The sequence below is a fragment of the Akebia trifoliata genome, chromosome 4, assembly GCF_017979445.1.
Source record: "Akebia trifoliata isolate Shusen 1 chromosome 4, ASM1797944v1, whole genome shotgun sequence".
Classification (NCBI taxonomy): Eukaryota; Viridiplantae; Streptophyta; class Magnoliopsida; order Ranunculales; family Lardizabalaceae; genus Akebia; species Akebia trifoliata.
Genome location: NC_141378.1, coordinates 39,145,666 through 39,217,754, shown reverse-complemented (window position 1 = coordinate 39,217,754; position 72,089 = coordinate 39,145,666). Strand labels below are relative to the sequence as shown.

The 72,089-nt window shown below is 34.9% G+C and overlaps 4 protein-coding genes across 6 annotated transcripts in view; 3 read left to right on the top strand and 1 right to left on the bottom strand.

Moving 5' to 3' along the window:
• LOC147404918 (putative protein phosphatase 2C 12) overlaps positions 1-5,168 on the top strand; it is a 23,572-nt gene extending 18,404 nt beyond the window's left edge. Inside the window, exons 6-9 of the mRNA XM_086441018.1 lie at positions 3,064-3,189; positions 3,293-3,528; positions 4,311-4,513; positions 4,598-5,168. Coding sequence (XP_086297144.1) covers positions 3,064-3,189; positions 3,293-3,528; positions 4,311-4,513; positions 4,598-4,632 — 600 coding nt within the window. The 3' untranslated portion in view covers positions 4,633-5,168. The remainder of the gene's footprint in view (positions 1-3,063; positions 3,190-3,292; positions 3,529-4,310; positions 4,514-4,597) is intronic.
• Positions 5,169-29,451: 24,283 nt separating this feature from the next.
• On the top strand, positions 29,452-49,354 carry ATG2 (autophagy 2). 2 transcript variants are annotated; one of them, XM_086441015.1, is made up of 15 exons: positions 29,457-29,952; positions 34,077-35,176; positions 36,257-36,405; positions 38,383-38,531; positions 38,667-41,816; positions 42,372-42,484; positions 43,350-43,554; positions 43,760-43,873; positions 44,975-45,082; positions 45,168-45,300; positions 46,352-46,554; positions 47,680-47,876; positions 47,972-48,046; positions 48,145-48,220; positions 49,145-49,354. In XM_086441015.1, the coding sequence occupies exons 1-13, from the start codon at positions 29,749-29,751 to the stop codon at positions 48,042-48,044; spliced, it is 5,898 nt and encodes a 1,965-aa protein (XP_086297141.1). In that variant the 5' UTR covers positions 29,457-29,748; the 3' UTR covers positions 48,045-48,046; positions 48,145-48,220; positions 49,145-49,354. The 2 variants fall into 2 exon arrangements, with proteins under 2 accessions (XP_086297142.1, XP_086297141.1); XM_086441016.1 differs by lacking the exons at positions 47,972-48,046; positions 48,145-48,220; positions 49,145-49,354 and having other exon boundaries at positions 29,452-29,952; positions 47,649-47,848.
• Positions 49,355-56,128: 6,774 nt separating this feature from the next.
• LOC147404916 (BRI1 kinase inhibitor 1-like) lies at positions 56,129-57,678 on the top strand. The gene has a single exon (XM_086441014.1). It carries the CDS (start codon positions 56,514-56,516, stop codon positions 57,399-57,401), a length of 888 nt encoding a protein of 295 aa, XP_086297140.1. The 5' UTR covers positions 56,129-56,513; the 3' UTR covers positions 57,402-57,678.
• A 4,335-nt stretch (positions 57,679-62,013) lies between these two features.
• Positions 62,014-68,692, bottom strand: LOC147404915 (Thiamine pyrophosphate dependent pyruvate decarboxylase family protein). 2 transcript variants are annotated; one of them, XM_086441013.1, is made up of 3 exons: positions 67,209-68,692; positions 63,099-63,414; positions 62,014-62,357 (listed from the first exon to the last, which is right to left on the bottom strand). In XM_086441013.1, exons 1-2 carry the CDS (start codon positions 68,622-68,624, stop codon positions 63,100-63,102), a joined length of 1,731 nt encoding a protein of 576 aa, XP_086297139.1. In that variant the 5' UTR covers positions 68,625-68,692; the 3' UTR covers positions 62,014-62,357; position 63,099. The 2 variants fall into 2 exon arrangements, with proteins under 2 accessions (XP_086297139.1, XP_086297138.1); XM_086441012.1 differs by lacking the exon at positions 62,014-62,357 and having other exon boundaries at positions 62,890-63,414.
• Positions 68,693-72,089: the final 3,397 nt, after the last annotated feature.

The following is a 72,089-nucleotide window of genomic DNA, read 5'->3' as shown; positions in this document are numbered from 1 at the left end:
GTATGCTAGTATTGTTGTCATGTGCACATTAAGTTTATTGTGTCTAACATATTTTTAACTCTACATACTGATGATTGTGGACTGGGTTATTACTGAGACCTTATTTATGTAACTTGTGTTTTCATATTTTCATCTTTTGCAGCATTAATACTTACATAGGACTGTGGATTAAAATTCATACTTAAAATGTAATATCTGCACTAGTTTACTGTTGTTTAGTTGTGAAACATTTGGAGTTGAAGGCCTAAATCTTTATCACCACGCCATCATCCATTGCTCTTTACTATACTATCAGGTTCTCATGTTTGTTCAGTTGAGTTGTAAAAGAGCCAAAATATTAACTTTTAGAAGTCTGTAATTTCAGTCTTTATTCTCAAGATATTCATTACAAAGTCACCATCAAGGTCTCTTAAATGCACTTCGTGTTAATATGCAATTTTAAATTTTATTTGGCTGCTAAATTGGGTGTAATTCTAATGAACTTTTAAAGAACTAAAAAAATCATTGAGAGATATCCATGTGTGTTTAGCAGCTAAATTCTTTTTATATTCTTATTAGGCAAATGAAATAGCTTTGTTAGAGGAAACAGCAAGGTTCGGTATTCCTATTTACAGTCCACCCATGTTTCTGAACCAGATAACACTTGAAAGATGTTTGTGTTATTATGGGGAAGGTTACTTGTTTCACTCATGTGTGAGAATCACATGTCTAATCAGAGTCAATATCTGTAAACCCTCTTGTGCGCTCTTTGATAAATATTTGAGCTTAATTGTATGAATAGTGAAGTGGATGGATTATAGTTTTGGTTTCTAGATTTAAATTTTTTATGTATTCTGAATTGTGTTCTCGGAATTTTTATTCCCGCAAATCTGAGGCTTTATGCCTTATCTATTGCTTAAAGTTCGCCAAAAGTTTAAACTTGGGCACAAATAATCATGGAAATAGAGACTCTGGAATGCAATTTTGTGGGTGTCTGGGAGAAAATAATACCAATTGGAGAATAGTTCAAATCATTGTCACCTTCACATGCCTTGGTCCAACTTTATGGAGACTAGCACACATCAAAATGTGAGTCTTGGCCTTGTCTTTAAGCGTCTTGTTCTCGTGTGACCAGTTCAGTGAATAACAAGGAAGATTATTGATTTAAGGTGTGTACGAAGTCCTATATAATATTCCTTAGTAGTTTCATCTCACTCTTTTTATCCTTTCTGTTGCATGTGGTATTTATTAATTTTGAATATTGTTGTCTTGTATACATCCATGTTCACTTATTTATAACTTTTTCATTAACGATAAAAAAGATAAGATTATCACCTTCATCTCACATCTTTATAATGTCATTGTAATGCCACATCTTTAGAGTATAATTACACAAGTGGAATATATATCTTTAGAGTATAATTACACGAGTGGAATATATATATATATATATATATATCAATTATTTGATGATTGGTCCTTTGTATTTTGCATCTTATACACTTCATTTCCCAAGAAGTGATTGGTGATGGCTAACCGTGAAGCACATAAATGCATCCTCCCTTGTACAGTGAATCGTAAAAACAACACTACCTCATATAAGATTTCGTACCAAGTGTTTTCTTGTATAATACTCACCAAATTTGTGAGTGATACCTATGGGAAAATATCTAGCTAGAGATTAATTTATTAGAGGAGCTATTTGGTGAAGATCCAATCATGCTGCTATGGATACCTCACCAGATTTAATATTTTCCTCATCAACTTTTTCGGCCTCAATGTTGAGGGGGTCAAAAGTTCATTCCAAGGTGGCATTTTTTATTTGGTGTACATCCCCTGACAGATCCTTACATTAGTTCATTTCATTATCCTAGGGTTTACTATATTGGATTTTTTCCAATTATATAAATCCAACTTTGAGTCTGTTAATCATCTTGTCCGACGCCATGTACTTGCTCAAGATGTTTGTAGCTTTTTCTTGTATAGCATACATCAGTGCCTTTGGATAAGAAGGAAAACATCCATGACATCATTTTGAGTATTGGATCCCAAATCTTTGGGATAAGGCTTCAGTGATGATGATGATCTTCTACGAGGACTTTTTAATAAGATGGGAGATCATTATACGTGGTATGGGTGTCTAGATTGCTGTTCTTGTATGGCCATTTTGCTTTTGTGTCAGATTGTCATTATCTGTTTTTATATTGGGCAAGTCTCTTTGACATTGACCTCGGCTTCTCCCCTTTAAAATATGTTTGTTCTATTAATATATAATCTCGATCCTTTACCGATAAGAAAAAAGTACTGACTACCATATAGATCGGAGAAAGCTTTGCTTGTCACTCTTCTTCACAGGTATATTATGTGGGAAGGTGTCAGCTTCACTAAGTCTATTGGGGTTCAAAATCCACGTTCACCTACTAATTACTGACCAAATAATCTTACTTGTTTAGCAAAAAAATGCTTTCGTTACTAACGTAGTAAGATTTTAAGCCTTACAGAGGACCGTTTTGCTAAAATGGATTACTACATTAGCAATCCAACGCAACAGCCCTCTAGATTTTATGGAAAAACTCAGATCCAAAACAAATATATATATTATTTTTTTGGGTGGGTGGGGGGGGCTTCATCCAAGGTTTTGAAAATTGACAGCTACCAAACTTCCACAGAACTCCAAAATCTAAAATTAAAATTCAACGGTGAAAAATATTTATTTATTTTTTGAAATTTTCTTTTGAAAGTTCATATAATTCTGTCCTCTACAACCCTGAAGCATCAGATCATGTTTTTGGATGCCACAAGGTGAACTAAAGAACCCCTTAGTAAGGGTGGAAGCCTTGCCAAGTAAGACTAGTCTGACTGTTCATTACATGGAGTCCAATTCTTTGTATGAGTGAATTTTGGTTGCAATTGTACTTTATCAGGGTTTTTTTAGTTGCCTTCATGTGATTTTGATTCTCGGCGCTGAGCTAGTGAACATAAATACCCATGGTGGTTGATAGAAGTTACAGACTGTTATTTCTTCTCTGTTTTCTGCTTATATTTTTTCTCTTTATTTTAGTTGTTGTATTGTCACTTTTGCAGCTATCTACTGCTGGAGGTCGGCTTATCATCTCAAGTGATGGTGTTTGGGATGCTTTGTCCCCGGAAATGGTTTTGAACTGTTGTCGTGGGATGTCACCAGATCCCGCAGCTACTCAAATTGTTAAAGTACACTACGATACAATACATATTGAACTTCTGTATTTGCTTTTGGTCTTATTGTTGTTATATTGACATATAAATTTACTCTCCTCCGTTATTACCTTTGTAGGAGGCTGTACAATTTAAGGGGCTTCGAGATGATACTACTTGCATTGTAATAGATATGTTACCACCGGAGAAGCTAGACCCTCCTATACCACCACCAAAGAAGCAAGGAAAGGGAGTGTTCAAGTCTATGTTCCGTAAAAGGTCGACTGAATCAGGTTCTACTTTAGATAAAGACTATCTCGAACCAGATGTGGTCGAGGAAATATTTGAGGAAGGATCTGCTATGCTTGCAGAAAGGTTTGTACTTTGCAGATTATCGCTAATTTGAATTTTTTCCTCGAGATCTGGTGTTAATAGTAATAGTCTAAGTTTGTTTAATGTGCTTCATTTGTCATGTTTTTCTCTTTTGTCTTTCTATTAAATTTTTTCCTTCAGATCTGGTGTTAATATGGCCTAGGTTTGTTTAAGAGAGTTGCTATTGGCACCCCAACTTTTACTTATTACACCCCAATTTCTTAAATTATTTATCACCCCCCACCCCCAATTAAAGATTAAAACACATTCTTCAAACATTACAAAGGTTTGGCTCAAAATTATAATCTCAACATTACAAAACATTATAACACTCGTTCAAACAATTTCCGTAGTTGTTTACGATTATGGTTAGGCTCATATAAAATCCTAAACCCAAAAAATATAAATCTAGCAAAAAACGAAAAAAGCAAGAGAGCTTCTATTGGCACCCCAACTTTTACTTATTCTCAACCATTCACTTATTTTCTTTGTTTTTAATTGGGCTGTAATAATAAAAAGTTGGGGTACCAATATCAGCTCTCTTGTTTAATTTGTTTCATTTGTCTTTCTTTCTTTTTTTATTAAAATTTTTGCTTTCAGAGCTGGTGACAATAATAGCTTAGGTTTGTTCGGTGTGCTTCATTTTTCTTGCTCCCTCCCCCCCAATTATATTGTCTCATTCTGAGGGGAAATACAGTTTTTTTTTAACACTAAACACGTTTTGTATGAATTGCATATTAGAAAATATCTTCTTTCACACTGAACACGTTTTGTGGGACTTGCAGACTAGACACGGAATATCCCTTGTGCAACATGTTCAGGCTGTTCATGTGTGCAGTTTGTCAAGTAGAGATGAAACCTAAAGAGGGCATTTCTGTACATGCCGGCTCATCAAATCCAGCAAAAATCCGTCCTTGGAATGGTCCTTTCTTGTGCTCTAGTTGTCAAGAGAAGAAAGAAGCCATGGAAGGGAAAAAACTATTAGGAGGTATGACAACTCTTTTTCTTAGATTATTTCATACTCTTACATCACATTCTCTGATTTTTTTCACTTTTATTTCATTATTTTCAGATGGGGCATCGAGACATAGTAGTAAAGATGACTAGAAGTAGCATTGTCACGATTTTTGCAAATATGTTGGCACTAAAAAATGTTTCCAAGGTCTTCTCACTTAATTAATTTCGTTCTGCATTAACCGATCATGGGTTCAAAAGTTTGGTTCTGTTCTAAATTCAAATTCAGCATCACTTTGAAGATCTCTCTATTTTTCCCACCCCAAATTGGAGGACCGAAGTTTGAGCATCTTCACTCATTTGAATAGCGGCATTCTGACATGTGGTGTGACAACCAAATTTGCCCGCTCCCCGTGAAAGATTTATGGGAGGTGTATTCACCGGTACTTGTAAGTGTCTTTGTTCACCACTTTCATTATGGATTTGTTCCCATTTGTATACAAGTTCGTTTAATGGAACTAAGATCGAAGGAAGGCTGCCTTCGCTGTAATATTGTCATGTATGGAGTTGGGTAAAAATTAATGCTAATTTGTTAGGGTCGAAAGAGATTTTCAGAGTTGAAAAAAATGAATAACTCAAGTCTCATGTAGTGTATCAACCTGAACATCTATTTCATGGTTGTGAATTTAACGTTATTATTTTTTTTTTTGTGTAGGTTTTGTAGAAAATGGTTTGAATCCAGGGACTCTGAATTTTATAAATAGTTCAATATTGATTTGTGTAAAGGAACTGTAACATAAATTACAGGATTAAGTGTATGAAGTGAAGGTCAGTATGAGAAAATTAGAAGGGAAGAAGAAAGACCCACCACAATCTCAAGCAGACCATCCCATTCAATATGGGTGTTGAGAGTACTATTTAGATTCAATAGAAGTCCTTGTTGGTTTACATCTCATAACTGCACCATTTTGAATTTACCTAATTTTACAATTAAGAACCTTTAAGAAGTTGTAAAACATGTTTTGATGATGTTTTAATTCCAAGGGTACTGGAGACATACTTCGCTATGTTTTGGGGAATATTTGAGAGACACCCTTAGGTTTTCAAACTGATGATATACCCGCCTTGACCTCTATCTTTCCTAATAGATTGACGAAAGATAACCTAAATGCCATCATCTTCAACTTCCAATCAAACCCCTTATTTTTTTTCTCCTCTCTTCAAAATCAGTCATTGTCAATCTGTTGGTTAAAGAATTTACTCTCATATTCAACCTTGGGATTTTATTTACGACAACCTTCAAGCCCTAAGAACATGATAGGATTTTTGGAAAAGTAGAAGATGATGTAATTTTGAGTAGAAAACTCAAGGGTTTTCTATAAGGGGTTAAGAAAGGTTCAAAATTTATGGATTGAAGATGAAGTTCAATGGATTAAATGTAATTTATGATAGATGAAGTTGAATAGATTAAATGTTCAATTATTAGCATCGATAACCAAATGGCCAATTGGAAGATTGGTTGGCGAACATTATGATCACCACTAAAGCCAAGGTTTCTTAAAGGCAACGATTAACGTATTATATTTTAATGCCAGTGGTTTTGGAGGAATTATGGGCAAAGCAAATGATAAATATTGGTTTATCATCAAGGTCAAGATTTCTTAAGAGGAAAAATGAAGCAAAATCTCTCACTTAGTGTTAAGACAAGTAATTTCAAGTGTATGTAAGGTAAACCGAACTCATAATCATAATCCCTCCCACCTTACAATACTATCATAACATTTCTTTGTAAGAAAATCCTTAAACCAAACTTAATATTTAATTAATAAATTTAACTATCAATCTGAAGTTACTTTAATAGGATTCTTATATTCATCAAAGTTGAAATAAACTTTCCAATCTATCAAGTTGCTTCTAAATTACATACGAAATATAATGTTACTGATAAATTTGGGGGTCAAACTCAAAACGAATTGGTAATGGATGGAGAGGCCAGATATATTATGGGACAAGGCAATGAATGTCTGATGTGAGACTAAACTCAACATGCCACCACACGTGTGAGCCAGACTGGGCCAAAGTACATGGATATACGAACTAAGTGACATGTAGGAGAGAAAGGTTCGCTTGGATACCATGATAAATTTGGGGGTCCAATTAAAAATCAATTGGCAATGAGTAGAGAGGCCCAAGATCTTATAAGGAGATAAACAAGACAATCAATGTTCGATGTGAGACTAAACTCAACATTTATGGCTTTCGAGCCATTTCAATTTATGGATGCGATAAATTAAGAATATCTTGAACATTTACCTTTTTTTTATGTGGATGTCTTGTGGTTTCAAACAACTTTTGATTTTCGATCATTTCACTCAGACCATTTTCTCCTAAATGAAGAAAAACCTAACCTTGTGGTTTTTTTTTTTTTTAATTTCCTTTTTGGATGAGTCAATAATATTTCTTTCACAAGCATATTTTTCTTGTTAAAATTATTAACGCTCTTTGATGAATAAAATTCTTGAAAAAAAAAAACTAAGAGAATTTATTGGTATAAATTGGTAATATTGTGGCATATCTTGGAAAAATCTGATACTTATCCCAATGTTTGAATAGAAGTGGAAGTAAAAGTGGTTTGTTTTTAAGTTGTATAAATGTTTTAGTCCCAATCAAATAGAAACAACTAAAAAGAATGTAACTCTTATAAGGAAGCTTTCACATAATGTAATGAATGTGAAAGAGATATAGATAAAATCCATGCATGAATGAAAGCCCATGGGTTTAAAGGGATTTCAATCCATTGATCCGAAAAATCTTAGTGCATGTGTGCGTAGGGTGGGTGCAAATCTTGAATTTAAGTCTCACTAGGTGCGCATTAAAGACCCATTTTTGTTAAAGTTTAATTAAATTTTTTATCTAATGAGTTGAACTCATTGAATCATAGTTCATGACTATTCTAAGAGACACAAGTGGTGGGTGTTTTAACATGAACAGCCTCACCAAGGTGTCTATTCAAATAGCCACAACCAAAATTCACTTTACACCAATCTTGATGACTATTTAAAGAGATTTTTAATTCTATAAATTCTCATTTGTTCTCTCTTTTGCATTATTAAATGTTAGAATTTTTATTTACATAGTATCTTCTATTTTCAAGAGATTATTTGTGTATCCTTGAGAGTACAAATCATAGTATAAGTTCAATTATACATGTACATTAGGAGTGTTGTTATGTACACATGTGAAACGTTGTATCTTGGGGTCGGACATCCATCCACTGCTAGCACATTATATGGGCGAAATCTGTCTTAAGACTATTTATTGTATCTAATACAAGCCTCGTTCTCTTCAAATTAGTGATGTAGTCCAATCGATATTTCTAAGTTATTTAGTTCTTTATTATTTTATTTAAATTTATTTTTTGTTTATCTTCTGTAATTTGACTACACAGAAATAGCAACATATTATTTTCTAATTTTATCATCTTTACAATTTATATTAGTTGAACAAATGGACCATTTGTCCAAGCAAATCACCAATCGCTTTCTCATTATTGAAACCCAATGAGCTTTCAACAAAAAATTGAGTCATGGATCGGTCCTCAGTCCGAATTGGATATGAGGGTAAAAATTAACAATTTTAATCGATCTTTTTCATGCATGACTTCAGTCATTTTTCAATGTTCGATGAACGATTATATGATTTTAAAAGACTAACCATTTTAATTTGCATTGCAATTTCTTAACGATTTCTAAAGTAAGTTCTAGGGGCTAGACTCTTCGGCCTTCCAAATAATTTTGAATTAGAGATGTGGCCAAACATATAACAAGCCAAGGGTCACGACAATATAGTCATGGATATGGATTTGAGTACTATTTTGGATTTTATGAAAGAATTACTGTATTATTGAGGATGAACTTTGGAATCTAAGTCAAGAAAATTTTTTTAAATATTTGTCTAAGTTCCTATTACTTTGTATCCTACTAACTATGATGTGGCATCTAGTCATTGAATTGTTTGTTTTTTTCCTTTTGTCTTCAGAATCTTCTTTTCTTTTTTTCATTAATGGAATCCTTTCACACCCTCAAAACATGAAGATACCCAACTATGACTTTTTCTCCACTCCACCCTAAACTAAAAGAAAAGAGTCATGGGGGAGTCCAAAACGTACTTTTCTTCCACTCTTACAAAAGAAGCAAACTTCCTCCATTACCCATTTAAAAAATATCTTAAGACATGTGTGCAATATAATAAAATATTTTTCTACTTTTTAATAGTCTAATGATAAAATGACGCACTAAAACGTACGCAGTCTGTACATGATTGATGTGGCTAGTGGATAGAACCTTAGATCTTTTCCTTGTGTACTTGCCATATCACACAAATTATATATGTTTTAGCGCATCATTTTATCAAGACTCTTTTAAATAATGCATAATTTAATTACATTAATGATGAATGAGAAAACTTTAGGAATTGATCACAAATATCTGTCTCTAATCCTGACATATTACATGCTCTTTTGGCCCACTGAGCCATGAATTAAGACCACCTCTTAATGGACTTTCAAACCCAAAATACCTTGGTTGATGATTTCTAACCATTGAATTTGAATATTTTTTGTGGTAAAACAGATTTACGGGTGAAAAAGTTTGGGGCTTCAAGCCCTCATGGGTCATAAAATTGATTTCGTCCTTTTAGGTTTATATGGAAAATACATATGTATAAAACTTTATTGTCTTAGCATGTGTATTGTGGGCCAATAGATTCCAACCATGTGAGAGCGTTAGGTATAAAGTCAAAATTTTATCATAAATATTTGTATATATAAGCATGCCAAGCTGCTAGAAAATATAATTTTAAATAGAGTTCATGAAGATAAATAATTTATGTTGTACATCAACATCAATAATAAAAGGTGCCAAATACCTTAGTTGGTTAAGTCTATAGATGATGATACCATAGGCCGTTTAACTTCCGCCATCACCAAGTTACTGATCTCATTAAAAATAGGTTGAACGATTAAAAAAAGAAAAAAAGAAGCACCAATAATTTATTATCTACAAAAAGATGTAAAGTTAGATCATATGTGATTATTGAAGGGGGAGACATGAGGTAGTCCTTATACTATCACTAGAGTTCGCTTGTGCCTATTGTAGGAGATTTTTTGGATCTCTCACCCCTCGAGATATGAGTTACAAAGATAATAAGTATTTCATTGAAATAGTATTAGATTGATTGATTGACTTCTACTCGAGATACGAGTTACAGTTGATGATCAACCCGGGTAGTCTTCTCTGATGTAACTTCTGAGTTCTAGTCGTCTCTTCCGATGATGCATTAGAATCTCCAGTTACAACCCGTTATCGCTTTAACCTGAAAAAACACCGATGGGGTGCTGATCAAGGAGCTTCCGATGATCAAATTAGATCTTAAATAAATTGTAGAATAAGAAAAAGATAATAAGTATCAGAGAGTTTTGTGTGGCTTGTGCCTTGGGTTTGAATATGAGAGACTTTTCTATTTATAGAGTAATCTATTAAATGATGGTTAATAACCTAATTGTAATCCTTTACCCATGTTTTCTAGTATTTATGACAATAAAGGACCTTAATGATATTAAAGACCCACTCCTCTTGATTCTTGTAACTTTCATGGGGAGTGGTTTTAATATGCAAGTGGTCCAACTCAGTGATTGTTTAATTTTTGAGTTGACTTAATCGTGTTATATATCCATTATTTCTTTGGTCATCATTAATTCTCTTGTTACTTACATTGTCAATTGGTGAAGTATTTTAGCTTAAAGATGCCAATCTTCTTTATAACTTGTAATATTGAAAGTTAAATTGAATGTCTGCATCTTTTTGGATTGTACCATGAAGAGGAATGGGATTTAAGAGTAGATGAATCTTCTAATGTATAAGAGTGAAGGCTCGATCCCTTTTTGTATTAAAGGAAAGAGGCAAAACCCTCTAGATGTCTAAATGATGGAGGGTCGAACCCTCTAGATGTTTAAATGAAGGAAGGTCGAACCTTATAGGTGTTCAAAAGGAGAGAGAAGAAAAACGAACCGAGCCCTCTAAAATGTTAGAGAGTGGAGGAAGAAGAAAAGGAATTGAGCCTTCTCTTTGAGTATGACAGCTTTAGTGTGGGAAGAAGAGGAAGCCGAATCCTCTAAAATGTTAAAGTGAAAAGGAAGAAGAAAGGGAGTTGAGTCCTCTCTTTGAATGGGATGGTTTTTTTAGTGGGCCCACCTTTATTCGGATCGGATCTTTCAAGTTGGACCTTGGTTTATTTGCATTCAATGTATCATATTCATAATTTTGTTAATTCCAATAAGAGAATATTTTTGGTTCCTACAATGCCCCCTCTTAGGATTCCAGATTTTTCTTAAGAGATCTAGGATTCTAAGAAACTTATAATTTGGGGATTAGCAAATCTTAAAAGAGTTATTTCTCAAATCTTTTCTTCTCTAGACCTCTTCTGATTTTTTGCATTCTTCTTCTAATGTAGTTTTGTCTTTGACAAACTTCTTATCATCTGATGACCCTTACCGACTGCTTAGTTGCTGTTGAAAGTGATTTGATTTCTTTACGTCTTCAGAAAGAACATTTAAAATATGCTTAGGTTTTTTTGTAGGCAAAGTATCAAACCCAGATTGATGAGATAAAGGTTATAAAAACCCAAGATAATTCCTTTGAGAAGCAATTGACTACACTTAAGGTGAAAAAGGAAGAGGATGTGAATAAGAGCTATGATAGCATGTGCAAACAATTGGAGGCACAAATACTTAGGGCTCATGATGAAAAGAGGATTCGTATTTTGGCAGAGTTAGGTCTGGATGAAAATGGAAACATTGTGGTTTCCCAAGGTGTTTAGGAGGAAGGAGATGAAGTTGAGAAAGCTTTAGAGACTTTTTTTTTATCTCTTGTTGAGGATGATGCTACAGATAAAGCTTTAGAAACTTCTCCTAATTTGCTGGAAACAGTACTATTATGCCTAATATTGTTGTAGTTGCTATCCCCATGACCTATAATTTTGAGGACCACCTCTTTATTTTTTACATTTATATATCTATTTTTGTTGTTGACTCTGTATTTTGTTTTAAGCTTTTGACTCTGTTGACTCCTTTATTTGAGTTTATAACTCTAATAAATAATATTTTGGTTGACTTTTCAAATGAGGATAATTCCATATAACTTGGATTTTGTAAGTTGTGGGTTTGTCTGCCTTACTATGATGATGTAGGTTTTATTGTCGGACTATGTTACTGAATTATAAATCTGACTGTCATACTAAGTTGTAGGTCTTACCGCCTCACTTTTCTTAGAGTTGTGGGTCTGACTATCATCCTGAGGTGTAGGTCTTACTGTCGTACTATTTTATTGTGGGTCTGACTGCCATACTAAGATGTAGGTCTTACTACCTCACTTTTTGATAGAGTTATGGGTCTGACCACTGTATTAGAATGTAGGTCTTACTCACTTTTTGATAGAGTTGTGGATCTGACTACCATACTAGAAAGGAGGTCTTACTGCCTCACTTTTTATAGAGTTGTGGGTATGACTGTCGTACTAGAATGTAGGTTTTACTATCTCACTATTTGTTAGAATTGTCGATCTGACTGCCATACTAGAATGTAGGTCTTACTACCTCACTATTTTACCAAGTTGAGCATCTTAGGTTTAGAAGTAGTAAGATTGGTTATTGTGCCGACTTTTCGTGTTAAGATAGTTTCGAAAAACTCAAGATTTGATAGAGTTTTCACTCCTAGTTGTTAGCTTATCTCCTTGCCAACCCTTTGAATTAGGTTGCCCCCAGTTGATCATTTGTCCTTTATGGAAGTTTTCTTTTCTCAATGTGACTTAAGACATTATTGTCATAGTTTTTTTAGACTTAAAGAGTAAAAAATAAGGATGAATAATCTATCATTGCATAATTTAGGGTTACCTTAATTGTAGTTGTTGTTTCTCATTCTAAGTGAGCTTGAATATTCAATTCGTCGGAGTATTGAGAGGATGGAATTTTTTAGCCTCTAACGGTTGTTTTTGTGATGATTCTCATACACTCTAAGATAATTTTATTACTTCTTCTTGAGTTCACCTAGATTTTGTGTACATCATGATCGTCGATCGGAAGCATAAGAACACAAGCATTTCCATAAGGTTTATGTATTCCTTTAAGATGTAGGTAAAAGAATATGATAGACTCCTTATACTTGGAGTGCTTTCTTGATTAGGTTATTCCTTTCCAGTTGTTTTGTGCAGTTCATCGAGAAGAGAAAAGATCCGAATCTTCTCTTGTATTGGCATATTTTGCTCTTTGATGCGTTGTTATTTTTAACTCTATCTCTCAATCTTGTTCTGCTTATGGAATTGGAACGTTGTCATTCCCTTGAGGTTAATTATCATCCCCCCTTTGTTGTGTATCATGGTTTGGAGTATTGACTGCATCTCGATAGTCATTTTCCCCTAAACCATTGAGTTGAGTTTGTAAAATTTCATTATCTTTGCATAGGGTTGTCATTGTTTCTTGTTGTTCTTGTATTTGGGATTATATCCTTTGGAGTTGGATCTGCAGAGCTTGAACAATTTCTGCTTGGGTTTGTGGTTGGTCAAAAGTACTAGCCATTGAATTAAAATAATGAAGTAAATAAAAGGCTGGGGTGTTACATGTGTGAGATCTTCTAAAAATGATGTCCTGCTAGTTTAACTTTAGTTAAAAAGATAACTACCTCGTCAAGGACTAAGAGTCTTCTTAGTTTGAGAGTATTGCTTTTCTAAGCATGCCTCTAAATTGATCGTGCACAATTTGTGTTAATTGAGTATTGTGAATTTCCCTAAAGGGAAAGTTAATAAAGAAAGTCTAAGTGACTAATTGGTTGAAGGCCTTTAACGATGAAGAAGAATATCTTTTCAGGAAGGATAGTGAATAAAAAAAAGACTTTTGGTTGGTAGGATCTCTAGCTTTGTTCTTCATTTCCCACAGACGACACCAAAAAGTGTGGGAGATTTTTTGGATCTCCCACCCCTTTAGATACGAGTTACAAAGATAATAAGTATTTCATTGAAATAGTGTTATAATGATTGATTTGACTTTTCTTTGAGATATGAGTTACAATTGATGGTCAACCCAGGTCATCTTCGATGATGTAACTCCTAAGTTCTAGTCGTCTCTTTCGATAATGCATCAGAATTTTCATTCACAACCTAATATCATTTTAACTTGAAAAGACATTAGTGGGGTGCCGGCCAAGGAGCCTCCGACTATCAAGTTAGATCTTAGATAAATTACAAAGCAATAAGAAGATAATAAGTGTCAAAGAGTTTTTTGTGTGGCTTGTACATTGGGTTTGAATGGGAGAGGCTTTTCTATTTATAAATTAGTCTCTTAAAAGATGGTTAATAACCTAGTTGTAACCCTTCACCCATGTTGTCTAGTATTTATGAAAATAAATTATCTTAATGACATTGAAAACCCACTCCTCTTAATTCTTGTAATTTTCATGGGGAATGGTCTTAATCTGCAATTGGTCAAATTTCAATTTTCAAGTTAACTCAATCGTGTTATGTATCCGTTATTTCTTTGGTCATCATTAATTCTCTTGCTGCTTACCTTGTTGGTTACTAGAGTGTTTTGACTTAAAGAAGTCAATCTTCTTTATAACTTGTAATATTGGAAGTTAAATTGAATGTTTGCATCCTTTTGGGTCATACCATGAAGAGGAATGGGATTTAGAAGTAGCTGAATCCTCTTAATGTGTAAGAGTAAGTGGCTGAACCTTTTTAGTATTAAAGAAAATGAGGCCGAACCTTATAAGTGTCTAAATGATGGAAAGTTGAATCCTTTAGATGTTTAAATGAAGGAAGGTCGAACCCTCTAGATGTTTTAAAGGAGGATGGTCGATCCTTATAAATGTTCAAGATGAGGAAGAAGAAAAAATAGCCGAGCCCTCTCTTTGAGTGGAATGATTTTAATATGGGAAGAAAACGGAACCAAACCCTCTAAAATGTTGAGGAAAGAGGAAGAAAACAAGGGATCGAGCCCTCTATTTGAGTGGGACAATTTTTTAGTGGGCCCACCTTACTTTAATATTTTATTCAGATAGGACCTTTAGAGTTGGACCTTGATCCATTTGCATTCAATCTACCGTATTAGTAACTTTTGTTAATTCCAATGAGAGAATTTTTTGGTTCTTACACCTATGGAACAAGCATCCTCTTTGGGGTTAAGGGGGTAAATACTAAAAAAATAAAGTTGTAGGAATATTATTAAAAATTTAAGGTTAAAAATATAAAAGATGAAAAACAACAAAATGACTTAAAGTGTTTAAAGAGAAAATATAGTTAAGTTAGAGGAAGTGAAAAGAAAAGGCAACAAAGTGGGCCCATAAAAATTGTAACTAGAAAGGATATTTGTCTGCACAAAACTATAATTAAAGGGACGTTTCTCTCCTACAAAACTGTAGCAAATGTGGGCTTTACCATTGTGTTTTATTATATAGATAGCTTTGAAAGTATGGCAACCCACCGAACGCTAAAACAAATCCCAATGTCAAATCTCAAGGTACAAGGTGGCACCTCGAAACTTTGACATGACTCCCTCTGTTTATGTTAGTGTTCCATGGAACTCGAAAATCTAATAAACCAAAATCCAATAAATCCTGTACATAACATATGCCAAAAATATATACGGTGCAGAAGATGGTAAATTTTGAACATAAACTAGGTCAGAGCATGCAAAAGATAAAGATATACAGGATTACAAAAATTTAACCTCACATTAACAAAAACATAATCCCTCAATCCAAAAGCTATGTACACCTCCTGGACACGATGACTCCTAGTGAAAATAGTCTCAGTGTTCACCAGGTAGTAGACTCTAGTCATCGATCTGACCAACCAGATGCTCTTTGACTAATGACTCAACACTCGCCTCACCAATTGCAGACTCTGTAACTAAAAAAAAATTAAAGAAAAGGGTGAGTAATAATGGTTACTCAATAGGTCCACAACTAATTCCTACTAATAACTTCACCTAACGTGATCGAATAATCATCCTGAATTATTTCAAAATATGTGAATTTTACAAATCAAAGTACGATTAATTGGTACATATAGCTAGAGATGAACAACTAAACAGTTTAAAATTTCACATAGCATCAGTCATCCATATTCATTATACATTTTCATTATTATGCAAATATGATTGACAACATTGAACTAGTAGATATGTTTTTCAGTTTATAATTCGAAATATAACAATAGATACATATTACACAATTGTTGAGTATTAAAATTAAAGAGTTAGGATTCATGACTGAATCGCTCCCAATCAGGACATGATGTTACAACATAAATCTGACTTTTAATTCCTGATTTTGTGGACGGTCGATGCGCTTACCATACGGATGACCATTTATCCGACTTAGGTAGGCCATTTGATGTGATCGTAAGCAATAGGTCTCTTTTTGATGTGTCAGAACGTTCATTTACTATAAGATTGTTAGTGATCATTGACCAATCATCTTTGTCTATGCTCATCAAGCGTGCATGTCATTCCCAAAATAAATAATTTCATTCGTGTACAATCACATTTACAATACACGTTCATTGGTAAAGATAAAAATGAATGGACCCGGATTCTAATTGTGACTCCACTCTCATACGTGTCCTATACAATATATGAGCTTGGTGATCCCTACCATACATCCTAGGATAGTACATCACTTTGGATGATATGATGCATTATCCCTTCAGGCATTCATAGACTCTTTAACAACTCACAAAATAGCTACTTATATATATATTTTTTTTTTTAAAATAAAAGAGAAATTAACATAACAAGGTTGAGAATGGATATCCAGTTTCCTATCATGCAATTGTGGCTACCCAACCTAAAATAAATAACAGTACTTGGAGCCTCTACGCCAACAAAATTTAAATAAACATGCAATCATTTATTACACCTAAATATCCCTTCACCAACCTAACATAACATACAATGTAAAATGCAGATATCACCCCTCAGGTGTGATTTTGACATTTTACTGATTCATCCATTTATCATTTTTTCGACATTTTTCACTCTTCATCCTTTCAAATCAAACCCTTTTTTTCAAATTTTCAAATTCACTTTGATCATTCAATCGAAAAAATATTAAATTTTTGTTAAAACGAGATCCCAATAGGTACACGAAGGTAAACTACTAAAATTAGGAAAGTTGATAAAAATTTGGCTAAGTGTCGGAAACTCAATTTTTCAAAGTTCTCAAAATTGAAAACGGGTTTTTGGAAGTGAAAGCCTTGAACATGAGATTTGACACCATATAATTTTCATAGTCTAATTCAAAGTAATGCGAAAGATATCAACTTTTGAAAATTTGTCAAAAACGTCAAAATTTACGTTTTGTTCTTCAAAACCAAAATTCAGATTTTGATTCTTAGAGATTTGGATCTTGAAACCATTTCCATTGTTCCGAAATGGGGGGTAAAACCTGAATTTCATTAAAGAACTTAATTTCATTTCATTTTATCGGTTGATGTGAAAAATATAAGCTTATTTGGAATGAGTAAATAGTAAGGCTTGTAGTTAAATGAGAAACGATGCATCAAACAAACTCTAGAGGATAAGCAATAGTTTATCAATTTTTAAAAAGCTCCAGAACTTACCTAGGAAGGACCCAACAAACTTTGAGAAATGAGTAGAAATAGACTCAAACATTGTGAGATAGATCATAATGAATAAGTTGACTGCACATGGAGAAAAAAAAGTTGCAATAATTAATTTGAATTGAGGGTGAATGGTCAATCAAAGATTGTTTTCTACAAAAATCATTTCTCTATAAATGTTATCGTGGCACTTGAGGTTCAAGGCCGATAATCTACACATAAAGTCTAGTAAGGAGATTTGATTAAAGAATGAGGAAAGTGTTAGGCACCTCATTACTATATGTGAAGACTAAAAAATTCGACGGGCCAAGGCCCATGAAATTTAGAAATTGAATTTCAATGGCCCAGGATTGTTGTTACCTAGATTTGATGGCTTAGAGCCGTCGAATTTCTCTCATCCTCCAATAATTTGACGATTCCAACTCCTGTAGACATCTCATTTTTGCACTCGCCTGATTAATCAACTCGTCAACCCGATTACAATGATTCCCAATGATGGATGTTATTTCTATTGCTTTATTTTGTTACCAGATATGTTTCAGAAATTCGGATGAGGTATCTCGAACTGACAAAACTATAGAAACCAAGCTACGCTAGGAAAATACTACTCTAGAAACATAGAAATCATCATTTTTCAGACAAAGAGAAGCCTCACGATAAAAATCACTAAAAATTGATCAAATTACCAAAATACCCCTAACATCAAAACAACCCTAGAGCCTACGTTACGATTAGGAAAACCCTTTCAAACACATAAAATAATAAATCAAAATCAAATAAATCATTTCCCCAATTTTCACAGAATTTGATAAAATTACGAAAATACCCCTCATAAAGTTCATGATCATTTTACACAAAAAATTTCATAAATGACACAAACTAATATTTTCATTGAATTCCTTACGAAAAATCGATTCTAAAATATCCTAGAACATTAAAAACCGACTTAAAACGGGAAAAGTCCTCTCCGGGGGCAAAATGATAATTTCACAATTTTCATAATTAAAAATTTTGAAATTAATAAATAAAACATTAAATAATTAAAGTGAAACATTAATGAAATTAATTTAAAATTTTGAACTAAAAAAATCGATCAATCGGGCTCTCATGAAAAATTATTGAGGGTTCGTGAGATATTTCTTTAAGGACCCCTCCATTTGGGAGTCCAAAGAATTAAAGATATAATAGAGGAGGGTTCTCCAAAAAATTAAAGTCAATCAAGCAAGACTAAAGTCAAGGTATTAAAGTCAATCAAGTGAGACTAAAGTCAAAATTAAAGTCAATTAATTAAGACTAAAGTCAAAATATTAAAAGTCAATCAAATAAGACCAAAAGTCATAATAGAGTTCTAATTAAATAATAACTCTATCTAATAGAGTTCTAACTAAAAAACAATTCTACCTAAAATAATTCTAATTAAAACACAATTCTACCTAAAATAATTTTAACTAAAACACAACTCTAATTAAAATAACTCTAATTAAACACTAACTCTATCTATATCAACCCCTAAAAAAATCTATAAATAGAGGTGCTCACACCCTATTTTCGTATAAAATCATAAACCCTAAGAGAAGTAGGTCTAAAAGCCCCCCTAGCCTCCCATAAATCCTAGTTTTAGAGCCCCAACTCCTTACCTGACATCCCTTCTTCGATTTGAGCCTAAAAAACACCTAAAAGCCCTCTAAAAACACCCCAAAATACATTAACAAACTTGAAGAATTCAGATCTAAGAAAAAAGAGATACCTTGTCTCGGAGATCGGAAACCAAATCCGGAGACAGAACGAAGCAAGAAGTACGGTACAAGGAGTAATTTTTGTCGAATCTGAGGGAACAAAGTCTTTGCTATCGGAAAGGTATAACTTCTTATTTTTTATTTATTATTATCTAGGTTTTTTAGCAATGTAACCTATTTGGGAAGTTAGTAGAAACCGGCTTTGGTCGGGCGGGGTTGATGCCTAACACCTTCCAACCCCGTAACATGATCCCCGAATTCAGTTTTTTATGTTCTAGATTAGTCCTTTATCTGTTTAGAGTCATTGATCGGTTCCTAGACTGTAATAACTAGGTGGCGACTCCCAAACCTCAAGGGTCAAAAGCGGATCCGTGCACCCCACGGATCGAGGGCACTTTCAACTCCTTAAAAAAAAAAGATTCAACAATGAAAATTTTGAAACTTTGGTCCGTCAAATATGAGTTTTTTCACGTTGTATTAGACTTTCCACCCTTAGGTGGTAACCCATAACTTGACCATTTTTAAATTAGATTTTAAAAATTGAAGATAATTGCATTAGTAAAGTGAAAATGAAATCATGGAATAGTAAGTGCACGAGCATATTGATGAGTCATTGATAAATGTATGCATACATACATGCGGGTGTTCATATACATGAAAATGCATATTTGTGCAAGTGTATGCGCCGGGGCGGGGGGGGGGGTTAATGCACCCTTAATTGTAGAAAGATGATGATATTGGGTAAGGAGCATAAGGTTCATCCTATGGATAATGATGATGACCCTATCATGCTCATTTATTTGGAGTGTATGTATGAATGCATAGGTGATGTTGGTAGAGGTTTTAAAGAGTATTTCGTCAAACAAACATCCTTAAAGGTCTTGCCTATCTATTGGAATACATGAAAATATGTCCTAATTGGGAATTGCGTATGCTCACAATAAGTTATAAGGATAATTAGGTTATTGAGAAGACACCCTTATCATATCTTGCCTTAAGAATGCCATTAATGCATAAAATGTCCCCTTGGTCTCAAGGGTGGTGATATAGGCTAAGGGTTAGAAGCCTTTTTTCCATGATTGAGATACTTCATATGATTCATTGCATACATAAATAATGCATGAAGATGGCTAAGAGTGTATCCTAAGATGAAATTTAGAAATATTGGCAAGTATAGGTAGATGTAAATCCATCCTATCAAAAGAATGATGATTTTTGCCATGTTAATGATGGGATGAATGTACCCCAAATTGGGTAGAATGTTGGCAAAGGATAGTATAGAAACCATCTTATCAAGGGGAAAGTTCCATGATACCTTCTTGACTTATTCATGTATGTATGGGAATGATTTTAGCTAAAGTTTTAGTGGGTATCATCTTATTGATAGAGAAGCCCCAGCCCCAACTAATTCATGGTTCTTTAGTAAATGAGTGCATGATGCTTGACAAAGATGATGAAAATGGGAACAAGATTAATGTCATCTCAAAAAAAAGATAGGGGCTTCATACTTAACCTTTTGTCGTATTGATGATGCTAATAAGGTTTTAGTTTAGTCCTAAAGGTGTCATCCATCACCCTTTCGTTTGAATTGCCTTACACATTACATGCATAAGGTATGGACCCGTCTTGCAGATGGTGAGATAAGTGTTAACCCAACCTAAGATTTTTTGTTTTAAGAAAGTGAAAACAAAGTAGATTGAGGGGTATATAAGTAGGATTGGAGGGAATGTACACAAATCAAAAGGATTTATCCTAGATTCACCATGAACTTGGACTTTTTTTTTTCTTTTCTTTTTCTTATTCTTTTTTGTAAAGTTTTTTGGGGGAAGAGAGAGAGAGAGAGAGAATTCCATGATATTTTGGGTATGAGAATTGTTCACACACTTCATATTGCTAAAATTTGCATGGACATGTGAAAAGCTTGCTTTAATTTCATCATCAATGAAAAAGGCTAAGTGGGGATTTCATCATCCTATGTCGCTTGGTCCCTTAAATGTGATATATTTTTTTATGAGTGAATCGGACTTGAACCTATGACCTTAGATGTAATACCCCGAGTTTTTAATTCGTATATCGAGAAAATTAAATAGTGAAATTTTGAGAAAATTCTAAAAATGAGACTTAGGGTAAAACTTTCAGATTTTGTTCTGTCAACTTTTAATGAAATCTGATTTCACCATTGGATTGAAAACGGGGAAAAAATATATTTTGGCCTATAAGTATATTGAAATTCGAGTTCGAATAGAAAATTTTCAAATCCTCAATTTTCAGGTTAAACGGGACCAAAAAAGTGAATTTTTGTTAAAGCAAGAATTTGAAGAATCTGATCATACCATTAGGTCCGCAATGAAAAGTATGAAAAATGGAGTATTCACTCTTCAATTTTCAAGTCCAGAAAGTCAAATTATCATTAAAAAAAATGAAAATAAGTTTGAAAATATCAATTTCATCCCGATATTTTTTATATAAAAGAATTTGATTTTTTTTAAGTCCATTATCTTCTCCAACTTGTCAAAAATCAGCAAATGTATTTTTTTTTAAATGTTGGGTTTCAATCAACTTTGAGTTGGAAATTCATTGCGATCGGACCACCGTTGGTCGTCGGTAAAGAAAAAAAGGTTGTTCATGACGTCGAACACTATGAGTTCACTAGATTACCTTTATTTTTTTCTTTTCTCCTTCCCCATTTTTCATCAAAAAACAAACAAACCATACACGAGGGTTTCGACCTCTTCAACCTACGATTTCATCAACTTAAAGTCTAAATTGTCTTTCATTGAAAAAGGGAAAAAAGACGCCATCATCGAGATCTTTGAAACCACCGGACTCTTTTAAAAAATCAACTGCATCCAAGTCTAATTTTCCTTGATTTTTGTGTTAATTACATTGATTTTTGCACGTGTTTTTTAATTCTAACGACCAAAGAGTGGTAGCGCCTTAGGATTTTTACCGATAATCGTAGAATTTAAAATTGCATTTAAGATTTTATAAATCTTTCGATTTTATTTTAAAATGTAAGATTTTCTTCGTTTATTTCAAATTCATGAGATATATATGTGTTTGATGTGTTAAATTATGTTTTATAAAAAATTATATGTGAGTGGAACATTTTATCAAAGAATCATATGGGTTTCGCAAGTTCGAACATGTATCACTGTTCCCCTGGTTTAATCCAAATTTTGTAATTTTTTTAATTTAAATAATAAAATAAATTTTAAAATTTGAAAAATAATTTGATATTAAATAAATTACCTTGATTAAGTAAACATCGAAAGGTTTAAAGAGTACTAGTATAGAAAAAACGGAAAAAATTGATGAAATGGTAAAATATCAGAATCACACTCGAAGGGTGATATCTACATTTTACATTATGGTGCTATATGTGGGTTGATGATTGGATATCCGGGGTTAATTTACTTTCTGTTGTTACGAGGTGACTTGCATATTTATTTATTTTCTATTAGCACGATGTGCTATTTAAAATTTTGTACTGTTATTTAATTTAACGTGGGAGGGCATTATAATGTTAATTTCTTATTTATTTTAAAAGAAAAAAATGATATTTATTTGTAGCTATTTTGTTAACTATTAAAGAGCTTGTGAATACCTAAAGGGATAGTCCGTCATATCATCCGAAGTGATATATTATATTGGGATGTACGGTAGGGACAACCAAACTCATACATGGTATAGGACGCATATAAAAGTAACATCACAACTAGAATTCGAGTTTATTCATTTCTATCTTTTTTCAGTGAATGTGTAATGTAAATGTGGTCGTACACGAGTGTGGATGTATAATGAGAATCACATGCACGCTTGATTGACATAGATAAAAATGACTAGTCAGTGATTACTAACAATTCATGTAGATACCCAAATTTGATCGGGCTCTCAACGCAAATGCCCCTAAAATCATAAAAATTGGAATGAGCCCCAAGGCCCAAACCTAAAAAAATGTAGCATTTCTTATCGTTCTTTTTCAATAAATGGCCCAAGGCCCTACTCACGTGGCCCATGGACCTAAACTCCTCTCCACTCCTCAAATCCATTCAACTCAACCTAAACCCATCCCTATCCAACCCATCACCTAAATCCAACCATTTCTCAACCCAATACTATACCCAAGCCTGACCTACAACCTAAGCCCAACCATTCCTTAACCCAATACTATACCTACCCAATTCATCACCTAAGCCCAATACTCAACCCAACTCAACATCACAACTAATCAACATGATCATCAAGGTGGGACACATGTTACCACCTCAACTCATGTGACGCCCCGCCAAATGCTAACACAAATCCCAAGGTCACCTCAAAATTCAAACATGGCTCTCCCCCCTATTTATGTTAGCGTTCCATGAAACTCGAAAGCATCGTAATCTAATATACCACAAATTTTGACTATTTATAAAGGCAACACGGAAATAACAGCGGAAGACTGAAAATATCTAACACATGAGTATATTAGAGCGCGGAAGTTTACAATATACAAGATTACAAAAAGAAATTTTCACTCTAACGTGAATCTAATTACTCAACTCTAAAAGTATATACATCTCTTGGGACGAACGGACTCCTAGTGGATGTCATCTCAATGCTCATCGGATAACGAATCTTAGTCGTCGGTATGACCCACCAGATGATCCTTACTCGACGGCTCTACAACTACTTCTCCGACTACAAGCTCTGAAACTAAAAAAAAATGAAAGTAAAGGATGAGTAACGATGGTTATCCAATAAGTCCATAATCAATTCCTACTAATAACCTCCCCTAAACATGATCGAGTAAGTATGTTAAACAGTTTAACATATGCAAAGTTTTACAAGAGCAAATACGATTAACTGGTACATATAGCCAGGGATGAGCAGCAAAACAGTTTAAAAGTTTACATCAAATCAATCATCAGTACTCATTATACATTTTCATTTTTATACAAATCTAAATAATAACATGGAAACAGTAGACATGCTTTTCAATTTATAATTCAAAATAAAATGACAGGTACATAATACATAATGGTGGAGCAGTAGAATTAGAGAGTTAGGATTCACGACTGGATCGTTTTCAATTGGGATATGATATTCCTCAATAAAATCGTAGTACCTGATTTTGTGATTGGTCACTATTTACCACACTTGCGATACTATTTATCCGGCTCAGGCTGGCCATTTGACGTGACCGTAAGCAATGGGTCTCTTTTCAATGTATTAGAATGTTCGATTACTACTAGATTGTTAGTGATCACTGACTAATCATCTTCGTCTATGCCTATCAGGCGTGCATGTGATTCCCAAAATAAACACTCCATTCGTATACGATCACCTTTATAATACACGTTCACTAGTAAAGATAGAAGGGAATGGACCCGGATTTCAGTTGTCGCTTCAGTCTGATACGCGTCCTATACCACGTATGAGCTTGATGGTCCCTACCGTACATCCCATGATAGTACACCACTCTGGATGATATGATGTACTATCCCTTCAGGCATTCACAGACTCTTTAACAGTTTACAAAATAGCTACGTATATATATCATTTTTATTTCAAAACAAAAGAGAAATTAACAGAACATGATTGAGAATGGATATCCAGTTTCCTACCATGCAACTATGGCCACCTGGCCTAAAATAAATAACAGTACTCGGAGCCTCTATACCAACATAAATTTAAATAAAACATGCAACCCTTTCATTTATCCCTGGATATCTTTTCACCAACCTACACACAACATACAATGTAAAATGCAGACATCACCCCTCGGTGTGATTCTAACATTTTACCAATTTATCCATTTCCCATTCTATCGTGTTTTTACTTCTCAACTTTTCAAACAAAATGTTTATTTTTCAAGCATTCAAATTCATTTTGATCATTCGATTGAAAAACTATCCATTTTTGTTCAAACGGGATCTCAATAAGTATGCGAAGGCAAACTGTCAAAATTGGAAAAGCTGATGGAAATTTGGTTAAGTGTCAGAAACTTGATTTTTCAAAATTGTCAAAATTGAAAATGGGTTTTTGTAAATGAAGGCCCTTGACAATATGAGAAGGGTCATAAAATTCTGTAACATAATTCAAAGTAATACAAAAGATATTACGCGAATACTTGAAACATTCCTGTTGTGACGAAATTTTGTTTATTTTTTTCTCACTTCGTTTGAAGGAGTTACATGGGCCATAAATAGTCATTTTGGCATGTTAAAAGCATGAGGAATCCAAAAAAAAATATCAAAATTTTTTTTTCGACACTTTTTTATTTTCACGGTGGCTCACGGTGGCACCGTGGCTAAAACACAGCGGCTTATGGTGGCATTGTGGACAAGTCACGGTGGAACCGTCAGAACGCTGAAAACTTCAAAATTTTCCATTTTCTTCTTCATTTCTTCAAGTTTTTCACTCGTTTTCGATTCTAATAATCTACTCACAGATTAAATATTCAAACTACAATAAAACACATCAAACATAACGATTTTTAACATGAATTTGAAGTAATTTAAGCGACATTCTATAAATTTAAAACACACATAAGTTTCGAAACATCCCTAAATGTAATTTTCCAAAATTTATGGTTATTAATAAGAATCGAGAGTCACTTACCCTTGTGGTTGTTGTACACGATAAGCTAGCTTGGAAATCAAGGGTTGGCGGTCCGGAACTTTGAATTTGGTTGAACTTGAGTATCGAACGAATCGAGTTGGTTGCGAAACCCTCGTGGAAGTGTTCTTCTTCCACTTACAACAATGGACAACCCCCCTTCTAAATAAGTGAGTTTCTAAGTGGGTAGAATCAAAACCCCTTTGCTGATTTTTTTGGTGAGAACCCAAGAGAACGAAAAGGAAATGGAGGTTGAATGGGGTGAGCACGTGGAGCTCGACAACACCGACGATTTTGCCTTCTTCGACGAAGTTCAACTCGGACTCGTTTACGAAAGTTCTTGATGGGAAGGGTTGAAACCCTAGTTTGGAAGAATGGCTAATTTGGAGTTCTTTAGAAAAGAGTGAAATGAAATAAAAGAAAGTAAGCTTTCTTTTATAAAAGGGTTGAGGGCATTTTTGACATTTTCTACTTATTTATATTTTTGACGAAATCCTAACCATTCGAACTCGAAAAATGACATATGAGTATTCCATTTCGAATAACTTTTCATTGCGGACCTAACGGTGAAGTCGAATTTTCTTGATTCTCATTCTAACAAAATTTCACTGTTTTGGGTCTCACTTAACGCAAAATTTGAGGATTTTATAACTTTTTCATCTAAATTAGAATTCAAACTTGCTTATAGGCTAAAGTATATATTTTGACCTCTTTAAATCCAATGGTGGAGTTGATTTTCGTTAAAAATGATCGGAACAATATTCGAGTATTTTACTCTAGTTTTCTTCTTTGACATTTTCTTCGAAATATCACCTTTTGACTTCTTCGAGATACGAGTTGAAAATCCTGGGTAGTACAACTCACCTCCCTCATCCCCTACCTATCTTATCACCTTTTCTCTAAACATCATCTACCCCCACATCAATCCATCATCTTTTCTTTAAAAAATCACATCAATCTGTCACTCCTCCCCTAACGTACCATCATCATTCCCTACAAACGCATACCTCCCCCTAACCTACCATCATCATTTCCTACAAGCCATCACCCATCCTCTCAAATCAAACACTCATTCTCTCACATCAACTCATGTAAAACTTTAATCTCCACACATCTTAACACATATCACTATCTCCCTCATCCTTCTAAAGCCTAATCAATTACTGTCTTACACAACCTATTCTTTTAATTAAAACATATTTCCCTCAACTCACTAAACACTCAATCAATCAACCACCATCTTACACCCTTATTCTCTCAACCAGACACCATTAATTTCATTTCACCTAACACTCAATCTAAATGGGTTGAAAGATCCAACTCATTTAGGTTACAAATAACCCATTTAACCCCCCTTACACAACTGCCCCTCCATCACCATCAATTTACGCACACCCCTCTTTTAAACCCCTAACCATTTTATCATTTCTCATCATTTCACCCCATCTTACCCCTAAAAATACTCTCCAAATCTTATAAAACCCCTCTCATTCTCAATTCACATAATCTAATAAAAATTTAAGGAAAAAAAATACAAAAATCTTATATCTCCAAAAAATATTCTCTCAACTCTCAACTCACTCTCAAGTCAAACATCATCTCCTTTCAATATTCTATCCAATCTTATACATTCAAGATCAAGAAGAAGAAGACTCATCATTTGAAGAATCAAATAAGTTAAAGTTAAGATCAAGGTGGACTTTGGACAAAACACCTCCTTTTCTCTCTTTCAAGTTCCCCTCTTCTACTTATCCCCCTTCTCTACACCTATGCACACATCACAAATGGTTTGAGTCATCGAAGGGCCCATTTTCAATAAGGGTGCCCTTAATGGTTTAAACCAACATCGAAAGTCCCTCATACTTAAGGGTACATATCAGATTTTTTTCGACCATTTTCATTTTATTTTATTTTCAAAAATTGATCAAATCAGAGATTACCACCAATGGTGGAGGGAGAAGGGTGCCTAACACCTTCCTTACTTCCTAATATTGACTCCCTTACTTAAAATCAAAAGTTGGACCAATAAACCTTATTCATACGAGAGTCACTAAATGCCAAAACAAATGATTTTCCAAAGAAGTACATTACAGGTGAACATTCACACCATTTTCTAATATGAATGGTGGCGACTCCAAAACCTCCCAAAGTGGTTGAGATATTCGAAAATCAAAAATCTCGTGTCCACAATCTATAGTAGTTAAACGATTGATCTTCATTAGGAATCAATGACCAACCTAAGCTGAAAAAATGATCAACCAACCATGGTAATGCATTGACTGACCACAAAATCAAGTACAATGGGATCGATCAAGTCTAGAACAATCGGGTCCCAATTATGAACTATCTAGTCGTATAATCTCAACTCTCTAATTCCACTACTCTATAATTGTGTATTATGTATCTATTGTATTCTTTTGAGTTATAAAATGAAAAACATGTTTACTGTTTCAAGTTTGTTAATTAGAGTTGTATAAAAAGAAAATGTTATAGTATGAGTACTATTGATTGATGTAATGTGAATTTTAACTGTTTAGTTGCTCGTCCCTAGCTATATGTACCAGTTAATCATAATTTATCTTATCAAACTTTGTATGTATTGAAATTATTGAAAATGCTTACTCGTTCATGCTAAGAGAGGTTAGTAGTTGAAATTGTTTGTTTACCTATTAGGTAACCTGTGTTACTCATCCTTTCCTTCTCTATTTTTTTAATTTCAGATCTTGTACTTGATGAGACATGTGTAAAGCATGCTAGTAATGATTATTTAGTAAGTTAAATAGACGACTAGAGTTCATTACCTGGTGAGCATTGGAGCTATACCTCTTAGGGGCACCAATTCATCTAGGTTGTATTATAGGTTTTGGTTGAGCGTTAGAGTTTTGTTAGAGAAATAAGTTTCTGTAAAATCTTGTATATTATTTACTTCTTCCGCAATCTAATTTACCTTATGTTCGTAAATGTATATAGACTTTCGTTGCTTGTTTATTTATGTATATATATAGGATATTATTGATATCGTTTATTATATAAAATATGTATTTGAATGCTTTGGAATGTTAACATAAACAGAGGAAATCATGCTGAAATTTCTATGCGCCACTTAATGCCTCGACATCTGACAAGAGGTTTCGTGTTAGTGTTTTGGGGGTGCCACATTAGAACTGATTTGCAATGTGCCAAACCAATTTAGTTATGGGTATAAATCTGATTGATAATCTTATCATTTAAGTCAAGACGGATACTTGTCGATATTTTAATGAGTTGTGATAATTTGACGTCCCCCTCTAACATACGCCCCCATCACAATATCATAGATTATTTGTCTCAGGATGCACAAGCAAAAAAATTTATGATTCTATGTATCTCAAGGCAAATGATCTACGATTCTGTGATGGGGGCATATGTCAAAAAGGGCATCAGGAAGTCATTATTTTATTTTAAATTATAAAAAAGCCTTTACAATATAAAATTACAACTCACATACCACTTTTACACCTTTAGTTAATTTTTTGAAATTCATGATATTTTCAAAATTACCATATTTAACATTTTAAATTAGAAAAAATCCTTTATGATAAAATATGACGTAGTCTTTATAAAAATTTAATTCATGGATTAATCCTAAATTTCGTTTTCTATAATTTACATCATCTTTACAATTATAATTAGAGAAGGTGGAGTAGAAGTGGTTCCACTCCAAAATTTGAATGGTCATAAATACTTACAAAATTACTTTTAAAATTAGGGTTATTTTGGTTTAAAAAAAAAAAAATAGCAAAAATATCTTTCTTACTTTATAATAATATTCACAAATCTTTTAATTAATATTTTAATTACAGATAAGCCCTTTGGATACATGTCTACATGCACATCTCATCTTTAGTTGAGTAAAGAAGATAAAAATGCATCATCAAAATCTATTTTAATACTCATGACCGTTGAATATAACATGAGTTTATATTACGGTGGCTATGATCACCCCGTCGCATCAGTATTTCGTCTGCTCTGTTTCTTTTTCTTCCTCACGTACGCATCATTCCCACGTGCACTGGGTTTATAGATGTCTACGACTTGAAGAGACCTCTCTTAGTTCTATTTTGTCTCATCTTCTCAATCATCAAAATTCTCTCTCTCTTCCCATTTGATGGAAGAACAGAGCTTCCATCACCAACAAATCTTGCCCTAATTGGGAAGGAATTTCGAAACCTCTCAGGCTCGTAAAACCCTAAAAATCCTGGAAAAAAAAAGAAGCGAACGCCATGTTTAATTGGAACATTGCCAAATCTGCAGAGGCGATGTTCTCTCGATATGCCATTAAACACGTATTGAAATTTCTCTTGAAGAAGAAATTAGGGCAATTCATACTTGGAGATTTAGATTTAGATCAGCTTGACGTAGAACTTGGGGCTGGGACAATCCAACTCAGCGACCTTGCTCTCAACGTCGATTATATCAATCAAAAGGTACACCACCCGTGTTTCTCAAGCTTTGCTTTTGTTGAATTCTGCTAGGGTTTTGTTCTTTTTTTGAACTTGATACTTGTGTTCGCAAAATTTGAATAATTGAGTGTTGGGTTTATTGTTTGGGAGGTTAATTTAGGAGAAATTGATGAGGACTTTTTTTTTTTTTTTTTTTTCCTTTAAATTTTTTTACTAGTTTAGTCTTTGGTTTTTATTTTAGGTGCTCCTACCATCTTAATTAATTTTTTTTTTCTTTTAAATCTTTTATTTCTATCTCAACATCCTCATCTCTGCTATAATCATTCTATGAGCACGTTCCTTAACTTCCCTATTTTCTGTTGCACGAAGCATATACCCATTCTTATTGCCTCCTTGTATTTTTTTTTTAATTTTAGTTTGATTGGTAATTGCCCATCATTCTCTCAATTATTATGGATAGTGAACTTGAATAGTAGAAGTGGTTTCTTTGGTTTATTTTTTACCAGTTAATCTTAACTAATGCTTCATCCCTAGGGTATATACTTACTAAAATTGTGTTATATATATAGGGTCGGGTTCCGTAGACACATAAAGCTACAACGTTTTTGTCTTATATGGTTAAAAAAAGGTTGAAATGGGCTGATTTTTTGTGAGGATGATCTCTATGGTGAGGGGATCATCCTTGCAAAAAAACTCATCCCATTCCAAAACTTCTAACCCCAACAAAAATGGTTTACAAAAATTGGACGGTCTAAAATTTTTCAACTTGTAAACACGGGGCTAGAAGTTTCATAATGGGCTGATTTTTGGCAAGGATGATCTCCTCACCATAGAGATCATCCTCACAAAAAATCAGCCCATTCCAAACATTTTTGTCCATATAAGACAAACACGTTGTAGCTTTATGAGTAGCTTTGTGTGTATACGGATCCTAATCCATATATATATATATATATATATATTTGGATAGGTATAAGGAAATTTTGTTGAAAGAGAGGGTGGTGGCATCACCCAGCAAACATACCCAGAATGAAAAAAAAAAACTACAATAGAAAGACTACCAAAGCCTCATGAATCACAAAATAAATCCTGTTTAAATAAAAAAGTCCTAAAAAAACTACTATGGATTACTTGAATATCTTGGTCCAAATAAAATTCAACCTCAATATAGAGGAAAACCCTTCATGCAAGGGGTGTTCCCTCACCATAAGATCATGTTGTTCCATTCCAACTAGATACCCCAACAAAGAAAAAAAGGTGTTAAAGACCAAAGGACTCTTTTTTTGAGAGGAATTCTGTTCAGGCTCCATCTTAGTTTCTTGAGTGGGATTTTATCCTTTTTATCTTAGAACTTTAGTTTTTTTAGATATCCCTCAAAAGCCATATTTGTTAATTTACCCCCTCTCTAATTTCAAGACTTGCTCTACATCATCTTCAAACAAAATACACCTGAGGGATTTCTCCTTGGATTAAAAAACTAACCTATTCGTAACTTGTGCAACAAGTATGGACTTAAAAAATATTACTACTTACATTTCAACAAGAAAGAAATATTTCATATTTGGGAGTCTGTATGGGGCTTTGCTTGGAAGATGGCTATGGAGGTTTGGGGTGGAACGGGAAAGTTTGTTGCGGAAGGTGATTGCGGCAATATTTGGGGAGGATCCGTTGGGTTGGGAGAGTGGGGATGTTGCTATTCCGGATGGATGCAGGGTGTGGAAGGGTATTTTGAAGGTTTTTCCTCAATTCAAGAAAATGGTCACTTTTAAGGTAGGGAGGGGGGGACAGAGTTAGATTTTGGGAGGATACTTGGTGTGGGAGAAACCCTTTTGAGGGAGAGATTTTTGGTGTTATTTGCATTATCTGAGAAAAAGAATCTCCCTGTAGCAAGTTTTCGGGTGTGGGAAAGTGGGACTATAGGGTGGGACTTGGGTCTTAGGAGGTTGCTAAACGATTGGGAGATAACAGAGGTTTCTGATATGATGGGTTATCTTGATAGTGTGTCAGGAGATGCTCTGGTGGACGATGTGAGATTGTGGGCTCCCAATAAAAAAGGCTTATTCTTTGTTAAGGACTTCTATAATGATTTGAGTAGGAGCGGAGATATGACTTTCCCTCATGTTGTGGTTTGGGGTCCTAGGTTGCCAGCCAAGGTTGTTTTTTTTTTGTTTGGACGACAATTTTGGAAATAATTCAAATGCAAGTTCTTCTTAGGAGAAGGGGGTTTTCCGGCCCGAACGTGTGTAGCATGTGTATGTCAAGTGAGGAGTCCGCTAATCACTTACTTGTTCATTGTGAGGCTGCCAAGGGGGTGTGGGACCATGTTTTCTCTTTGTTTGGGGTGGATTGTTGTGCCTCGGGACCTATAAGAGGAGTCCATGAGGAATGGCTACAATTGGGTTGGGTTTTCATTGTGCCAAGAAGCTAATTTGGAGCTTAACGCCATTCGTTGTCCTTTGGGGCATTTGGTTACAACGAAATGCAGGAATTTTCTAAGGAAGGCAAAGTCGTCACAAGAATTAATTAGATCTACACTCCGGCTTTTATTCTTTTGGTGCACAATTTTTAAAGAGTTTAGAGGGTCTTTTTTGAGGATTTTTTGTCTCGGTGGGAGGTCATTTGTAACATTGAAATGTCATAGTGGTTGTTGTTGTTTTTGTTCTTGTATGCTCTTTTTGGAGGGTCATCTCAACGTTCCCCTTTGTACTTTTTTTCTTCTATCTATCTATCTATATCTATATATAATATATATATATATATATTTCATATTTGAATAATTAAAAGTTTTCCTGCACATAACTATTTTATATTTAATATAAAAATAATAAAATAATGCTTTTCAATAACTTCATTGAGATAATTATAAATACTATTTTTTTCTTAAAAACATTAAATACTACTACAAAAAATATTTATGAATCATGTCAATGCAACACTTTTCTTTGCATATATTACTATTTTATATTCAAAGTTATTTCGAAATGCTCTGATTATGTTGCATGGCAGCAACAACAATGAAATAGAATAAGAGAGAAGGGGGGGGGGGGGGGGGTAGAAAAACAGAAAAAATAACATTTGAGGCATGCGCGCCTCGCTCTGAGGTGTACACCTCTTATTTGATTTTTTCCCCTCATGCCTCTAGACATTTTTAATGTTCCTCACCTTGGGACATAGGGCTCACATGCCTTTGAAAACACTGCTTTGAACCATGAGTCCTGGAAAAGGTAAGGGGGGAGAGATCTCATCCCTAAACCCAAATGAAAGGAATGGGAAAATGGATTCAGGTTGCTGACCCCTATAATTGGGATGGGTGTAGATGATGATATCTTGGTTGGATTTTTTTTTTTGATAAGTTGAAAATTTATTAGTAAGAAAAAAAACAGGGTCAAGGTGGCCCCTTAAGTACAAAACTTATCAAAAGAGGAAAGAAAGAAAGAGAAAAACGCCCTTCTCCACCACCAAGTCACAGATATTAATATATTTTCGCAACTTACAATAAAATCCTCAGAGAAAGTTCCCTTGAATTCCTTAGCCTTCGCCCAAACGAACAACAACAATTTCTTTTTTCATTTCTTAAAGATAACAATTTTGTTCATTCTAGGGGAACCAAATTATAGTGGGACCAAGATGCACCAAGGAAATCTCATTATTATAACAACATGCACAAGATATTAGTAGTTATATAGCCATCCAAAACATGATGGAAAGGCTCTAGGCTCCTCATGGTTGATATTTAGGGCTAGTATTTCATCCAATTCAAACAATGACAATGATGTTGGCGTATCCGCCTATAAAACATAATGTCCAGCGGTTCCAATGGTAAAATTCCCTGAGTATTTTTTTTAATACTTTGTGCAGTAATTTACTTTAGAGGTAGTTTCTGTTTTGTAATGGAACATGTGAGTGTTTTGTCTATACTGCATATCATTTAGCTTTTGGTCTAGATTGTGCTATATATTCTTTGCTTTTTTCCATTATACTCATGGCATGATGAGCTTATTCCCCTGCTTCTCTGCTGCTTTGCTTTTCACTGTAATGTTATTAGTCATTTGTACTGCAACTATAGTATACTGTCTATGGTTAGTTCCGTGATTTATCATCAGTTATTCTGAAAGGAAAAAGCTCATGTCTGTTCCTATATTTTCCAGTTGGGTGCATCACCTGTCATTGTAAAGGAAGGATCAATTGGTTCTCTATTAGTCAAAATTCCATGGAGGGTTAAAAATTGTCAGATTGAGGTGGAGGAACTTGAACTTGTTCTTGTTCCATGTGTGAAGAACGATTTATCACCTGGAGCTGAAAGTTCTAATTCTACCCAAGATTCTAAACAGCCACTCAAGTATGGATCAGAAAAGCTCATGAATGAAATGGTGAAAGATGCTTCCACGTCTATTTCCTTGGATGTTCATGAAGGAGTTAAGACAATTGCCAAGATGGTGAAATGGTTGCTTACGAGCTTTCATGTAAAAGTCAAAAAGCTGATTGTTGCATATGATCCCTATTCACAAAACGATGAAAGGGGTTCAGGATCTCATAGAGCTCTTGTTCTTCGCATTAGGGAAACAGAATATGGAACTTGTGTTTCTGATGATGCTAGTGTGAGTCCTGAATCACAAGTTGACAGTGTTTTAGGGTTGACTAAACTAACAAACTTTATAAAGTTTGAAGGAGCAATAATTGAGCTTCTTCAAATGGATGACGTTGACAATCAGATGGTGTCACCATGTGATTCGGGAACAGCCTTCAGTGAGTCGTTTACAGGACCTTCAGATGCTACAACTCCAATTTTGACCGGGGAAGGTGATGGGTTCTTGGGAAATCTGAAATTAAGTATACCTTGGAAAAATGGTTCTTTAGATATCCAAAAAGTTGATGCAGATATTTCTATTGATCCCGTAGAATTGCGACTTAAGCCCAGTACGATGATGTGGATTTTATGTTTATGGGAATCTCTCCAGAATATGGATAAGGATTGCCAAGGTCATATGCGTTTTAAGGCTACAAACTCTGTTTACCATAATTCGGCATCTCAGTTCCATTCATCTGTACTAGGTTCTACTGTAATAGCTACAGATTGGGTGACAAAAAGCAGTGAAAATTTCTCTGTTGGATTCTCCTCTTTACCAAGTCAAGAAACACCAACTAATAATTTGTTACAAGGATCAGATGTTATACCAGATTGGGTGCCGTTGTCCACCGACAAAAGCCAAAATGACAGAGTGGAGGCTGAATGTGATATCGGGGCAAGGTTTGTCCTCAATTCATGTTTGAAACTTTCAATCATTGGTGTGTCTTTACCTGTTTTAATTTCCTTTTTATTATTATTTGTAATTATAAATTTTATTTTCAAACAAATAAGACAAAAGGTTGTGATGACCCACCTTGATTATAAGGGTCAACCTAACTTACACTTATATTGAATGTAGGTCCCACCTAAAAACAAGATCTGCAAAAAGTACAGCTGTAAAATCCTTGCTTAACTTGCACAGGAAAAATAGTATCCCCGATATGTCTAAGATCGAATCTTGGATTGATTGTTCCTTCCCTTGGAAAATTTTTCTGTCACTCTCCTTCTAGATACCCTAACAACTCGGAAAAGGAAGGATTGACCCCCTGATTCCACACTTGCCTCACATAAAATGCAGAAGTAAGGCATAGACAAGCCTCATCTAATTAACTTGTCCAAAGTTAGGAATTTTCTAAAGAGGTTAGACAGATACATAAGGAGGCCTTCAATGGGATTTTAGAGAACCAAATGGATGAAGCTGGAAAGACAAAGACGTTTGGCACTTGTTTCTAAATTCTTGTTATCTTCACTAAATAATGTATGCTAGGAGCCGGTTTAATTTTTCTTGCAAATCAAATCCCCAAATTGCTTCCCATTTGAAATGAAGTATGCATGCAATAATTTGAGATGATATTTATGACATCGATCTCACTAAGTGTTCCTTTTTTTTTATACTTGAATTGTAATATTCTTGTTCTCCAAATCCCAACCTTGTACCAGCTTGTGTTCTATCTTTCATGTTTACTCACTTTTAATGCTATATTTCCTATACCATTCATGACCTCGTATCACTGCCTTCCAATTTCGGGGAAAGCCCTTTTCAATTGGTTCAATTTCTCATTTTTGGCTTTATGAAATTTAGGTTATTTCCTATAGCGTTTATTAGTGAAGACAATGCCTGCGTAGAAGGAAACTGAAAGTCCAACTTTAAAGTTATCAAAGATTTTCATGTCTATATTTTATATTATAATATAGTTCATTGATGATAATTGAACTGGATGCTAACATTTCCAACATGTTATACTTTCGAGTATTTTGCAGCATAGATCAATTTTTTGAATGTTTTGATGGACTGAGGACCTCCCAATCAGCTTTGGGCAACAGCGGCATATGGAACTGGACATGTTCTGTTTTTAGTGCAATAACTGCTGCATCCAGCCTTGCTTCTGGATCATTGCATATTCCCACTGGTATGTTCTTTATAACCAACTAGAAGCTGACATGTGCAAATGCACATGTTTGTGAAGGGTTTATTTGTAATTTTAAATATTAATTAAAGGGTGACGTTGAAGATTACTTAGTATTCCAATCTACCCTTATTAAAAGTGCGTTGGCTAGTATTCCAATCTACACTCTGTCTCTTTTTTCAATGCCTAGAAGTGTGGAAGTTCAGTTAGAAAGAATCTACTGAGAGTTTTTGTGGCACGGCAAGGATGGTTTGAGAAAACATCATTGGATGTGTTGGAGTAAGTTATGTTTGCCCAAGAAAAATGGGGGTTTGAGCATTCGCAAATTTGGATCTATGAATTCAGCTCTACTGGAGAAGTGGCTTTGGAGATTCGGTGAAGAGGGGGATAGTCTATGGAGGAAAGTAATCGTGGCAAATATGGTGTAAGTGGGAACGGGTGGGACAGTGGTCCAACGAGAGGCTCATTGGGGTGTGAAGTTTGGAAAGGAATTCTTAGAAGACTGTCGGCAGTTAGGAGCAAAGTGAAATACAAGGTTGGAAGTGGGGCTAAGGTGAGGTTCTGGGAGGACTGGCGGATTTATTTGATTTATCTTTGAAAAAAAGCAAGTACTTTCTGTTTTCAAGAGAGTGAAAAATGGCGTGATAAACTAGGTCTTTGGGTTTAGAAGAACTTTTAATGATTGGGAGGTGGATTCGCTAGGGAGGTTTGTCGCTATGGTGGAGAATAGCTATGTGCCAAGTTCCTCGATAGATAAGAGACTGTGGGTAGGTAGGCACACGGGATGGGAAGTTCACGGTCAAATCGTTGTATGTTAGCATTGCGCCAAGTAGTACAATGCTGTTCCCTCATTCTTTTGTCTGGGGTGGTCAAATACCTCCGAAGATATCGGTGTTCTTTTGGTTGGCGGCTTTAGGGAGACTCACTACTCTAGACTAGTTGATCAGAAGAAGCTTTATCACGCCAAATCAGTGTTGCATGTGTAGGTCCTAGGCAGAAACGGTGGATCACTTATTCATTCACTGTCGGGTGGCTCATTATGTTTGGTTACACTTTATTTCTCTATTTGGGATAGTGGGCTGTTTTTCTCGATTAGTCAAGTCGGTTATGGAATCTTGATTGGCGTAGGGAATATCTTTCTCGTCTTCTAAACAGATTCTTTGATTTTTGGCCCCTTTTGCAATCTGTTGGGGTATCTAGAAAGACCATAATCGTTGTATCTTTGAGGGAAAAGTTTCTACGATGGAAGGATTAGTTCTATCAGTTTTGGAGATCATGTTCTCCTGGAGTAAGCTCTATAAGGATTTCAAGGGTGTCTTCTTTGAAGACTTTGTAGTGCGTTGGGATCGGGTGTGTTCGTTACTGCCAGTCTAAATTGGTGGTCGAGTTTTTTTGTTTTCCCTCTTGCTTTTGTTTTGTCTTTTTAGTCTGTTTGGTTCTCTCTGTTTTTGTGTTGGTCATCTCGACCCCGGTTTCTCTTTTCAATAAATTATCTTTATCGATAAAAAAAAAAAGTAAAAATGACACTTTTGTAATTTTGAAAACTAACCAACATGATTTTAGCAGGGATGAGACATTGCAATTTTCTTGATTTTTTGACCCTGATTATATTAAGTTTAAATATTAACGTGGGGGCATATTTGAAATCCAAATTTTGGTGTCAAATCACTTCTACTGCTCCCTCTCTCATTATAATTGTAAAGATGTGATATTTATTATTTCAATTGTATCATGTCCTGTATGTACTACAGTGTAAGATGGCCTATACTTCTTGTATGATCTTTTTGTATAATATACCTATAGTTAGTTATTTTTCACTTGGTGTAGCATTTATCTATAAAGACTACACAAATTTGTATTTTATTTTGCATTTATTTGTTTTGATTGATTGGTGTTATTATTTGATTCACATCTTTTATACCATGCTTTGTTATTGTTTGGGGATAAAAACTTCTATTTTTCACTCCCATCTCTTTGCAGAACAACAGCATGCCGAAACAAATCTTAAGGCAACTGTTGCTGGGATTTCTGTTGTACTTTCCTTGCATGGTGAAGACGATAAATATTCGTGTGGTCAAAATGTGCATTATCTGGGTGCAAAGTGTCAAGACCTGATTCTTGGTTTGCAGGTAATAATTGTACTCGAGGATTTATTTTATTTTATTTTTTCGTCTTCCTTTCAGGTAGGAGTATGTACTCTTTTATATATTAGTTTTGTTTGATTTGCTTCTGGACTAATTTCAAACTCCCGACAAGGTCAACAGATTTGTCCCCACGAAATGAAGTTTGAGGCAACTATAAAGCGTATAGAGCTTGATGACAACTACTTCATTAATGGAAACGAGGCCGTAGATTTTGGCTTGGGTTGTGAGAGCAGTGTTCACAACCAGAGTCTTTTGATTCAACATATGCAGGCAGAAGTTCAACATTCTCTCCCTCCATTTCCTTTATCCCAAGATCCCGATTTAGAAGAAATAACATGTAGGTCTCATTCTACCGATTTCCCTTCTTGTCTAGCTTCCATGAATGGTAGTGAAAGCAGTATCAATCCTATTCCTGCAATCATCCCCAAGTATTATCCAGTCAAGGTGAAATTGCTGAAAACTTCAAGTGTCACTCCCTGCCAGTTTACCATGAGTTCGACTCATTTGGGTCGAAGCTCAAGATCTTCAACATCTTTTTCTCTGAAACTCCCACCATTCATTTTCTGGGTGAACTTTAATTTGGTAAACATGCTTTTGGATCTTTCGAAGCAAGTTGGAAATTCTTTTGAAATGAAGAACAAGATCAAAGATTCTGGGACCAAGGATGTTACCACTACATCAGCAAAAGGAAGCCTTCGGGGAAATATCTCTCTCTCAAACTCAAGGATCATTTTATGTTTACCTTTTGAGAATCATAATGATTATAAATGCTACTCTTCTTGGGATCAATTCATTGGTTTAGATATTTCCCAATCACAGATCAAGGAAAATTTTCAAGATGCTTATAAAGCCTCCAGTTCCATCCATATGAACATTGAAAACCTGAACATTTACTTCATCACGGCTGATCATAAAACTTGTGGAAATAACTCCAATGTAATTAACAAGCAAATATTTTCTTCTTGGGAGATTCTTTCTGTCACCACAAGAGCCGATTGTCTCTCTGGCATTTGTATGCTTTGGCAGGATGGTCCCGTGACTGGTCCTTGGATAGCAAAGAAGGCTAGGAGCTTAGCTACTTCACAGGATTCAACAAGTAGAAATAAAGTGAAGGGTAAAGGTTATGAATTTGCTTCTGTAACGACCTTGAGAGACCCTGAGGATATAAATTCTCGCACACGACAAGAGATGATTCTGAGTTCTGCTTTTTTCCTTCATATCCGTCTCTCTTCTGTTTTCATCAAGCTTGGTAGTTCTCAATACCAACGTCTACATTGTCTTCTAAATCAAGTCATGGATGGCTTATCATGTGTAACGCTTGATACAAACACAACTCCAAGTGATTCTGCATCTCAAACATCAGTCTTTGTGGAATGTAATTCGGTAAAACTTTCAATTGACCCGGACAAGACGGAAGATATAAAATGTTCAATAGAGAGGGAACTTCCAGGTTCATGGCATAGCCTAAAACTTCAAATTGAAAATTTTGAGTTGCTATCTGTGTCAAATATCGGGGGAATCAGTGGAGGCAAATTTTTTTGGTTAGGCCATGGTGAAGGTGAGTTGCGGGGTTCCATCGATGGGTTTCCACCTAAAGAACTATTACTGATCTCTTGTAGCAACTCTACAATGCGACGTGGTGATGGAGAAGGTGCAAATGCTTTGTCTTTTGGTTCTGCTGGTACTGCAATTATGCATCTTTGGGATCCACAAATCATCCAAAGTTTCACATCCGTGACAATCAGATGCGGCACTATAATTGCACCGGGGGGTCGTTTGGATTGGTGTAATTCAATATGCAAGTTTTTTAGTTTGCCTAGTCAGAATGAAAAAGCATGTGATGCTAGTTCTTCCGAGGGGGGACTTTCTGAAGATCAAGCTAGTTGCGGGGCAACATTTATTCTAAACTTGATAGATGTTGCTTTAAGTTACGAGCCCCATGTGAAGAATTTGGCTGTTGGCGGCAGAATTTTGGAATCTGAGTTCAATAGTGAAGAACCGAAGGAACAATATGTTGCATGTCTCTTAGCTGCATCTTCATTATCTCTCTCTAATAAAACCCTAGAAAATTCTATGGCCAACGACTACAAAATTAGACTCCAAGATCTAGGGCTTCTTATTTGTGCAATGTCGGGGGCCAAAAGTACTGGAGGCACTTATAATGTAGAACACCTTCACAAGAATGGCTATGTTAAAGTTGCTGGGGAGGCACTTGTGGAAGCAGTTTTGAGAACCAACTGTAAGAATGGCCTACTATGGGAACTCGAATGTTCTGATTCTCACATTAACCTCAATACATGTCATGATACTACTTCCAGTCTCATGCGTTTGGCTGCTCAGCTTCAGCAGCTTTTCGCACCCGATGTGCAGGAATCAATAGTGCATTTGCAGTCTAGGTGGAAAACTGTTCAACAGGCACACAATGGGCATGATAACGTTAATGAAGCAAATAACTTCGATGATGGCTCTACCTCTTCTTCACCTTCTTGTGTGCGTCCCTTAAGCCAAGATGCAACTAGTAATAGTTGCATCTATGGGGCGGTTGGATTGATGGATGAAATATGTGAGAATGCTTTTCACTTCAATGGACATGTGACCAATCCATCTGATCCCTCTAAATTGCAATCTGATAGTTCATGTGATGGAGGTCTTCTTGAAGAAAGATGTAACTTAAATATTACCAGCCCTGAATTTTTTTCTCAAAGTGAGATCTCTTTACAGAAAGATTTCTTTCCAGAACTTATGGAAAGTTATTACATATCTGGGTTATGTAGTCTATCAGACAAATCTGCGAGAAACCATTCATTCAATGCAGATCTTAAATGTAAATCTATGAATGAGCGTCACGGCGATATTGTTCGGGGAAATAGTGGATGGTATCAAGACACCTCTTTAAGTATTGTAGAAAACCATATCCCCGACGTAAGTGAACATGGAGGGAAAGAATTTCTGGGAAAATGCAAGCTTCCTTCGGTCAACTGTACAGGACCTGATGAGTTCTGCCATGCAGGAGGACGGGTACTTCTTAAAAACATTGACGTGAGATGGAGAATGTATGCGGGCTCTGACTGGTATGAATCAAGGGAGAATGCTATGCTTACTGCTAGCACAGGTGGAAGAGATACAACTGTTTGTCTAGAGCTTACATTATCTGGAATGGACCTTCAATATGACATGTTTCCTGATGGTGAAATATGCGTGTCAAAGCTCTCTCTTTCAGTCCAGGATTTTCGTCTTTATGACAGCAGCAGGAATGCACCCTGGAAGTTGGTATAACTCAACTTCTAGAACTTTAATACATTTAATTGTCTGCCTTACATTTCTTTTCACAGACTTATTGTGTAAGGGTTTCGTTAACATGTGCCCAAAGGGTACACGTTTAGGTGCATTAAACACACCTTGGAAATTGAATTTCCTTCCAAAAATGCCCTCAAAAGATTTTTTTTTTATACCAGAAATATCCTGAAATTCTCATTTCCAAGGTGCATTTAATGCAGCTTAATTTAACAAAACCAGGGGCGGAGCCAGGATTTTGCCCATGTGGGGGCAACCAAGAGTAGAATTTTTTGTGTGGGAACAACTAAGAGTGAAAAGAAAAAAAGTCGTGGAGGCAACTAAGGGGACTTTTTTTTGGTGGGGACAATAGTGGCAGATTTTTTAATCCGCCACTAAAATCTGTTGCAATAGCTTACTAATCCATAGACTTTGAAAATTCTTGTAGGGGCAAGTGCCCCCACAGCCCCCACTGTAAATCCGGCCCTGAACAAAACCCATTATATAACATGCATACATCTAAACATTATTAAAATCTGGTTGATTATGAAGGTGCTAGGGTATTATCATTCAAAAGATCATCCTAGAGAATCCTCTGCAAAAGCATTCAAGTTGGACTTAGAAGCTGTCAGGCCAGATCCTTCAACTCCTCTCGAAGAGTACCGGTAATTTTTCTATCCATAATTTCCATTTATTTAATAGTTAATAAATTGATCCATGAGATCTATATTAGTAGTGACTATACCCTGGTGATGTATGTTTAATGGTGTAAATATTGATATATGAAAAATTGGTAGGTCATCTGTAATCTGTTAACAATATTTGAGATATCAAACTTGTTGTTTGTTAGATTTCTGCAAATAGAAAACCCAATTACTATACTTTGCACCTTGCTTCCGATTCCACCTAAACCCTTGATACCTTCTGATGTAAGACCTTTAATATAACAATGTGTGAATTTAATATTTAATAGTTTTTCATTGAAGTAATCCTGTTACATATTAAGGTGTATGTGGTTATTGCTGTATTATCATTCTCATTTTCATGTAGAATATAGCTTTTTTGATTGTCAGGCTCTTAGATTTCTGCATCGACTTAAAGCAGAACAGTATTGTTCTATTCATTTCTACACTTCACATGGTTATTTATTGTAGTTTCTTCACTTATGAGTGTGTTTTAATATTATTTTTATTATATCTCACAGTTTCAATAAAAATATCCTTGATATTTTCGTTGTTTCTACAACATTTCTATGAAAATTGTATTGGTTTCGACATTAATTGAAATATTCCATCTCTAGGCTAACTGAATTTAATATCTTCTACAGAAGTAAGTTATATGTTAGGAACTTAGGATGTGGAAAGTGCAAAATCATGTGACAAAGTATATGTTAAGGCTTTGTTTGTTGCATAATCTTATGGAAAAACTTCACTTTCACTTTAATGTTTTGTTTGAATAAACAGTGAAATGGGAGTAATGTTGCTCAATTTCTTTTTTCCCCCTTTTCCTTTTTTTTCCCCCTTCTTACAGGTTACGTTTAGCATTCCTTCCTATGCTATTACATCTTGATCAAGACCAACTTGATTTTCTCATCAGCTTCTTTGGGAGAAGGAGCTCATCAGTTGACCAGTTACCAAGTCTTTCTCATGATTTAGATGGATCAAAAGTGCCGCCAATGAGTAATGATTTTGGAGGGCATGCTATTGCTGAGGAAGCATTGCTTCCTTTTTTCCAGGCAAGTGTTTTTTATAAGTTTTCTTCCGGGCCAGCATTTTGATCTGTTTTGTTGTTTTGTTTCTTTTTACTGCATCTCTGCTATTACTGGAAACTTGAGAATTTTGACATATTTGGTTGTTTTTAATCTTTAAATTGCATCTAGACTCGCTATTTTTTCAATTTCTCAACTTTTCATCACTAATATTATGCTATTTTTATTTCAGAAATTTGACATATGGCCCGTTGTTGTTCGCATGGACTATATTCCTCGTCGTGTTGATGTTGCAGCATTACGAGGAGGGAATTATGTACATCTGGTTAACTTAGTTCCTTGGAAGGTAAAATGCTCTACATATGGTGATAAACATTTAAAGTTGTGATTATTAATTACTAGGAAACATGGACATAAAAAGTCGTAAGTAGAAATAAGCTATGATATAACATTAAATTGTAATAGTGTTCCAAGTTTGTTACATTGATACTTAATTGGTGGTGATCAAGTATAGTTTGCAGTCATTGGATTTTCTTTATGCTTTTTGAAGGCCTATATTCATTGAGTTTGTTTTCAATTGTACTCATTGTTGTCATATGCGATTTTCAATCACAAAATCGCGTATATGCCACGTGATTGCATAGGCCACCATAGCATATGCGATTTTATGAGCATTGGTCATTGTGCCATTGCCTACTAAGTATGGACATACATAATCAGATACTGCAATATGTGATCACATATGACCCAATGGTCAAATTTTCGACCATTGGGCAAAAGCTTTTTCTTTTTTTTTTTTAATTTTTGTAGAACTTTTATATCTATAAATACCCAATCCCTACAACACCATACCTACTACTCTCATTTTAACCCCTTTTTTTTTATATTATACAATTTAACTACATTTTCTACTTGTCTACCCACTAAATCATTACCTAAAGTTCAAGAAGTAAGAATCAAGATTCAAGGATCAAGAAGTAAGATTTAAATAATTTTGTTTTAAAACGAAGATTAGAGGTCATTTTCCCTATGTTTTATTTAATCATTTGTTTATACTGTCGCCTGTTGGTTTTACCTGCTAGATTTTGTAGTCTTGAACACCAATAACAGTTATTCTTGCCATTTTTCTGTGTCCCTACATTCCATTTATCTAAAACCTACCAAAATGTGTTGTCCTTGCTAATGGGTGTTCGTACAATTGGATTTTCATATGCTCTTTATTGGAACTTTTTTGTGATTGAAACTTGAATTTTGGCTATATATTTTCCGGTAACCTCTTGCCCTCTATCTCTCCCTACAACAAGCTCGTGTAGAGCCATTTGGTGTGTTTTTAATATTAAGGTGCCCTGCACTTCCTAAGCTTGTAATTGTGAACAATAGGTGGTGCCTATGTGATTGAGTGTTTGAGAATGGAGTGTCCTGATACATTAGATAACTCTTGATGCAGGGGGTTGAGCTACAGCTCAAACACGTTCAAGCTGTTGGTATATATGGCTGGAGCAGTGTTTGTGAAACAATTGTTGGGGAATGGTTGGAAGACATTTCAAATAATCAGGTTCACTTCTTTACAATGTTAAGGATACTATGTGAGTATTTATGCACTTGATATTTATGAATTAATTATATGATCTACTATGCAGATTCATAAATTTTTGAAAGGCCTTTCTCCTATTCGATCATTGTTTTCTGTTTGTTCTGGTGCTGCTAAGCTATTCTCTTCGCCAGTTGAGAACTATAGGAAGGATAAAAGAGTAGTCAAGGGAATCCAAAGAGGTACTCAAGTACTTACACTGCATCTATATATTGTTTTACTAATACACTTTACATTAATTTGTGCATAGAGCTTCCATTATTGTTTTACTAATACACTTCGGTTACATTAATTTGAGCATAGAGTTTCCATTTTTCATTTTTGAGCTATAAATTATAGTCTTCGGGTATTGCTTGTAGTTATTCAACAATAAGTTAAAAGATACTATATATTTTATATAGCGAAGAACCATCTAAGCTTATCGAAATAATAGTTGAAATTTATATGAGTATGACTTTGGAGGAAGTTATATTATTGCTCATAAAGTATTCATTGAAATCCAGATTCCTGAATCATAGGTTTTAAACCAATCAAATCAGCTCTTCTTATCTTCAAATTTGACAAATCATATCAGAGTGGAAGCTGAATGATATTTTTATAATACTTAAATAATTGAAATTCAAACCCACAATACCTCTATAAACAATTATTGTGGGAGTATCACCATTCTAGGTGGGGTGGCCCACAAGGTGGAACCATTGGAGGGCGGAGCAGGAGGTGGAACCCTGTGATGGAGGTTGCCCGTGAGATGGGACCCACTAAGGGGGGGAGAGGGTTTGTCACAATGTTTGTCCCTTGAACTGTCCGCTAGGGATAGCGTTCGGTTGCCAAAATGGGAGCCAAAGTTTTGTCCTATATGGGCTAAATGTTTCGGAATGGGCTGATTTTTTGTGAGGGTGATCTCTATGGTGAGGAGATCATCCACACAAAAAATCGGCCCATTCCGAAACTTCATCCCCATCAAAAGTGGTTTCAAATTAACAGAAAAAATTGATGGTCCACGATTCTTCAACTTATAAACTGGGGTTAGAAGTTTCTGAATGGACTGATTTTTTTGTGAGGATGAACTCCTCACCATAGAGATCACCATCACAAAAATCAGCCCATTCCAAAACTTTTAGCCCATATATATAGTTGTTTCAGACAACATGCACTAAATTGTATCACCTTCACATGGATCTTCAATGAGAACATGTAACATAATACTCAGTCATATGGATATTTTCCTAACAGGTGCAATCGCGTTTCTTAGAAGTATTTCACTTGAAGCTGTTGGACTAGGAGTACATTTGGCGGCTGGAGCTCATGATATCTTAGTCCAAACAGAATATACTCTTACAAGCATTCCACGTTCTGTTCCCTCAGCGGTGAGAAGCAAAACAAAGACAAACGTAAGATCCAATCAGCCTAAAGATGCCCAACAAGGAATCCAACAGGTATTCATTTCCTGTCCTTTTTATTTGTTAGTTTATGCATTTAAATTCTTTTCCATCTATCTGGTTGCTTCCCTTGTTCAATACGGTACCGTTTTAACAGTTGGCACTTTAAGGATTTTACGGGGAGAGAGAAGATTCTATGGAACCTACTTCTTTATACCATTTTCTGGGGTCTGTGGAAGGAGAGAAATGAATTTTCGAAGGGTCAATTGGTACATGATCTAATCATCACCATTTTGGGGAAATATTTTTTTAGAGTAAACTGTTTGAGGAATTTAAGGGAGTCTTCTTTGAAGACTTCTTTATCCCATTTTCTGAACTTTATTTTTATTTTTTATTTTATGGTCATCTCAACCATTGGTACATTGTATACATAAATAAATGTCATACTTGAAAAAAAAAATTACATTAACAGTTCTGTTAAGTATAATATAAACCCTAAGGGTTGAGAAGATATACAAAGGATCAAGGAAAGACATGCACAAATGCCATACTCCCCAATAAGATACATTTGTAAACAAAGTCATGAAAGAATAGCCCTCCGAAGTCTCCAGATTACATAGACTACTTTTGCATTAGAGTTTTCATTTTTAGTATGATTTCCAGAACCCCCTCTTTACTGTGAAAGACCTTTGGATTCCTTTCCTTCCCTACCCTCCATTAGATTGCAAATGGAAGGAAACTTCAAAGCACTCTTAATTTTACTGTGATTTTTCACAGTAGGGTTTCCATATTTGGAAACTTCAAACCTTGGTTTCCCGTTGGGTTTTCCTTTGAAAATGTTAATCCATTGAGGAATCTGACGACAATCTTCACACCTTCGACAGTAGTTTGACCAGTGCAAAATCCATTTGGTTCAACCGGTGTGGATTCCAACTTCCAACCGCCATTATCAATCCCTACAAATATCTCCATTTTCTAGCTTAATTTTCTCTTATATTTGGATCTGTTTCAAATGGGCAAAATTATTGGACTGGATAATCTTTCATTTTTCACTTCTGTGATACTTTTCACATGATGGGGAGTAGATTATTGGACTGTAGACTGGTTAATGACTTGCAAATTTTTCCTTATGTTGGTTCTTTTTAATCCAGAATTATAAATCTCGATCCTCATTGTGGACAGGCTTACGAGAGTCTCAGTGATGGATTGGGCAAGACAGCATCTGCTCTAGTTGGAACACCTTTGAAGACATATCAGCGTGGTGGTGGTGCAGGATCCGCTTTGGCAAGTGTTGTCTGTGCAGCTCCTGCAGCTTCCATAACTCCCGCCTCAGCTGCAGTGCATGCTTTACATTGTGCTCTTCTTGGAGTTAGAAATAGGTCATTACACTTGTGATACAACTTGGTCATCCTAGGTTTGAGTCAATTAATCTTTATTTACTTACATATTAAAACTTTTTTTTTTTTCATTGCAGCCTGGATCCTGAACATAAGAAAGAATCTATGGAGAAATATTTGGGCCCGACTCAACCTCAGGAGCACAAATAATGGTGTCTCTCTCTACTGACTTCGATCAAATTTATTTGCCAATCTTAATCCATGCCTTTTTTTTTAATTTTAACTTCTTTGTTTCTCTATGCTATTGCAGTTTCAGAGCATTTGTATGCAATTGGGGGATGATTGGAGCTATACTTATGATTGCTTGCATCAACAGCTTGTATAATGTAAGTGAAACTGTTCCCAACAAATATTTGCTTGTATATGCCACATTTAATAGTTGTGAGCCCAGTATTCAAGTCTGGATTCGGCAGTCAGGGGATCAGTTTGGGTTAATTTAGATAAATTCTGGAAGTTTCGGACAATTATCTGGAATTATACAAATGATGTTTCGGGTTTCTTCCCCATCAACTTCAGCATCGCTTAAAACTTAACTTTTTCTTGAGATTCAAAGACAGAATTCTAAGGTTGATAGGGGTGGGGTGGTTGAAGGGGTGGGGACAGGGATAATTAATTGGCAAATCACTGATTAATTCATCAGTGGGTAAATTACACTTTCACTCCTATGGTTTGGCATAATTCTATGTTGATCCCCTAACGTTTTGACAATTGTACCTACCTCCCCTATAGTTATCTAATGGGCTCACTTAACCCCCTTTTTCCATCTACTTGCCATCAATCAAACACGTAAAATCAGAATATTTTTTTTTCACTTTTTATAAATACTATTTTGCCCTTTCTAAAATGCCATGCTTTTTCCATAGACAAAAAAAATCCTTGTAAAAAAATGGATTCATATGCAACTTTGCAAGAGAGTGAGAATGTTTAGATGGGGTCATTTCTCTCTTTTTAAAAATTATTTCTTTTTCAATAAAAAAAATAAAATGAGAGTAAAATAGTGAAATGACATTTAAATGTTAACACCGTCTGTGATAGTGCGAAACCATAGGGGTTAAAGTGTAATTTATACCCTTCATCAATTTAATTAGGTGGTCCCTTAATTTGGACAACTTTTCCGAGTTTTGTGAAGGTGGTTGCGAGGGTGACACAATTAGGAACAATTGTTGGTTGCATTCAATTATTTTTTGTGATTCTTTCCTTCTAGTGTGATAATGGTACGCTTACTGAGTTACTGTTTATTCATCGTGCAGGTGTACAGTTTAGATTGAGAACAGATTCTTTGACTATTTGAACAAGTGTACAGAATGTATATAGTAAAATGGCTATTAGTTAGATCCCACATAAAGGTGAGTATCATAGTTCTCGTCTAATAATATATATACATATAATGTATTAATCTAAAATACCACAAATCACATTCTTTTATAGTCTCAATTGCAATGTGTGCAGTTTTTTGTTCACTTATGCTTTCTCATTTATGTTAAAATGTATGTTGTATGGGTTTGTTATATCATCTTTTAATTTCCAATGTGTTTGATGGATCTAATCTAATCTACATTGTCTTACATATTTTTAAGCATTATTTACAGTATATTATAATCATCTTGGCTTATGGTAACCAAGTTTGGATTTGGCAATCATTTGTGGGGCTTAAGGTCAAGTTTGGATTTATTCTTTTTTTCTTACATTGACGTAGAAGATTAGGTAGCATTGGATTGGGATGATCTTTCAATGAGGTCGGTCCACTATGGCCTCATTGCTCCTAGAGCACGTGATAGATACTGTGATGCACGTGACAAAACATGCTGATTGCTCCCGACTCTTTGGCTGTACCTGTACAATACCTCAACTTCCTGGAGCCAAATCTTGGCATTTAATTACCATGTCTTTGCATTTGGTTTGTCATTTTAGGATCTTAAATTACAGTTGAAGGTTTATTTTCATTTTTAATTTTTTTTCTAACATCATACATTTCTTATTCTTATATTTTCACTCCCCACATTTTGGTGATAAAAAACATAACCCTCCACATTTTATTGAATATTTGAGATATGCTCATATTTTCAAACTGATGACATGACCCCCTTAACCTGCTTCCTCTTATAGACTAATGTTAAATATCTCAAATACCCTCATCTTCAATCTCTAGCTATTAAAAAATCATGATTTTTCTTTATAAAAAAAAAAATCTTTTCATCTTCATGTTAATTTCTGGTAGGAAAACCTTGATTTTTCTATCCAAAATTCCAATCATCTACTTCAACAATCGTCTCTTTTTCTCAAGGTTCTTGAGGTTTGAAGGGCGGAAAATGATTGGTTTTGAGGGGGAAAAAAGTCAAGGATTTTAGTTACTAGCTGAAGATGAAGGCATTTAAGTCATTTTCTATTAATCTATCAGAGAAGACTGAGTTCTATTGGGGCATGCCATCAAATTAAAAGCATAAGGGGTATCTCAAATATTGTCCAAAAAATGGAGTATCTTTCGGACACCAATAAGAAAATAATTTTCTTGGAAAAACTCATTTTGGGTGGAAATTCATTATTAAGGAAAAATGTACAATCATCAAAATTTTCACTATTCTTTCATTGATAATCATACCTACCATTGGAGAGAGAGAGGAGAGAGAGAGAGAGAGGTCATTATCATGTTTGAAAACATATTTGTTTGTATGTATGTTTTTCTTTAAAGAGTATATAAATAATATTTTGTGTGGCTAATGTCAAAAGTAAGGGATGAAGAGGAGAGTTCTCTCCCACAACATTATTCTTAGTGTTTGATAGTGAAGTCTTGTTCCATTCAATGTTTTATCTCTTAAGTCTTTTCTTCCAACATATTAGATCCTTAGATTTTGTTTTAGATATTAAATTATTTATTTATTTATTAATATTTTTGAGTGGTTGAATAATGCTTCTATGATTGAGATGTTGACCTTAATAACAAACAAAACTCTACTATGTTTGTACAGTATACTATGGACCAAAACTTGCACGTGCTAACCATATGGTTTGGACCACCACCTACACGTGCATGTGGGGACTTCAATCTCACATATAACAGTAGTTATTATCCAGTGCTTTACTGAGTTCATTAATCACATAGTACCGTGGGCCCCACTTTTACTAACTAATTGACTTCTCATCTTTTAAATTGAAGGATAATAACAAACATGTTAGGAGATGATCAATTTTTTTTAAGTGACTGTAAATTCACCCAAAATTCATTTTTCATTAAAATGCATAAAAAATTTGATCTTTTTTTACCTTAGTATCCACTTTTTAGGTAATTTTTGAGATAAATCTTCTTGTTTATGTCACCAAATCATGTATATAGTTCATGGGAAGGAAATAATTTCTTGTGATACAGGAAGGGAATGGAAACAATAATATCAAAAGACATGAAAAATGTCTGGTACCCCATTTATTGATGTGTCATGATCCCAAATCACAATCATCTATAACGACTACAAACCCGACATACTTTCTGAAATTCGCGTTTATATTTGACCCTCAAATTGAACATTCGATATAATAATGTACCATACGTACATTTTCTTTGACTATCAAATGGGATTGAATGTGTTTCCTTTAGATTGTCTTGGAAAAATGCTTTTGGGTTAGATTCCTACTTCTAGGCTTTCAAAATCGGCTTTGGACTCAAAAATATTTTGTTTTAAATTTATTTGATAAAATGGTGACAAGTTTTTCTAAATGAAAATTGATTTCCTATTGAGCACCAACTATACATATCCTTACAAGATCACAAAACAGGGGAATTTAATGATTTAATGTTTTTGCAATGCATCTTACAAGATGTTTATAATAGAAATTTTTTAATTGGAGTTGTATTAAACATACATTATTATGGTCCCACAATGAGCCGATCCTTTGTAGTCATTTTTTTTGTAATTATCTGTAGCACTTTATCTATAATCGAGAGAGTACTACATTCAGAAAAAATAACACGACCACCTTTTAAAATTAATTGGGTAGATTTGATTAAATAAAAAAAAAAGATTTTTTTTTTACATGATTCAAGACTTTGAAAATGGACGGTCAATGAACCTCCAATTTTCACGGTATAATTTCTGTGTAGTTGACGTGGCACTCTCTTAACCATCCAAAAGGGCTCCCTCGATTTCACTTCTGGGTCTTTCATCATGGACCCGATCATTTTCGATTTGGTTATGGAAAACAATTCTATGGACCTATTTAGAATTTGGCGTCTGTCTGTCGGGTGATTAATTGCTTTTGGATCTAGCATCATGGACCCAATCATTTTTCGATCCGGTTTTATTAACTAAGGACCCATTAAGAATTTGGGTAAACACCCCCCCCCCCCTCTTTGTTGAGAGATTCTATTGCCACACCAAATTTTGCTAACGGCACCCCAATTCATATATATATCACTAAACAATTAGCACACATCTTGGGGGTGGCGTTAGCAAAAGTTGGTGTGGCAATTGAAGCTCTTTATTTTAAGTAGTTGATAGAGTCCCAAATGTCCCATTCTTTCTCATTCAATAATTAATTCCAAGTCTCGCCCACATATTATGTAGTTGTATATAGACCACCGACACTAAAGTTTTAGATTTAAGAAAAATCCAGTGGATATGTTATTGAGGAAATTTAATTCTTCAAGTGTCCACGCAATTAAAAAAAATATTTAAATTTATGATTTATTTCACAAATTGAAAATCTATGGACCACACAAGATTTAAAACAAATCTTGCAAATAGATCGGTAAGAACACACGTGATTGGGGATTTTGTATTTACGCGGCCAAAGATCGTGTGTTTTTTTTATGAGTCATTTTCCATGAGTCACTCGAATCGGACCCATATATATGAGCCCGACTTTGTGCTTCAAAATTTTGGAGGAACCCTCCCCTTTACATGACTTATTGCACCCTATTTTTTCAGAATTTCTGTCGTGCCCCTTTATATCCTTATATTTTGCCTCCTTGACTTTTGCCTTCTGTTATAGACTAATAAAAATTGATTTCAATTCCCTTGTCATCATTATCGTCGTTATTGTTGTCTCTATCATTATCATCATCTTATCCATGAAGTCAAAGATGATTCATTTTGGGAAGAAAAATCAAGGATTTTGGGATCATTTTTCTTTAGTCTATATTTTTGGAGACCGAAATCAAATGGTATATCACCAATTTAATAATGTAATGGTATCTCAATTATTGACATGTGTCATGTAAAGGAAAAAGTTCTTTTGAAAACCGCTTCAAGACCACACATTAGGAAGCGGAGGTCTTGAGTTCGAATCTCCCCTTAGAGGCCACCTTCAGGGATTTATCCAAGAAATTAATTGGTGCGTGTGGGGGGAGAGGATTACAGGTGCCCCAAGGATTATTAGGGTACTCTAAGAGGCTCAGACACCTCGATTTCAAAAAAAAAAAAAAAATCCTCATGTTACACATAAAACATTGAGTCGAGAGTAGTAATGCTAAGGCCGCTAATTGCTTTTGTTAAAATGAGAAAAGTCAATATGACGGCACAATCAATTTCTGCACCAAGAAATTGATTCCCTAAATGTCCCTAGGTGCCTCTGTCTCTTTGGTCGGTGACATTGTACACCAAGAATATGCCCCTTTGAACCATCTAAGGTTTGGTGAGACAGCCAAGACCACGCCTTACAAAGCGGTCTTGAGTTTGAATCCCCCCTTAAAGGCCACTCTTAGGGATTTATCCAAGAAATTACTTGGTGCTAGTGAAGGTTGGGTGCTCCAAGAGGGCCCGGTACCTCGGGTTCAAGAAAAAAAAAGGGGGGGAAGAAGGAATATGCCCCATTGAAGATTTATATTGGTTGATTCAAGAAATTTTTCATTATGAGTTTGAAGTTAGCTATGGACCCATTCATAGAGCCCATAAAATAGTTTTCAATGTGTTGGTCTATGGAGGGTGGGCCAGGAAATTCATAGATAAGGGTCCAAAAGACCAATAATAAATAAATAAAAGGTCGGTCCAAAAGTATGTGCCACGTGTGCATAAAGGAGATCGGGAATAGGCCTGTCACTCAACTCTTGGTCCTCCCAAAATTGCTAAAATTCTCTGCCCCTGATAAAGGGACAAGTATTTTGCACAAAAAATTATTGAAGCCATTTTTTTTATTATAATATTTATGAAATTAACCATATATCTAATTATTTTTTAAGGGACCGACTAGTTGCACACTAGTAATCATGGGTTGCACACCAACCTTAAAAAAAATCTTTTTTTTTTCAAACCAATTGAATGCACTTCAATTCGTAATTTTTGAAGGTTTAAAGCTTATTTGTCTTCATGCAACTTTGTATTCTTTGCTCGTGCTCTAGTTTCGTCGTGATTAATTTTACTTGTATTCTCTTTAGAACCAAAGTATTTCTTGCAATATGATTTCAAAACATACAACTTAGTAAACATGGCTCCAAAATAGTTAAGTATCTCTTGCAAAAATTACTAAACCAACAGTACTTTCTGTAGGCATGGTTGAAGAAGGAAAAAAAAAAGTGCAACATTTTTTATTTTTATTTTTTAAGTGTAATTGGTAATGGGTGGTGTGCAAATAGTCAGTCCCTTTTCAAATATCTATTTTTACAAAAATAAAAAAATTGATTACATATCGTATGGTCACATGATTCTTTCCATTTACTATTTGAGTAGGGATGCAGAAGGGTGTCCCGTTCCTAACTAAGCTCAGGTGGCATCCCATTTTATGTCACGTCGCATTTTTTGGAACCACTGGCGATATGGATATGTGAACCTACGTACCAAAACTCATGGTGTTTGATAACTTGTATCCACTTGATCTAACCTCATGAAAATGAATTTAAGTCCAATTATTAGAAATCATTTTTAAGACAATGCTATAATCAATGGATGCACATCACCAATCAAATTGATCTTTTGTGTGTAGATTCACCAAAGGGATGGACCACATATCTATACGGTTGCTAGGTCACCAAAAATGCCATGTGACACAAAATGGGGTGCCATCTGACCTTGGTTAAGAACGGGACACCTTTTTTGGATCTGAGTGTTGATTTTGTTACTCAACGTGCTAGAATAACTGAAAAACTCACTGATGTGGCATCTACAAAGAATCGTAGTTTTTTGTCTTGGGATACACAATTATATATCTCCATAAACATGTGCAGTTGTGTATCCCAAGGCAAAAAAAATCTTTGGTTCTTTGCACATGCCACGTCAGTGAGTTTTTGAGTTATCCTGTCAAGTTGAGTTAGAAAATCATTACACTTTGGATCCCTACTCTTATTATTCATCCTTGTTTCAACTCAATGGCATAAAGGTAAATTAAACAACTGAAATTAATAACGGTTTCCTTAAATAAAAATGAGTACAAAATAAATCGACTAGCCTTATCAAGTAAGTAAGTATTTCACCCTTACTAAGGGTCCTTGGGCTCATTTAGTATATCCAAAAATATGATCGAACGCTTCAAGGTTGTGGAGGACAAAATTCTACAGACTTTTAATTTTAAATTTGGGAATTTTGTGGAAGTTTGATAGTCATTCATTTTCAAAACCTTGGAGTCAAGACTAAACTAAAAGGTTTTTTGAATTTTTTTAATCTTAGTTTTTTTCATGTTGGATTGCTAAAGTGGTTTGAACAAAACGACCTTTCGAGCAACTCCAACGCAATATCCACCCCTCTACTCATCCCTTCCCAAATGTTGCTTTGGGTAGAAAATTGTGTCTGGAACTCAAGACCCATTTCTGGAGTCCAAAAATTGTGTCTCGAAACGCACGACCCATTTGTCACTATTTTTTGGGTGTTGACATTTTCGATACCAAAAAAGGGTACCCCCACTTGGTTACCCATCCTTTTTTTTTGGACAAAAGAGTCATGCAAGTATGTTGAAAATAAGTCAATTTCAAAAAGTGTTGATCTGAAATTGAATTAAAAAATTATTAAACAATTATGGGCATCACGGTTGGAGTGCATATCACATAGATATCTATAATATCTACTCACAATATCTAAAAGACTCATTTATGGGCATGGGTGGAGGGTGCTACTTCGGAGTCGCTCTATGTAAGGCTTAAAATAAGGAAAATGTTCCTCATTCAAAATTGGGTAAACGATGGTTTTAATAAATACAAAATTTTATTGGTTCAGTAATTTTAAATTTTAATCATATACATAGCTGTTTTAGTAATTTCCGATCCTCTCTAATAAAAGCAAGATAAGAGGTAAAAGACATTGCATTTTATACAAAACATTCCAAGCTTCAGTATAGATTCCCAAGAGTTTCACTTCTCTCTCTCTCTCTCTCAAGACATTCCAAGCTCTAGTATAGTTTTATAGAGTTCCACTTTTTAGATCTCTCTCTCGCTCTCTCTCCCCAAGACATTCCAAGATCTAGTATAGATTCATGGAGTTTAAAATTTCTCTCTCTCTCTCTCTCTCTCTCTCTCTCTCTACTCAAGACATTCTAATTAGCTCTAGTATAGATTCATAGTGTCTAACTTTCTCAACCAGGTTTTACTCTCTCTCTCTCTCTCTCTCTCTCTCATATATGTCCTAAACAAAAAATAAAAGAAGGTGACAGGACTCCAAACATTCACACAAATCTTGTTAGTCTCCCTCATACCCTCTTTGAGCTATGGACACCCAACAAGAGATAAAGAAGAAGAGAGAGAAGGAAGGAGGAGGAGAAGAAGAAAAATCAAAACAAAAGGGAAAAGAAAGCCAATCAACACCAACCATCACTTCCTCTTCACCTTCACCATCCTCTTCTCCTTCTCATGAATTCTCCTTCACAATCTCTCTCCACCCCTCCTCCGCCGTCCCTGTCGACAAATCCAAATCCTCTCCACCTTCATTTGCTATCGACTTGTCTCCGGCCGATGATATTTTCTTTCATGGACATCTCCTCCCTCTTCACCTTCTCTCTCACCTTCCCATCTCCCCTCGCTCTTCCACCAATTCCTTCGAAAATTTTAGTATTCCCATTAAAGATCTATCAGAAGATCGAAAACCCATCACCACCACCAACAACAATAATAGTAATACTAGTGAAACTAAGGGAAGAAGCAAGGCCAAGTACTTCTCTTTGTTTGGGCTTACAAGGTGGCGAAAGGGCTCCAAAGACGTAGGAAAAAGAGAGAAAGAAGAGGAGGAAATCAAGAAGAACAAGAGAAAGGTGAGATTAAATGTGAGTAACATTTTAAAGAGGTATTTAAGAATAATTAGACCTCATTTATTGTTTAGAGAGAGCGAGAATCGACAATTCAAAACGAAGCATTATTCATTTTCGGGTAATTTAAGTTGGGAAGAGAAGCAAGAATGGAGAGGAAGAAGACAATTCTCAGCACCAGCATCTATGTGGACGTCTCCGACAAACAGCGGTCTTCTTGTTGCTACCCCGACTACTCTTCCTTCTCCTACTAATGAAAGCACCATGGAAGAGCTACAAAGTGCAATTCAAGCTGCTATTGCACACTGCAAGAATTCCATTGCAATGAAGGAGGAGATCAAACCCAAATGTTGATATGAAATTTGGAAGAAAATTTCTCCTTTTGCTTTGATTCCATACTTGGGGTATTTTATATGTAAATTATGTTATCTTACATGAATATGATGATATTGGGTTTGCTAATTACCATTTGAATATTGTAATTCAAATGAGATTATCCCAAGAAATTCTTCCTTCTATCATAAATTTAAATATTGAAGCCTATGCTTTAATTGCTCTAAATGTGTCTATTAAGTTAAAATCGAAAATGAACTATGTTCGCAGGTATATTATAAAACAAGGGAGATGATTTTCTTATGTTTAACGAAAGACAGACAAGTGATCCCAATTGAACGTCCAATTTGAACCTTCTAAGAGAGAGAAAGCAAGAAAAGGCCGGATGTTGTTGGTTGCACTGAAAGAAAATATGAAAACAGTTGAATTAACAGAAAACATATCATTAGATAATAGATGATAAGATTCATTTTGATGACCGCGATGGTTGAGATAATGCTTTGATTGCGATGATGATAGTGATATATGTTTAATTTCTAGTTTTTTTATGATGTTCTTCCTCCTAACATAGAGTTGCTTTGAATAACTAAAGTATTGAGTATGAACAATTAGGTGTAGGAGGTTCATGTAGACAATGGGTTCTATGCTCAAATAATCGACATATATAGTACATTAGGGAAATTTCTAGCTGTTCTAGAGTAAAAATGTGATCTCTTTATATTCATGAGTCATAAAGGATAGTCCCTCCATCGATACATAGAGGTTCCTATATCCCAAGAGATCACGAGTTGAATCTCACTATCAAGAAAAAGTTTTCTCGCACATTAGTTTGGGGTAAGTATTTATGCTTCAAAGACACATCATATATCGACTGTTCATTTGCATGAATATGCAATTAACAAATGTAATGAAGCTATGGGTAGCACTTATACCAAATCGTAAATTCGTATAAAGCAAATTGATTCATGGTACAACTCATGTATGTGTTTTCCATCTCCTCGAAGTCATCTTCAATCTTCCCTTAAACTTTAGCTTCTCTTAGGAGTAAGTCATCATTGCCTCTACTTGACTTTTTTCATTTTCTAGACACCATCATATGAGCACTTATTTCCTTTGGCACTTGCTTTTTGACATATGAATGTGGCTATAATTCGATTAATATGGCACTTAAATTTGATAAGACAATGATTTTAAATATATTTTAGTATAGTTTTATATTATGTATGGCTTGGAATTTTTTAACGTGCGTGATTTAATTTTTTTAAGGGAAATAAGAGTTAGTGGTCAACGAGAAACGAGAAAGTGGGTTCAACAGATTTTAAACCCAGGTCGAGGGATCAATACTCCATGCACCTTACCAACTTACCCAATTAAGTTGGCACCTTTAAGGTAAGGAACTTACTTGCATATTTGAATTATGTATATATGTAAAACCAAAGCGAATCAAACTAGTGAACCTAAGCAAATTGAAAAACTAGTTCTCTCTTCTTATGTCCGTATCATGAATCATGAACCCGAATTTGAACAAAGTGAACCAACGAGCTGCACCAATCTTGCCCTCATGAAATTACATTCTTATTAACCATATTATCTAAATCTTAGGATCCCAAAAGCTGATAAGGATCACAATAGAATTTACATCCACACATCTTTATGAGAGGCCCACCACTGATATTGTGATTCAAGAACTACGCTAAGTGCAAGGTTTAAAATTTTGTTTTGATGTAATGTTTTGATCAAAAGAAAAAAATGAAATGGCCTAAACAAAAATATTCTAAAATCACTCGAATTATTCTTCAAACATTCAATGTTTTGTGATCAATGTTTCATTCCGATTTTAAAATTAGAATTTTTCATTGAAACATTCAGAAATGACATAAAACTTTGAACCATGGATATATGTGGTGGCAATTAATTTTCAATCAACCAGAGAGAGAGAGAGAGAGGTTTTCATCCTAATTATAACACCTAACTTACTTAGTTACAACAAAAGAAGAAGATTGGGTAAAAAAAAATGAGTGGGATGACCATCAATCCCCATTGAAAAAGCTAACAGAAAGGGACTTGAAACATGAAAGTCATGGTGGTTGTAACTCCTAAGGCAGTGGTTGGACTGTTAAAAGAGATAATATCCCTGGGATTCCATGGTTGTTCATCTCATACTTTACATGAAAAGTCTGTATTACAGTAACTTTTATAATGCTTTCACATTATCTTGACCCAGACAATTAATCTCAATTTTCTTTTGATTAAGACAATACCTCGAGATGAGATTTTATACCTATATATTAGTTAAATCAATGAGAATAACTTAATCTGATTTTCCTCGAGATTTGTATGGTGTGAACGCGGAGACTACTTTTATACACATGTCAATGGATCGGATCAAACCCAAAACCCAAAACCCAATCTGATAACTTAGACTCGGAGGATAAGGATTTGGGTTTCAACGACCCAATCTAATAAGATCCAGTGTGGAGATGCTAGTTTGATAAGGAAAACTCCTCCTATCCATTTTGTCTTTTACTAAAAGAATAGTACTGAAGTGACTTTAAGATTATACATCATATCACACTTTCTTGACGTGGAAGTGTATAAGAACCAAAAATGTTTTTTCACTCATAACTCAATGTAAAGTACCTATGATTCCTACACTCTTCCATGTCAAGAAAGTGTGATGTAATTGTGAGGTACTATCTTATGGTCACTCCAGCACGACTTTTATTATATAAAAAAAAAAAATAGACAAAAGTATGTTGGTATTTTACATAATAAATGCTTAACTCATATCAACAATCCAATCCAAACCCGATCCATTAACAGCCTTAACTATTTGGACATTGTCACTTTCTATGTGCGAGAGTGACTGGCTCATCTCTCACGTTGGGAGTATCAACTTTATCATTATAACATCATTACTCCCACTAAATCAAAATCACTCTCCCACATAGAAAGTGCTTCTATCCTTTATTTTGTTGAACACTCATTATAAAATACCAAAGAAGAGAGAAACCCATAATAATTCCCTCTCTCTCTCCTCCCTCCAATGATCGAAGGTGGGGGATGGATAGAAATGAATGGTGTGAGTCTGTCTTACTCATTGGCTCTTCAGCAAATACATACTTTTTATCTGTAGCATTGGAATTTACAACTCATTAAATGAGTCTATTTTGCAACCACCACTTCGAAAGTCCCCACACTTGGGAGGTATGAAATATAAATGGTGGGCTCAAGGAGAATCTTATTTTTCAAATCATGTATGCTAGCTTTGTGGGGTAGCCTAAATCCTTGTAAAAGACAAGGCAGTTCAACCATCAAGTATGAATATCAAGTACATTAATATGTTAGTAGGGGCTCTCAATGAGTGGGTCGTGACTGGGGTTTGTGGTGCTTTAACCCAATCCTAAAGGGGCAGGTTGTACCCACGCCCGAGTCATCTCGGTCTCATTCAGCAAGGATATGGATATACTAGGTGTCTCAACCATTCACGTCATCTCGCGAGATAAACGAGATGTCTCGGACGATATTTTGAAAAACCCAGCCAAGTCAACTGGGATTTGGTAGATTTTGATTAAAATAATTTAAAAAAATTAGAATTTAAAACTTTATTATATAAATAAAACATGATTTTATGACTAAACATCTTCTAACCTACCTTATTTTATTAAAAAGTCATAATTATTTTAATTTAAAAATATGTAAATCAATCATTATAAACCAAGTTAAAAGGTTTGTCTCATACAAATGAGTTGACTCGTTCAAGATGAGACGTCAACCCAAATTTTGAAACCATTGTTGTACCAAACCAATCCCAACTATGCCTAAGTTGGCTTAGCCCAAGTATGGCCCTAAGAGATATGGGCTCAATGGGGTTCTTTTCGGATGTTATAATATGACCTTATTTACTTTTTTGGTGGAGGACTGTATGATTTGGGCTTGCAGCTAGGGTGACAAATTTTGCAAGATGTGTGCTAATATTCTTTGGTATTTGAATATTAATTGGGGTGGGGTTAGCAAAAGTTGGTGTGGCAATAGAATTTCTCTAAATTTTTCGCTTCATCTGTAAATTTAGAATTTAGTGTGGAATATTTGGAGCATCTCTTAATCCAATATGAATTTCCCCATAAAGTTTGGTTTCTCTTTTCCAAATTCTTGTGGTGTCATCCTCTAGCATGGTCCTTCACTTATTTTTAAAGCTGGCTGTTTTTAGTAGGGAGAGAGTATTCTTATGAAGCTCATGTCTTTTGCAGTTTTCTGGGGCATACAGAAGGCGAAGAACATGATTTTTTTTTTTTTTTATACGGAAAAAAGCATTATATGTAGGAAGTCAGCATACATGTTTTGGGCTTTTATTGTTTTTTATTTTTATGAGTAAGCTGGACTTGAACCCACGACCTTAAGTTTGCCTTGCAATGCATGAAACCACCCAGGTTTTTATATCAATCAGTCATCATCGTCATTATCAGTAACTTGGGAGTGAGGTCCTCTTTTACTCAGCCTTCAGAATCCTAAATCTGCACCAAAGTTTTCATTTGTACCATCATTGATCATAATTGTGCATGTCAAACTCTAGACAATCTCAACCTTAATTGTAAATCCTTTTTCTTTTTTATGTTATGTAAAGCAATTTTACTAAGGAAAGAAATAATAAAAGAGGTCAGGCTGACCTCCACAGAAAAAGAAATAAACTCTATCCTTACAGAGGACTCCCACCAAAACAAGAAATCTTCAACAACAAAAAAAAAAACTAAAAAACAAAAATGTTCCTCTAATAAAACTCCTTAAAACACTAGCAGCAATGCTAATGACCTTCCTTGCAGATATCCAACACACAGTTAGAGGAACACAGCTCCATCTTTCCCTCTCTTTGCTTAAGAACACTCTACAATCCCACTATTGAAACAACAACAATATCAAGGAAAGAAAATATCTTGAATACCAAAAGGACAAAAGTATACCCAAATCTCCACTGAATACCTACAATGCAAAAGGAGAATTTGGTAAGTTTTACCCTCCTTTTCTAACATTAAATCAAACACAACCTTCAACTCTTTAACTTCAAACAACCTTAGATCGATTTCAAAGATAATCCGAGTTTGGAAACACAGATCTGTTACCTCATAAAACTTTACCTAGGAAACTTCGATTATCAGTTTAGCATTTTAACTTTCTTAACAATTTTGAAAAGGGACAAACAACATCTGAGGACTTAAATTCACTCACTAAGGCCATTGCACATGTCAAACTTAAAATAGACACAAATCTTGTCCATTCACTTAGAAGTCTACTATTAGGAAAAGTAAAGCAAGAGGTGCCTTCATCAGCTATAAGACTTACTTTTTCAGCCATAATTCAGTTATACCTTTGTCTCAAATTCCTAGTGCAGATTTATGAGAGTCCACAAGAACCCCAACCTGCATTTGGTGGCAAGTCCTTTTACACTTTTACTACCACTCCTTAAATTAAAGAATCGAAAAATAAATATATATTGAAATTGAAGACAGACTCCTTTAAACAAATAAGAAGATAAATGAAATCACTCTAAACTTCAGTTAATAAGTTTATTACAAGATTACAGATATATGACTCACTCTGATTGGTACCATATGTTGTATATTATGCAACCTTAAATATTATTTACTTATAATGCAGAAAAAATACTGGGTTGACTTAAAAAAAATGAGGCCTAAATTCAAGCAGGGGAAATAAATCCTATACCTCAGTTCTTGTGCTGCATTCGCCCACTTTCTGCACCAGCATATGGATCGATTGTTACATTTATTACAGCTGGCTTCCGTGCAGCAAATGATTCAGTGAGGGCAGACTTGAGTTCTTCAGGTGTCCCAACAAGATAACCTTTCCCTCCGAAGGCTTCAATCAAGGTATGATATGCTGCACCAGGGACAAAAGAAGTAGGTGCAGGGTCCTCTTTGTGAGGCCCAGTAATTTCTTCAGGGTTCCTTCGATCACCGCCATACACGCCACCGTTGTTAAAAACGATAACAACAACTGGTAACTGGTACCGCACCAATGTCTGCAAGAATATGCCAAAAGGACATATATCTCTATGTGAAAATTTCTTCTTATAATTAGAATAAAATAAACTTCTGAACTTTGGTTGAACAATTGCCACCAAACACAATTCCTTTTGAGTTAATAATGCACTTCAGAAATGTGAAAGAGGATAAATTTGATAGTACATTAGTCTGTTTCAGAAGTGTTCCTTAAAGAAATGAAGCATTCTTAGAGTCTATAAACAGTTTCACCAACATGAGACACATAAACCAATAGACTAAGAGATGTCTTATATCATATCCTTGGCTAAATTTGGAAACTTCAACGATAAACAAGTGTATGATGTTGACAGCTTCAAGCATCATAAGAAACAGGACTCCGTCCTACTACCCATGCTCACAAAAGAAATATGTGGAATCATAGTACAATAACAGAAATGCCAAAGTAAGTATATCCCTATATATATGGGTTGCGTTCGGAGGCCCTAAAGAGAGCCAAACATTTTTCATAATAGGGGTTAGAAGTTTCAGAATGGGCTGATTTTTTGTGAGGATGATCTCTATGGTGGAGGAAATCATCCTCACAAAAAATCATCCCATTCTGAAACTTCTAACCCCAGTTTATTGAAGAATCATGGACCGTCAATTATTTGTAAACCGTTTTTTATAGGGTTAGAAGTTTCAGAATGGGCTGATTTTATTTTTTTTAGGATGATCTCCTCGCCATCAAGATCATCCTCACAAAAAATCAGCCCATATATTGAAAATGTTTGGCACAATGTTTGACTCTCCTTAGGGCCTCCGAACGCTTCCCATATGTGTCCTTGTTAGCTTCAAGAGTCCAATTATAAAATCAGGGAAGGAAGCTAGCTCTGATCAAAAGTACTATGTCTAGTATTCCTATCCACTTTTTGTCCTTGTTTAAAGCCCTTAAGAAGATTGAAGACCAAATTGAAACAATTTTGAAAGACTTTCTTTGGAATGATAGTAGTGGGAAACGAGAGTTCCATTTGGTCAAATGGAAATTCGCGTGCCGACCCAAAAAGTATGGGGGCATTGGGATTAGGATGTTGAGACAAATGAATCAGGCTTTCTTGGGTAAGTGGTTGTGGAGGTTTGGTGTTGAGAAGGAGAACCTTTGGAGGAAGGTTATCAAGGCTAAATTTGGTGAGGATCCTAGGGGATGGAGCAGTGTTATGAGTAATAAACCGTATAGGCGTGAGGTGTGGGGTGTGGTAAGGTATTTAGAGATTAGGTCATCTCTTCCACAAGTTTATCAGATTCAAGGTGAGACCCAGTGACAAAATTCTTTTTTGGGAAGATATGTGGTGTGGTGATTCCTCTCTCCAAGAAAGTTTTCCTACCCTCTTTGCTTTGTTTGCCAAAAAAAGGGTGCATGTCTCTACTTTGATGTTGCGTATTGGTCAGGATGTGTCTTGGGACTTCGGCTTCAGACGAAACTTTAACAACCATAGTCACCAAAGTCGCCAACTTTTTCGAAAAGTCGTATTTAAATCGCGATTTTAAAGACTGGTGATTAAATCATGACTTTTTGAAAAAGTCACGATTTAATTGAGATTTAAACAAAAAAATGTGATTTAATCGTCACTTTTTAAAAAGGCTTTTTCAAAGACCATTTATTCTTATAGTTTAAAATAGGATTTGATGATATAAATAATAACACCACTTAATAGAAAAATATATATTGTCTTAACACTATTTCGATTTTTCCGACTTTTTCCTGAACCCCGACTTGATGACTATGTTAACGACTGAGAAATTCCTGAGGTCTCATCCCTCCTTAGCATTTTACCTTCTATTGGCTCGCTCACCCAATTGGCAGATAGTTGATCCGGGGTTGGTACTATTCAAGTCTTTTTAGTGTGAAATCTTTTTACATTCTTCTTGACACTGTTGATAAGTCATCTTTTCCCGTTGCTTCTTTCATCCATAGCCTTAAAAGTTGCTCTCTTTCTTTGGGTGGCGGCCCTAGATAAGTTCCTCACGATTGATCATCTTAGATCAAGGGGAGTGGTTATTGCAGAGTTTTGTTCTCTCTATAAAGCAAATGGTGAGTTTGTCAATCACTTTTTTCTCCATTGTGGGGTGGCTCACCAGGTTTGGTCCTTTTTCCTTTCGTTGTTCAATCTCTATTGGTGTAATCCCCTTTCAATTCCTTTTTTACTCGATTGTTGGAGGTCTACTGAATGTGTCGGCAAGGAGAGGATTCTTTGGAATTTTATCCCCCCGGCCATTTGTTGGGGTTTATGGAAAGAAAGAAATGGGTGGATCTTTGATGGGAAGGAGCAATCGACACAAGAAATTATCTTTAGCATTGTGGGTTTATTGTTTTATTGGTGCAAATAGTTTCACGAGTTTAGAGGCTTTCATTTTGAGGATGTCTTAGTAATGGGATCTTGTAAGTAGAATGTGACGTGTCTGTTGTGGGTTTTGCTTGGTGGTGCTTTTTGTTGCTTTTGTTCTTTTTCCTTGTTTTCTTAGGCTTTTCTTTCTTTTGTTGTCTGTTTTCCTTTGTTCCCCTTGTGGGACCACGTCTAATAAAATTCTTGGTTATCAAAAAAAAAAAAACGGAATTTATATATATATAAAACCAATTCCTGCGTATCGAGCAACAAACCCTTCCGGTAAAGATGACCCCATCTAAAGACAAAATATAAAAAATAAAAAATTTTCACGCTTCTTAAAAGATTTTGACGACAAAATATCAAAGCCTTTTTCTGAACTCACCGGCAAAGAAGGACTAATTACGACAGAAATCAATAATTGAGCAAGGAGGCACCCAAGAAATACAAAAGTGAGGGGAAAAGATTTCAAATATGTCGAGATGAGGTACAATGCAAGAAAAGATGACAGAAAATTCACCGCTCAATTGTCACATACAACAAAAATCAACAATGGCGATCTAGTGGCTTATAAGATGATCCTGGATAAGTAAGCTATCAACAAAAACACACCAAGCAAATGAAGGCACTTTGGATAGGATTTTACTGCCTCAAATAAATGAAGCACATAAATTTGACAGACACACATGAGAAAGATCTGAATAAGCACTCAATAAGACATGAAAGGGTCTAATGGATAAAGGACCATCTCAACTTTCTGACCAAATCCACCTTTCTTCCTCGGATGGAGAGACCATAGACTCGCTACTACGAAATTCTGGGAAGTTCGCCAATCAATTGTAAGATATGTACAATTACATGTTTTCCAGTTTTATCGTGTGATAATAGGCAATTGTGAAAGTCAATCCCATGTGATCATTTATGATCGTTGGATTTGAATAATATAATCAAGTATTATTTTAACAAATGGGTTCCTAGTCTAACAAGGCACAATTGGTGGCATTTTTAGGAGTAACGATGATTACCCTATTATAGTGTTCATTTGTGTCATCAACCAAATATTTTGTTTCTTTACTAATTTTCAAGCAATAAAGTATATGGATTGGCATGGCTACATCAATGGGATTTAGTTTCTCTCCCTATGGATGGAATAGGGTATGCTCATCAATGAGCAAATCCATAAATTAAGAAATAAAATCCCACTAGGGTACGCTTGTCAACATGAATCCCTAAAATTCAAATTAATCAAACAAAACAAAACCACACTCTTGGAAAGAAGCAATAAAATAAGCAGATATCACAGCCAAGATAATAAAAAAAATGCATCAAACATAAAATTATGGGATCATTTTCATCCCTCAGATATAAATTTCAGTATGCATGTAAGCTTTATTGAGTGCCTCTTATCCATAAGAATGCACAGATGCAGCAAGTGTTTCAGGGCATCATACCTCGCATTCCATGGCACTGAACCCAAAACCAGAATCTCCTTCAACAGCAACAACAAGATGACCAGGGGATGCCACAGCAGCAGCAATGCAATAACCCAAACCAACTCCCATTGTCCCCCAAGTCCCCGCATCCAACCTTGTCCTTGGCTCTGTCTGAACCAACACACCCCGACCAACATCCATTGTATTTGCACCCTCCGAAACCAAAATAGGAGCCGGGCTTCCCTCTGCAAGGATCGCATCCCTTATAATCCTCATCGGCGTAAGGAAATTAAAGGGCACGACATCCTTCGCCAACTGAATTTCCATCTTAGACACATTTTCTTTCGCCTTCTTTGAAATCGCTTCAACCCAAGGATGCGATTTACCAAAACAGAATGGATCATCCTTAATTTCCTCATTTATAGTATCCAAAACCCGTTTTGCATCACCAACCAAACCAATATGGGGTTTACGAAGTTCAATTTCTTCCTTCGAAACATCAACTAAAATAAACTTCACATCCTTGGACCATTTTGGTGGCTCCCCGAAATGCAACAACCAATTAAGTCTAGCACCGACAACAAGTGCAACATCACATCGACCAATCGCAAGCGATCGTGCAGCCGTAGCAGCCAGTTCATGAGTATCGGGCAACAATCCCTTCCCCATAGGAGTGGGCAAGAATGGAATTCCAGTATTTTCAACCAATTTCTTCAAACTGTTTTCTGCCCTAGAAAAGGCCGCACCTTTCCCAAACACAATCAAAGGTCTCTCAGCTTGTTTAAGCAAAGAAACAGCATTTTCAATTTCTAGGGTCTCTACAGTCTTAATTACTTCTAAACTCCTAGATTTTTCCGCAAAATCCAACAATTTAACAGCTTCAGATTCAGAAACTGTTTGATGAAGAACATCTGATGGAATATCTAAATAACATCCACCAGGCCTACCCAACAAAGCCCGATCAACAACATCGAAAACAAATTTAGGGATTTGGGAAATATCAGTCGCTTTTAATGCTAATTTCACAAAGGGTTTAACAGCTTCGATCTGATCGAGTTCCTGAAAATCTCCCCTACCGAAATCTTTCTGATCGCAAGAACCAGAGATCATGATCATCGGCCATGTGTTCACAGCTGCGTTTGATAGACCTGCAAGTCCGTGGACGCAACCTGGGCCCGACACAGTGAGGAGAATTCCAGGTTTTCCAGTGAGGAATCCATAAGCAGAAGCAGCGTAACCTGCAGATTGCTCATTGTGAAAAGCAATGAATCGGATTCCTGCAGAAACCGCTCTATTTGCGAGAGAGGTTACTGGAATTCCAACTACACCGAACATGTATTCGACACCAGCACGAACGAGAGATCGAGCAACAAGGACATTTGTATCGATTAGGGTTTCTGGATTGTTTAGGGTTTGTAGATGTGTATCCGCCATTAAAGGAGCTCGAGAGATAGAGAGAGAGAGAGATTGCAGAGTGGCACTTGGGGAGGAGAATGAGAATGAGTAGAAAGAAAGAGTGAGCGAGGTGTTATCGAGGAACCTTTCATTCCGATTTTACCCTTGTGTGTTTTAGAAAATTACAGTTGACAGAGTACTAGAGTAGTGGTTAGTGAATGAGTCCAAGACGACACGTTAGTCGTCACTATGGCGGGCGACTTCTACCCGAAACAGCTTTAATTGTAACATACACCTCCATGTTTTGGTGAATATTTGGGATGCCTCCCGTATGTTTTGTAAATTGGTGACATAACCCTTGACCTTGATCCTCTCGTATAGACTAATGAATAATCACTTAAAAATGCCTTCACCTTAACCCTCTCTAACGAATAAACCTTGATTTTTCTTTCCAAAATGAGATTTCTTTAAGCTCTTCATCCTCTCCATCTATTTTTAATCACTTTTGAAAAATGTTCAAAAATTACTTTTCATATTTTTTTCTAAAAATTATGTATTCTTCTTCTTGTAGTAAGGTAGGATAAGATAGTAACAATTTTTTTTGGCTAATGGTTAAAGTAACTAATATGAAGATAAAGGTAAAAAAAAATCATCAAGGAGTTTGTCGACAACTTCTTTCGAAAAGAAAAATCGAAGATTTTAAACTTTAGGTACAAGATGAGGGCATTTTGAGATATTTTAAATTAAAGTATCAGGGTCAAGATTTTTTTGTTGTTGTAATAGTAAACTATAGTAAATGGTAATGTTGAAGGTGCTTTAGGGAGAAAATTCAAAGATTTTTTGTTAGAGGTTAGATCCAGGGTTTGCTCAACCATGAGGCCACTTAGGCAATACCTCTCTGTGGGAAGGCCTCCGAAAGAAATAAGCTCACCATGAAAATTCCACCAATAAATTGTTTTTGCAATAAACCTTTGCCCAAGATCGTGATAAGATCTCCTAAAAAAATCTTTTTAAAACTCTCATGTCTCCTCTCCCAAGTTTTTTTTAGTAGACCCTTATCTCAAATTGAGGGAAGGCCCCACAAAAATTTCTTTAAAATAAAAATTCAATGATAAAAAAATAATATTTTTTAGAAATTCTTTTTTTTCAAAGTTCTTAAAAAAATTTCTCTATAAGATTGTGGCATCAAATCATGTTTTTGGATGCCAAGATGGGAGCTCACGATGCTCAATAGATAATTCAATTTTTTTTAAAACCATTATTAAGTTGGATAAGTTTTTATTGTTGAGATATGGTGGCAGATCCGCCACAACAACTCTTAAAAATTGTCAATTACAACAAATTTTTAATCGATAAAAAGAAATATTTTTTAAGAATTGTGATAAACTGACTAAAACAATATTCAACTAACATGACATGTGCATAGAACCATAATTTTTCCTTGAGATACGTAATGAAAATCTATGATTCTGTGTACATTCCATGCCAGTAGAGCAAATTTAATTATCTTTTTTTTTGGGTCACTTTATCATTATTCATTTTTTAATCCTATTTTGGATTTAATTTGTTTTTCTGTTAGTATTTTTTATTTAATTAATCATATTATCTACTAAAAATGATATGTTACCAAAATTTAAATATTAAAACTTAATTAGTAATTTTGCATCTCATGAGAAAATATATTTTAAATAATTTTTTATTATATAAATAAATAATTAATATTATTTATATTAATATATTAAATATCAAGAATGCATTATTTAGAAATTTCATCTTTAGCCTTATTTCCAATTAGTCTATGAAAGAAGGCCCAAGTCAAGGGGCAATGTCATCTTAAAAAAGATTGAGGGCGAGGGGTCAAAAATTGGAGGGAGGTGAGAAATGTAGGCAAATGAGGGCATGTCAGTAGCTGAAAATAGAGGGATGGCTCAACGTAAAACATAAATACAAGTAGGGTTGTCAATGGATGCCTATCGATTCAAATATAGCAATATTCGAATCTGAATTCAAAATTTGTATCTGATATCCGAATTTGAATAATTTGTATATATATAAAAATAAAAAATAAAAACATATTTTTTCCTTATCCAATTGATTTCTCGACTACTAGAACTGGAGATGTATTCTCTGATCCATTAGCGGTTAGTTGGAATTGTGCCCTCACTTTGCCTAATATCGGGTCTAGAGCATCGGATTCACTATCTCACCGCTTCTTATAACTGGCTTGACTAAAATTTGAAGTATTTTTCATTATTAAAAAAAATTATTATATATTATATCATTTATATAATAAATAAAATAATATATTATATAAAAAATTAATCAAATAGAATAATATGATATTATCGGATTCAAATTGTTAATATCCGAATCTGTATCCGATAAGGATTCGAATACATAAAATTATTCAAATTCGAATATGATATTCAAATTTTTTGAATAAAATTTAATTTTTCAATATCGAACTCAAATTTTCAACTTTCCATCGACTCCCCTAAATACAAGGGGAAATAAAACAAATTGAGTGAACGGGGGTGGGGGAGGGGATCAATTGCCCCCATGGGCACTTTCCTAGCTCGGTCTATGAGAAATGGGTATCGCAAATATTCAGAAAATAAGGGCCATGTGTCTTATAAAGGGTAGGGTTCCAATGGAAAATGCTGAAGTAACGTTGAAAGTAACATCAATTGGAACATTGCTGATGTGGATGTGTTTATAAATCGTAGATGCTTTTCATTGAGATACGAGTGAGAAGTATCTATGGTTGTTTGCACACCAATGTCCCAAACTATGTCATTTTCTATGTTAGTCCAGCACAACTCAGTCTTAAAAGGTTGATGTGGCCTGTGGTCTTACGGCTTCAAAAGCCCTCTCAAGTCAAACAAGGCGAGAAGGTAACACGTGGTGTGTTACATATCCCATGTTTTTAATCAAACGTGGGGAGGTGACATCTCTTGTGTATTTGTGACAAATTTTGATTTGTTTGCTTGCTTGGAAAGATGGAATTACATTTTCACGTGGTGTGAAAATTCCACCGATAAATTGTTTTTATAATAAACCTTTGCCCAAGAAGATTGTTATAAGGCCTCCTAAAAAAATATTTTTTAAATTCTCACGTCTCCTCTCCCAAGTTTTTTTAACTAGACCTTTATCTCGAATTGAGGGAAGGTCCCACAAAAATTTCTTTAAAACTAAAAGTTCAATGATTAAAAATAATATCTTTTAATTTTTCCTTTTTTTTTTTTAAGTTCTTAAAATTTTTTCCTTTATAAGATTGTGGCATCATATCATGTTTTTGGATACTAAGATGGGAGCTCACGACCCTCAATAGATAATTCAAATTTTTTTAAAACATTGTTGAGTTGAATAAGTTTTTATTATTGAGCTATGTTGCAGATCTGTAACAACTCTTAAAAATTGTCAATTACAATAATTTTTCAATCGATAAAAAGAAATATTTTTTAAGAATTGTGATATATTGACTAAAAAAATACTCAACTAACA

Bases quoted from the DNA above. Each gene is read 5' to 3' on its own strand.
- ATG2 (XM_086441015.1), top strand. From the start codon at position 29,749: ATGTTTAATTGGAACATTGCCAAATCTGCAGAGGCGATGTTCTCTCGA. The intron at 36,406-38,382 runs GTATGTTCTTTA...ATCTCTTTGCAG, and splicing joins ATCATTGCATATTCCCACTG to AACAACAGCATGCCGAAACA. The intron at 42,485-43,349 runs GTAATTTTTCTA...CCCTTCTTACAG, and splicing joins ACTCCTCTCGAAGAGTACCG to GTTACGTTTAGCATTCCTTC.
- LOC147404916 (XM_086441014.1), top strand. From the start codon at position 56,514: ATGGACACCCAACAAGAGATAAAGAAGAAGAGAGAGAAGGAAGGAGGA.
- LOC147404915 (XM_086441013.1), bottom strand. From the start codon at position 68,624: ATGGCGGATACACATCTACAAACCCTAAACAATCCAGAAACCCTAATC. The intron at 63,415-67,208 runs GTATGATGCCCT...ATATTCTTGCAG, and splicing joins TCAGTGCCATGGAATGCGAG to ACATTGGTGCGGTACCAGTT.